The sequence below is a fragment of the Falco punctatus genome (genome assembly GCF_963210335.1).
Source record: "Falco punctatus genome assembly, chromosome: 3".
NCBI classification, from domain to species: Eukaryota; Metazoa; Chordata; class Aves; order Falconiformes; family Falconidae; genus Falco; species Falco punctatus.
The window spans coordinates 87,395,332-87,465,749 of NC_137582.1; the positions used below are offsets into that span (position 1 = coordinate 87,395,332).

Consider the following 70,418-nt stretch of genomic DNA (forward strand, 5'->3'; position numbering starts at 1 on the left):
TCATCTATACTAAGAGCATTCATACAGGGATGAATGCATGCCCAGCCAAGTAAGACCCTACAGATCTCATAGGAGAACAAATCAGAGCTGGAGCCAGGGATCTACCCCATGTACAGCTTTAGGACTCTGCTGGCTTTGGATGGTGCTAGGTCAAGTTATTTGAGGTTCAGCTTGTAATTCAGACACTTCGTTATCAAGGTTAAGATGAAGGTGGGCAAGCTCCCTTCCCTCAGTTGATTTTCACCAGGACCTTTTGAAAATCCTTCCCAGGGTAAACAGCAAAGTCATCCCAACCTAAAGAAATGAAGCACTGTTGTGTTTTTTGTGTTTTTTGTTTTGGTGGTGTTTTTTGTTTTGGTTTTTTTGTTTTTTGGTTTGTTTTTTTTTTTCTCATGGGACCAAGAAGGAAACTACTCCGAAGCACGGAGACATTTCTGAGTTCCATGGTTCTCACCCATTTCCAATTGCTGTCTCCACACCGGCCTGTCAGTCACGGTGCTTGTAGTTGCTGGATGCCTGAGGCACACCCTCTCCCCCACCACACTGATAGTATCATGTCCTTAGGATGTGTCTACACTCCCAGGTAGAGCTGGTTACACAGAATAGTCCTTTCCTTAGGCCTGGCTTAGTCTGGAGGCCTGGGTGTGTGACAGAAAGTAGGCACTGCTCCTTATCACACAAGGAGGATTATGCAAGTATGTCCTTTAATGAGGAAAACATAGGCTCTTTGAATAGGTGTGTGGGGTTGGCTGCAGGTAACTTCTGGCAGCAAGCAGGGTTCTTGCAGCATGTATCAGCCCAGGTTTCCAGTGCCAGATGAAGCAGGGCAACCAGCCAACCCTCACCAACCTCCTTAAACCAAATGAACAATTAACCTTCTTTCATAAAAAAGGACAAAACTTGAGGACCATAGCACCACTGAAAGAACTGTCACTGGGACCTAAAAGGCAAAATGTTTATCTATTACTGTTACTTCACCTCCTTTCTGATTGCTGGCTTGCAGTCATGGGAATGCAATGTGTATGGTTTTGTTTTCTTAATTGCAATCATTTTGCAGACCACCTTCAGGCATGCTAGGGACCACCAGTAGTGCAGGGACCGCATGTGAAGAAGCCCTGCCCTTGGAGACCCATCCTGCCTTCCCTGATGTGGTTAAAATGTCATTCCACGTTGTGGTGCCTGCAAGGATTTAACCATGTTCTCAGCCCAGATGAAAGCTCTGGACTACACCATGTGCCTGAGAAAGCAGGACTGAGCTTCAGCTGTGTAGGAGGGCAGCTGCAAGAAGCCAGGCTATCTGCAGCACTCAGTAGTGATCCTTTTATAGCCACCCCATCTCTCTTACATCCAAATGCAACCTCTTAGTCTCTGGGCCCAGCTCTTTCTGTTCTGAAGTCTTCACTGGCTATTAAAACCTGGGGAATCTGTGAAGTAGGCAAACAAGGTTTTGATGAGTGTGGGAAAAAGAAAGGCGTTACCACATATGAATGAACTTCAGTTTCGCTCATGTGCTGAATTAGTCAGTGCCTTTAAGTGAATTCCAGGTGCTGGTCCAGCTATTAAATGACTCCTGTTGAAGAGTTAAGTGTTCTATTTTGAGCCTCTCCTGGAGGAAAAGCTAACTTAAAAAATTAAATAAAATCTGATTCAGAACCATTGCATAAGTTTTCCTTCTTTTTCCTTTTTTCTACTTTCTTGTCTCTCCCAGAAAGAAAAAGCATCCACCAATCAATGCACAGCAATTTCTGGGACCTCTGCAAGCTGGAGAAACCCATGTCACTCGTAGTACAGATGAATGTGATGTCTGTGTTAGGGCTGGTGACTCACCCAGGGCTGGAAACCTCATCCAGATGTTGAAGTCCCAGAGGAACATGATGTAATAACTGCTTCACCAAAGGAGCAGAAGTACCTGGTGAAGAGAGTCAAGACACAAGCTCCAGTGGCTGAGAAACTCAGTGGAAGACGACTTCAGTTTAAACAGTTGGTGGATGGGAAGGAGGCATCAGTGCTGGCACATTAATACTGACACAGCATATCAAGAATTCATGTTTCACTTCCTACCCTGGAGGAGTGGTTCTTCCTGTAACCTTTACAACCCAGAATTACCACTTTTCTGCTGCTTCTGTCTCTAACACAGCAGCTGTGAGAAGTGTTATCTGCAGGTGGCAAAAAAAAGAGAGCAATTTTTTTTCAGTTCAGTGTTAATGGTGCCCTAGCTTGAAGAAAGCTGCATTTGGCTGAAATGGAAATGGTAGAATGGGTAGGAAAAGGCCGTGGAAAAAACAGATTACAGAAACTCAGACAAAGCAGGTGTATGGATTGCATTTCCATCCTTTCTGCAAACATGGAGACTGCATGAGCTTGATCCAGGAAAGTGTCCTAGCTGTAACAAAAGCACTTTGACAAGCACACATTAAAACATGGCCACGCTTTCCACTAACACTAAGGCAAATACAGCTCTCTGGGATTAGTATCTGTGCAGAGGTTACTGTCCTTCCACATTGCTTTTCAGTGTAATGCACTGAAATACATGCTCAAGGATGCTAACATGCACAGGAGATTGTTGATATTTATGCTGAAAATCCATTCAAATTCAGCAAATTACAGCTAATGTGAAGCCTATTTGATCCTCTTAAGGCAGTGACCCGATTGTGGAAACATTTCTCTCTGCCCGTTTCTCTAAAATACAGAGAAGTGAGGAAGGGCTTGACTGAAGATGGATTCAGGCTTGCTAGGAGACCTGAGGTGTTCCTCAGTTGTGTTGCATATCAATTTTTAATGCCTCCATCTTCTCTCAGGCTTACAACGGAACGAAAGTTCCCCTACCAAAGAGCAGCAGCAAAACTGGTATGAATTTACACCCTTGTCCAAGAAGCTACACTCTTAGGCACAGCAAGCCTTTGGTCTCACCCATGCAAGAGGGATCAAGCTGGTTTTGACGGCACTTCTGAAGTGATGTGGTGGAGGCTCATGCTGTTGCCCCTTTTTCTTTTGCCAGAGCTGTCAAGCTGAGATTGTGCTCAAGCGTGAGCATTTGCCATGTAACATTTCAAATGGTAAGCAAAGAACAGCTTGCCAACTACCACTCTCAGGTTCTCAACTAAATAAAAACAGATTACTGGCATTTGCTGCATCTGAAAGGCAGGCAGGCCTATCATATTCAGAAAGAGTAAAGGATACAGAAAAACAAACGTATTCCCTCAGAGCCAAATTCAGTTCCCCATCATGCCTGGGAATCCCCATGGAAGGGAAAGGGGTCATGCTGTTTTAACAAGAAAGGATTTGACCAAAAATACCCAACCAACTGGAGCAGCTGTGAAGTTGTTTTTCTTTGTGCTGGATTTTTTGTTTGTTTGTTTCAGTTTTCAACTTTTTGCTTTTAAAGAAAGCATTTGCAGGCGGGTTTCTCAGTCAGTCCTACCATCACCAGCAATAGCAGGAGGCCTTCTGCCCTCCAGAGTTTTTGCTAAGCTTTGCCAGACCAATTCTAGCACCACCGAAAGTTACGCTCTGAGTATTTCATTAAAAACGTTGATGTGAATAACAGATAATTTTCTCACTTAGAAAAGGTAGCAGGGAGTCAAACAGCAAAACCTAAATGTCAGTAGCAAGGGAAGTAACAGTTTTCTTTCTGTTTTCAGCAGATGTCTATTGCAATGTGTGAATTTGCTGATGTCTAACCAAGGTTAAGCGTACACTATGCCTCTGCTTTGAGACTGGAAGGGGAAGGAGAGAGCTATGCATGCTGATGGATAACCCTTTTATCCAGCTGCCTGTTTCCAAATTTGCAGAAATGAAATGTCTCTAATATCTTTTTAAATTCGTCAACATATCCAAAAGTTTTAGCAAAGGATCCATTTTATGTATTTACACATATACACTGTAGTTGGATAAGATTCATTGCATTAAGAAACCTTGGAAAAATTGACTTGTTTACTAATTTTTTTCCCCCATATGTTGCATTAAGAAATTCTGAACCTTTTCTTTCCTCTTTTTTCTTTGGAAACAGTCACTATGCCAAATCAGGCTTTCTCAAGTTCTGCTGGAGGACTTGCTGTAGGTTGTGACAGGCCAGTGCTTAACCAAAGGACTTCTGGCCCTTTCAACAGAGTACTGTCTTAGAAACACTGTCAAATGGTTCTAGTTCAGAGGGCACCATTTGAGTGCCTTTCAGGGATGAGTAATAAACATCCTTGAAATGCAAGTACATCTGAGGATCTCCTGATACTTAGCTGCTGTCCCTTCATCTCTACGTATTTGTGTATGACTCCTAAGGAATCACTTCATTCCTCTGTGCCTGTTTGTCATCCCCAAAAACCCTATCCTACTACTCCTTTAATGTCTGTGAAGCCCTTGGCTGCCTCTGCAGTGACTTCTGCTAAAACAGCCCTCAATAAATCAGAAATAAATGAAAAGAGGCAACTTGCAACTTGTGCTGACATCAGGTGCTCTGTTCCTATTCCTTTGAATTTATGGTAGTTCTTTACTCCATAGATCTATGCAGGGATTTATAGCCACAAAGGTTGACAACCTGAGGTGAGGTCTTCAGTTGAAAAGCTTGAGCAATGGCAGCTCCTGAATCGTGCCAGTCCCCAGGGCAGCAACCTCCTGGGTGGCACCATTGTGCCTCGCATATACTGAGCACTGCTAACAGTGAGCTGTTAAATATATCCTTTATAGCACTTCAGCCATGAGCGACCTCTTTGCACCCCACCTGGCCTGCGGGGGCCCTCATGGGCCTCTGCCCCACCAGTACTGCCTGTGGTAAAGGGGTGTACTGCTGCACCAAGCCCATGCCTGCACTGCCTGCCCCTACCCCTGTTCCCAGGCCTCCCTCCCTGCCCTCCTCATTGTCCTCCTCATCTTCCTCCTTGTCCTCGTCTTCTCCTTCCTCCTCCTTTTCCTCTTCTTCCTCCTCATCATCTTCTTTTTCCTCTTCCTCCTCGTCTTCTTCTTTTTCCTCTTCCTCCTCCTCACATTCTTTTTCCTCTTACTCTTCCTGTTCTTTTTCCTCCTCGCCTTCATTTTCCTCTTACTCCTCCTCTTCTTCCTACTCCTCCTCGTCGTCTTCTTCTTCCTCCTCCCGTGCCACACTCACCTCATCCCCCGCGCCTCACTGCGCCCCCTCACCTAGCCCCACCCAATCCCCTTGAGGACACGCCCCTTCGCCAACCCCGCCCACCGCACAGCCCCTCCCCTGCCGCCCCGCCCCACCCCTTCACCAGCCCAGCCATCTCCCCTCCGACCTCTCTATTGGCTCCCCCGGTGCCACGTGACGCCGGCGGCGAGCGGGGCTGGGCGGGCGGCGCGGCGCGGAGCGGGACGGCACGGCCGGAGCCGGCGAGCGGGTCAGTGCGCGGGACGGGCGCGGCGGCGCGGGGGGAGGCGGCGGCACGTGGGGTCGCCCGCGCAACGATATGGGCGGGAGGCGGCCGCGTGCTGCCCTCCGCCGAGCGGAGCGCGGGGCCGGCGCTGCACCGCGCGGGGGAGGCCGGGCGCGAGGCGATTCCCACCCCCCCCTCCCTCCTCCCCCGGCCCGGGAGGCCGGGAACGGGGCGATCGTGGCGGGGGCGGGTTGGGATCGCGGCGGGGGGAGGCCGCGGCGGGGGGCGATCGCAGCGTGCGGGGGAGGCCCGCGCACGGCGCCGCACGCTGCTGGCCCGGTGGGGGTGGGCGGCGTGCGCGGCGCGGTGCGATGCGATACCCCCGGACGCGATGAGGGGCACCGTGCGTGGGGTGCCCGGTGCTACAGCCCCGGTAGCTGCACGGGGGGGTGGTGCGCGGGGTGACCTATGCAGTAAGTCCGGTAGCTGCATGGCGGGGGGCCGTGCGCGGGGTGCCCGGTGCAACAACTCCGGTAGCGGCGTGGGGGGGCCCGTGAACGGGGTGTCCAGTGCAGCAACCTCGGTAGTGCTATGGGGGGGCTGTGCGTGGGGTGCCCAGTGCTCCAGCCCCGGTAGCGGCATGGGGGGGTCGTGCGTGGGGTGCCCGGTGCAACAACCCCGGTAGCTGCAGGGGTGGGGGCGGTGTACAGCGTGCCCCGTGCAGTAACCCCGGTAGCGGTAAGGGGGGGTCCCGCTCAGCCTTGCACAGCGCACTAATGCTGGTAGCAGCACTGGGGCTCGAGCAGGGCAGTGCACAGTGCAGCCATCCCTCTAGCAACAGAGGAGAGTTCTGCACCATGCAGTAGCTCCGGTGAGGAGGCCGTGGGCGATGCTGCAGTCACGCACGCACCCCGTCAGGGCAGTGTGCACACCACCGGGGCAGCTCCGAGCGGCGGAGCACCCTGACAGGCACACGGCTCGCTGCACTACACGCTGGGTGTGATGCAGAGGGCAAAGCAGCGGACATGAACACTTTGGGGCTGCAGGGAGCCTCACCACCTGCACGAGGCCGGACGCAGGCCTCTGTGTTGCAGGGGCCCCCAGGGTTAAGCGTGTACTCTGTGCTGTCCAGTCTTGCCATCCCAGTGGACATTTCCCACCTCTGCAAGAAAACTGTCAAATGGACAGGGCTGTGGTCACTGCATCAGCAGTTGCAGTAGTGACAGCCTCTCCTGGACCATATTTGAGCATGTTTGTGTCGGGCTAACGAGCCTTTCGCAGGCCTGGCTGTGGCTTGGGGGCTTTGGGAGGCTGGTGGGTCCCATTGCGCAAGCAGGTGGGTTGCATAGCAGGAGGACACCCCATGCAATGCCTTTCTCTGCCGTAGGTAAGGTGGATTTTGCATGCGACTGGAATTACTAATCCAAGCAATTAGCTGGAATCTGCAAGTTTGTGCTGCTGCCAATTTCCAGTTAATTCAGTTATGGCTTCATCTTTCTGCTCAAAGGAGCTGAAACATAAACGGGGCGACTAAGCGTCTGGAGCTGCTGGGTTGGGTTTACATGCATACTTATTGCTAAAGGAGGATCAGCAAGAAAACAGACTTAATGAAGTTATGTATTTATTGATAGCAGTGGAAAAATATTAGCATGGATAAATGGGGCTGGTGACTTTCTTGTATATTAAGTATCATCAATCTCCCTACCGTGTTCTGAGCTGGATTTAAATTCCACTTCTATAATAACGGCTAATTTTTTCATTGTATCAGTGGTAATAGCATATGTTGAAAATGCTACAGGTGGATTTAAAGTTGATGGCTTTGTACACCCGCCAATACTCTGCACTGATAGTTGTATATATCCAGGAACTTATGTAGTGTGCTGTCACTGGGCTTTAGAGTTAACCATCCGGATGCTAGCTGGTGGGAGCAGTTGCAGCACAGTCCCTGACATGGCTGCTTTTTGGGGATGTCAGATGCTGGTGGCAGCCACCAAATTTGACACATGAGCAAGTGAAGGAAGAGACTTTTAACCTTTGGTAAGTGCTCCAGCCTGAAGCGTGTTCCTTTGGGAAAGCGATACTTGGGCTAACTTCCATGAGGCTGAAAATAGCCATGTTACCGGAGCCCCACGAGCCTTCACCCCATTGGCTCTGCTGACAGAGAAGGCTGTAGAAGCAAAAAGCTTTCGTTATGGCTATTTTAGGTTTATTTTTATGTGTGTGTTGATAGCTCAAAGTCACTTGCCGGCTTCCAGTCAAGGTGGTCCCCGATGAGAAGCATCCACTGGGATTGGCCTCTGAAGTGCATTTCTTTGATTTGACAGTAGAAGTGCCTTTAGAAACGTCAGTAAAATCCCAGCATTTAGGCAAGTTTCCAGCTTAATCATCCCCTGCAAGCGATGGAAATCAGTGGCTTGAAATCCAACAGCACTTGATATTAAAATAGCAAGCTGTAAACGTTGGCTCCTATCAATAACTTTAATTATGGTTTGGGTTTTGTCTTAAATAGGCACACGTTGCCATAGGGAAATAAAAGTTTAGCATCCAGACGTGCTCAGCAGGGTGGTAGCGTCTTTGGACATGGTGTAATGTGCTTTTATAGCATAAATTAAAATAAAACAGGGGTTTAGCAGCATAGCGTGCTGTTGCGTAAGAATATTGCAAACTTTTGGGCTGAGACTGCGTGGTTTCTGGTGGTTTCTGGGCATCGTGTGCCGTGGCACGTTGGTGGGTGGCGTTCCCGGGTAGCTTCAGATGGAGAGAGCGAGTTTTACCGCTCCGGAGCTGAACCCCGCTGGGGTTTTTCAACCATAAAACAAAGTGCAGAGGAGGCTTTGTGCGTGCCACTGATAGCCAAACCGAAAGCAAAAATAACCACCCATGAAAGTTGTGGGGGTTTTTTTTGTCATTGACAGAAAAGGAAAGTGCCGGTCCAGGGGCGGGTGTGAAGTCCCATGTTCGCTACACTCCAAACCCAGAAAATACTGATTGTGGCACGTGGCAGGGCTGTGCGTGGCTCCCCCATGCATTTTGCATCTTTTCTTTTTCTCCTCTGATTTTATCTAAAACTAAGGGAGGGAAGCAGCACCCATCAGTCACTTAAATGTTCATTTTTGTCAAGTTACGCCACATTGTGAACACAAGACGTGACCAGATTCCTGTGGCAAGGAGCCCTTAAAATTTCAACAGCTCTACCTATAAATATAGTCACCGTGAAAGGCAATCCGGCTTTAAAAAAATAACAACCAAAAACCAAAAAAAACCCCCACCAAACCCACGCTCTTTTTTTAGTCCCATTGTATCTGCCTGACTTCAGTGCAATGCAATGCATCTCCAGGTGGTGAAGGCGAGGCAAAGTGGAGCATTAAGTCTTTTAATTCCTCTTGCTAATTTATGAGAAGAATAGGTGCAAGCAGAGAAAAACAATTCATTTTCATTGTCCCGAGGATTTTAGCAAGTGGGATGGCGAGGCTGGCTCCATGCAGCCCCTACAGCTTTTGCAGAGGGACACTTGCTGATCGCTTGTTGGTGGTGGGTCCTTGGGAGCTGCCACACCATGGGGCAGCCCAGGACACAGAAGGAAGGAGCTTGAAGCATCCCTTGGGTGTGAAGCAATGTCCCAGGTATCAATTAAAGCTTTTTTTTTTTTAATAATTAAATAAATAAAGAAAAAAGCCAGCTGCCACCTCACCCCAGAGGTGTCTGGGCTTACCCGGCTGCTCTCTGATGCAACGACGGCTGCCCGGGGAGCTTGGGGGCTGGTTTTGGGCATGCCCAGGGTTGCCCAGGAACAGGCTGGCCCCGGGAGCAGGTACAGCGTGTTCTCCTGGGCACTCCTCCACACCAGTGGGACCCCCCACCAGCCCCACATGACACAGTGGGGCGATGGCCGCAGTGCACATCCTGGTGGAGAAGACACCGCCGCCTGCAGGGCTGCGATTTAGGTGGAAGAACCTAAAAGGGTGGGGGGTGTGGGGGGGTGTCGTTTTGCAGCATAGCAATGCTTTTCGGCATGACCTGCGCTTGCATGGCAGAAATCCACCTTTGTGGCTGGAGTGGCACTGGCATGAAGCCCTCGGTCACTTTGCAGTGCAAAAACCTGCTGGGCTTTTTTGGATGAGGTACAAGCTGGAAAATGGGTGAGAGCAGGGCGGGAGATCTCGACGCGGCAAATTGCTGCGTGTGCAGTTCGGCGAAGTGCTGAGCCCGGGCTGCGCGGGAGCTGCAGACAGGCTCCTCACGTGACCGTCTGAATTTCAGATCATTGCTGGACCACTTTGCCAACAGCCTCTCGCAGCTCATCAGCTGCAATATCGTTTCTTTTTTCCCTCCCCCCCCCCCCCCCCCTTCCCCTTTTCTTCCCCACCCTGTCTGATTTCCGAGGGATGAATACAACACGGAGGGTGGCTGCAGCTGCACTGGGTCTGTATCCAAATGGTTTCCTGGAAGGCAAGTTTATTTTGTGTTTTTTTTTTTAATCTTAAAAATATTTTTACTGCAAGTCTCTTGTATCTGGGCTGTTTGGATGTCAGGTTTAGTTTCCCATGACATCGAGTGATGGGGGGGTGGGAAGGAGGGGCTGAATGCTTCTTTACATGCAGATATCTCTGCAGTGCTATCGTAGCCGATCGATGGTAAGCGAGTTCCCTCTCATCTCTGTGATAGTTGTCGGAGATTTCCTCTTCAACGTCACTGCAGTTAATAAGATGTTTTAACTTGAGAGCTGGGGGGCGATATGGTGCATTATCGTGTTACAAGAAAGGGGGGGATGATGAGTTCCCGCACAGACTTGTGCTGGGGAAGATCTTATCAACGCAACCTTTCAGTCTGGGGAGAACAGCTGGGTTCGGAGTCAAACCATTGCCTTTCACCCTCAGTGAACCTGACCTGGCTGCATCTAATATTCTTATTTTGTTATGACAATGATTAATTTTCCTTCTAATACTGAGATAAGCAACTCAGTCCTCAGTATCTGCTGCAGTGCTGGAGGCAAGGGTGCACCCTTTGGGTTTTTTTAAGCAGGCTGTACCTGCCTGGCTGGACTTTGGGGTTTTGTTTTGTTTTGGTTTTTTTTTGTTCGCTGAAGCATTGCATGAGACCACTTGATGGCTTTTTTGTGGTGATGTTGCAATGCCTACAGAGCCAGAGCCCTCTCCAGGAGGGTCATTGATCGTGTGTTTTGTGTCCCGTGCGTGTCACTGGTTGATTATTATAGAGTTAATAAAGTCTTGCTGTTGTACGTGGCTTGATCAGAAATAGTGTCCCTCCCTGCCACGGTTTGTAAGGCTAGCTTGTTGAGAGCAAGCGAGTTGGTCAGTAAATGCTTGGAGTGGCACCCTTGGGAGTTTTGCACCGAAATGGAAATGCCTGTGTCCTTCAGCCCCTCCCGCCTTGCCAAGTTGTTTTCTTCCCCCCCTTCCTTTTCCAACCTGCTACTCAAACCCTCTCCTTTCTGCTGTGTTTTTCCACAAGTGTCTTTCAAGCATGACAGCAGGGTAAAGAAAGCTGGTGTGGGGCCACAGGCACGGCAATGCAGAGGGCTGATGCCTATCAGCCCAACCCTTGCCTGTGGCTTTGGGGGCCCCCTTTGCTCTGGGTGACTTGGCGGCTGCCGGCTGGCTACACTGTGCAGGTGGGTTCACATCTGGCAGCCGTTGGTGGGCTCTACCCACCACCAGACCCATCCCACCTGCCTGCACTTCTTCCAGGGCTGCAACCTCATCTCTAGGGTTTGAGTCGCATAGCCCAGCCAGGGTGACCAAGGTGTCCCTGTGTAGGAGTGGAGCAGAGAAGGGCTCCATAGCTCTCTTGGGGCAGTGGGGTGGGCAGAGCGGCACGGGGGTTTTGCAAGAGGAACAGCCACAGCTCTGGTGGTAGCATCTTCCAGTCTTCATGCAGTGCCTGTTGCTTCCAGTCCTGCTGACGCTTAGCTGCAGACTTGCCATCAGTGATTTTGCTCAGTAACTTTTTTCTTTTCTTGTTTTTTAAGAACAAAATGCTTGTTAAAAAACAATGTGCCACCAGCACATTGGGATGTTGGCTTGGTTTTTTGGAGGCTGAGCCTCCCAGCTCTGCTTTTGCTCCAGGGAGGAAGCAACATGGTTGGGTCCAACTTTCAGCCCTCATTGCAACAGGGTCTTAAAAAAATAACCCTACCGCATCCCAGCTAAGCAAGCTCACACCCTCGTTGCTGGATGCTGGAGTTAATTTTTCTTGCTTTTGCTGTGCACAACAGCCCTCTCTATGCTGTTCCTGCAACCTGGGGTAAGGGGAGATTTGGGTGCAACTCCAGGCACTGCTGGCTCAGCACATGTTCCTGAGATGGGCGGCCACCCAGGGCACCCTTCATGCAAACAGGGTCAGCAGCTGGGAAATTGCAGAGCAAAGTGCCTCCCTGGTAATTCCCAGCTGCCGTTAAAGCAGCTTTAAAATAAATTCTCTCAAAGAGCAATTCCAAGTATTTGAGGGTTTGAACTTTTCCAGAGAAGGGTTTGGGAGCTGCCGGCTACTGCGCTGCACCTTGGCACGCTGGGGAAAGGCGATGGGGGAATTGCCATGATTATCCCAACTTCTTGGGATACTTAAATGTATATATTGTGTTTATTTACTAGCTGCATGTGCAATACAACGGTCAGAAATGGAGTGCTGCTGGAAGCAAAGCTTGCATTAAACTGGGAAGATGGGTTGCTGAGCAGTGTCCTGGGCTGCAGGCAATGCCCAGGCTCAGTGACCCTCACCGTGGTGTCATACCTGGCCACCAGTGTTTACCCAGGGGTGCAGCCCAGCCAGGCGCCCCTCGCCACACATTCCTTAGCCGGCTGTGCTTGGTAACATGGGCACAACAGAAAACAAACTTTGCAGTGAGCCTTGCTCTCCCAGAGCCCCTGAAGCTTGCTTAAAAAAAAAAAAAAAAAAAAGAAAAAGAAATTGCTTTGGAGCAATGTGGTCTTTTTTTTTTTTTTTTTTTTTTTTTTCCTCATGCTTATGAAAATTCTCATACCAAACCAGTAACCTCCGCTGCCCCGGTTCATTATTTTTTAAGGTGGCGTTAAGGGGCATTTAAGGGAAGTGTAGTTCCAGCCTCTGTGTCCCCTCCTCTCCTATACCGTCAGTGGCAAATTATAGCTTTGTGCTTGGTTGTGTGGCAGGCAGAAAAACAGGAGGTTTGGTCAACAAACAGGAAAATTAGTTTCATCCCAACTTGCCCACCCCAAAAGGTTCTGGATGTGTCCACGTGCTGGTGCTCCCCAGGGTGATGAGGTGATGCATCCTGGGGGGTGCAACCAGCTGGTCATGAGGATGTCCCCCTGAGGCAGGGTACCCCAAGCTGAGGACAGCCAGGCTTTTCCTTGGGATGGTGCTGGGCTCCTGCCAAAATCCCCTCTCCAGGAGGCTGGTGATTAAGCCCATGATCCAGATCACCTCCTGCCCTTCTCAGTGCCCCAAACAATAGGGATGCTGATAGCAGGGCCACGTTGAGACAGGGAGCTTCCACCTCTGCCTGAACGTTCAAAAGGACTTGGGGATGAACTGAGCCAGTTTGGGATAAAACCACCCTAGAAACCCCATTGTAGCAGGGGTTTCCTCCTCACGCACCCTTCATTGCCATGGCTCAGCCACTCGCAGCTCAAAACAATTCTGTTTGTGGGCTGCCCATTGCTCTGGTGGCTGCTTAATTTACTTTCTATCATGTATGTAATTGTTCTAATATTTTTGTTCTGCGTGGATGTGGTGGAGCTGTCTCCTGAGGTTGGAGAAAACACATCTTGCCTCTTAAGGACAGGTAGGGAAGCATGCACATTGCACAGGGAGGTTTGCTGTGGATGGGATAGCAGTGGGTGCAGTCCCAGCCCGAAGTCACATCCCCTGGACCACACACTTAGTTCTCTCTCTTTTTCTTTTTCCCTCCAAAACTAATCCCTCCAGCCCCTTAGGCTTTTTTTGTTGTTGTTGTTTCTCCTCTCTGAATTCCTTCTAATTTGCAGGCTCTCTGCCAGCATACAACGCACTATAAAAAGGGGACTTGTTCTTCAGTCTTCCCTCCAGTACACAGCATTTGCACAAATAGCAACACGCTTGACAAGTAGGTCTGATTCCCCCTGCTATTACTGAAATGCTTCTAAGGTGCTTGGGGAGTAGAGCCGCTGTCTTAAGACAAGCCAAGTTGAATTTCACAGAGAGCCCTGAGCCCAAATCCCAGCCAGTGTTTAAGCTCCTGTCAGCTGGAAAAACGGAGCTGTGCCTTTTTTTCTCCCCGCGCAGCTTCCCGCTCTCTGAGAGCAAGCAGATGCGATTTGCATCCCTCTACGCCACCAGCTCAGGTACAGCTGCCAGGTGGGATGCAGGCTGTGGCAGAAGACCCATGTCCCGCTGAAGCCTGCCCCAGGGCCACCACCAATTTTTGCCTGGTCTGGAGGCTGGTGTCCCCCCTCCCCATCATGGTTACAGGCAGCCGTGACACAATCCCCCTGTCGGCTTCCTTCTTAAAACTAATGAGCTATTTGACCCCAGCAGGTCCTCCGGGAAAGCCACTGCCGGAGCCTTGCTGCTCACATGGATACAAACTGCTCTCATTTCCAGCTTTATTTTATTTGTGGATGACTTGTACCCATTTGGCCTTGTTCTTCTTGTACCCAAACTGGCTTTTAGCTCAGATGGCTCTTTTCCCTGCTCTGGTATTTATCCTCCAGCGGGCTGTGCCAAGTGCTGTGGGTCTGCCAACCTAAATAACCCCAGTGCTGCTAGTTGAGAATGGATGGAGGAGGGGGTGTAAGGGCATCTAGGCTTCCCCATCCCTGCGGTGCAGACAGCCCCAGTGACTCACATCTGCAGCTTATCCTCCCATTGACTGGGGAAAATCCACCATGCTGCTTCTCGACACGCTCACCAGTTATGGCCCCAACTTACAGAAGGACACCCTAACCATCCTCTCACTGTCAAAAGCTCTCGGATTCAAAGCTATCATTTAATATCGTTAGTGCACTCCTCTTTTGCAATGCGAAAGCCATTTTGGTGGAGGATGGGGATTTTTTTCCTAACGCAGCCTTCAATAACATCTTGCCCCCTCCTTTGGGTTGGCAACCTCGGGTAGCAGCATGACAGCTCGTGCTCCTAACCATGCTAATCTTGTGCAAATCCCAGCGCTGGGCTTCTGAAGAAGAGGTTTCCTGTGTACGACTGTGCCTGGCGTTTTGCTCAAAGGCTGAAGTGGATTTACACCACTTAAGTTCATCAGAGCGAAATATGCCTGCTGAGCCTTACCGCCGGTCCCCTTTCAGGTGTGTTGGACCATCCAGGATGCAATATGTTTTGATTAAAACCCTACCAAAGGGGCTTGAAGCTTTGTGCACAAGACCTTGCAAAGCTCTGCGCTCAGCGTGATGGCTGGGAGCCTGCTCGGATAAAGGAAGAGCTGTGAGATGTTTGTTCCGAGCCCAGGGGTGGTAATTTCTCACCTTGGGGTCTCGTGTTCCCCACCTGAACTTTTCACTGCCACATCTTTGCCGTAGGTTTTCTTTGCACATTGATGCCTTTTTGCACTTTCTTTGGAGGCTCTGCTTATTCCTGGTGATGCCAAGATGCTGTTTTGCCTATTCTGATTTGGACCCCTGCCTTCTCCTTGGCAGGTGAAACTCGGCTGGTACTTTTGATGGAAAGAAAGATGTTCCATCATTCAGCACCTCCTTACTACTTCCAAGTTTTCCTTTAGTTAAGAACCTATTTTTGTTAATGTTTTTCATCCTGCCTAATCTAAACTGCATCAGCTTGTATCCATTTGAGGCAGGATTTTATATTCCCCTGCAGTGCCCTTCCATCATGCCGCACCCTCATTAAATCATACATAAATTGGCATCATCAAGGAGGAGCTGGGCTTTGCAGTTATTAGCAGAATTATCCTCATCTCTCATGATTTCCAGTGAAGCTGGTGTAACACAATTCCCCCTAACGCTTGTCTCCACCACTGGGGAGAGTGATGTTAATGCGACACTGAGGATCAGCGGCAGATACCGGGAAGAAACCAGCAGACCCCATCACATCTTTCCACATTAAGTGATTCTTGACCCTGAACTCCTCTTCTCCAGGCCGTGGTTCTTTAGTACATCATGTCAGCCATTAACTTTCCACCCCAAGTCTTTTAGAGCAGCCCATGGGCTCCTTTGCAGCTGCAGCTTCAGCACCGGAGTGCATCTCATCGTGCACTCATCAGTGGTATTGCTGGTTTTGCTTTTTGCTTTGTGTTTTCTCACCATCTAAATCGGCATCTATGGCGTCTAGCACTCATGATGGGTGCAGCTGATTTCTCCATGCAGTAGTTGATCATCCTCATTCCTCTCTTCCCGTTTATTTGATTTCTTGCTGTATTAAAGCCAGGAGTGGTCAGTGTGTGTTTTGCAACCTTCTCCTGTTACTCATTTCTTAGAAACGAAGGGGAAGGAACCACAAGCAATAAAGAGCCCGAGGTTTGAGGACTGGCTGTTTATTTGTGGAAGTTAGAAAGGCTGACTGTTGAGGACAAGAGGAAATCCTCAGTGCAAATGTACCTCAATTAAATTCAGGCTTCTGTTAAGTCAAAACCGGGGGAGTGTAGCCATAGCAGCTGGAAAGGGGGGGATTTCCTCCTGCTGCAGTTTTAAATAGAGGTGTTACCACTGCCATTACTGCAAATAACACCTTAGCTTTTGCACCTCGTTTTTGCATCCCCCAGGCTGGCTTTCATGTACTGTGCCTGGCTGGCACTGAGGGAGCAGTGGTGCCCATCTTGGTGGCATTATGGCACCCCTTACAGTGTGATTGCATGTGGCTGGTGGCAAGGAGGTGGCTGTGAACCAGCCCCAGCAGTGCAAATGCTGGCGAGGAGGCTGAGACTGGCCATTAACTGCTGGGGAGAGGGGATGAGGAGCAGAAGAGTAGCTCGCATGCCAAAGCCAAAGCTGCTCTGAAGTCCAAATAGTACAAAAATAGGTGTCTGGACCATTCAAGAGGGTTTGAGGACTGTTTCAGATCTTCTCCCTCGGAAGCAGCAATTACCAGATGAAAGGGAATGTCTTCGACTAGGCTTCTTGGAGCATCTGTTTTGAATTTTGCACATTCATTTAGGGAACTGAGGAAGGCTGCTTGCTGAGTTGATGGCTGGGCAAGGCGGAGGGTGTCCTTCAGGGGATATGGCTTGTGGCTTACGAAACACATTTTGACACCAGGAGTGATTTCCACATCTCTCCTCCTTTTCAGACTGCGTTGTCAATAACTTTCCAAATCGCTAATGCTGGGCACGAGCTGGATTTCTGCTCACAGGAGGGTGCAGGGCCATCTCTGCACGAAGTGGAGAGCAGGGGGATGCGCAAGTGGTTTTCTTTTTCCGTTTTTCCCTTCCTTGCTACAGAGGAGGCATTGGCATGTAATTACCGCCAGCTTTAATCCAGCTAGACCAACTGTCTTTCTGGCAAATGCAAATACAATAGGAGCCAAAGGTTATTGCACGCCTTAAATAAAACCATTACAGCCCTGGGGCCTCACCCAAGCTCAGTCCACAAAGCATCCAGGACCGGCTTGGTTCAGTTTTCCTAAGCCTGGAAGACTTGGTTTGATGGCAATGACCCATAACTTTATTTTTTTTTCTTAGTTCCCCCTGCGAAGCCACCTGCGTGCTTGCAGCCACCGTGGCACCTGCCAGGAGCAGCACATCTGGCCAGCATTAGTAAGCCTGCTGCAGGATGCGCTTGGTTCAGGGTTTTCTTGCTAAAATTACTAGCGGTTCCAATTGAAACTAAAGGCAGGCGAAGGCTTGTCACGCGGATGCACACCGCTGGCAGGCATGCACAGCTCAGCCCAGCACGTGGCTGTGACCAGCATCCTCGCGAACCGCTGCCAGATGCAGATCCAATGTCCTGCCCATCACTGGGATGGACGAATGTCAGGCACCACGCAAGGTCCTGCTTGGCCTGGAGGAGCCACCCAGGAGCTAGTGCATCCCACCGGGTTTTTCTTCCAGCTACTGCTGTGAACTGGGATTTACTCCGAAACCCGGAGGATTTAACTTTCTATCCCTAAGCATATACAGCCCAAAGTGATGCAAATGTATGACCTCACCCAAATCTCAAGAAGAGGTAAATATTGCATCACGCTGAGCTATTTTTATCCTTTGCCCCAGTCTGAGAGCCTCTGCCCAAGTCCATCCTGCTGCAGGGACAAGCCAGGCCAGGGAGGAGGTATATGGTGGGAAAGGCTGCCACCCAGTTTAATTGTTGGTGTCTCGGTGTTTGCAGTGTGATGGATGCTGGTTCTGCCCCTGTGCAAGGCTGCTGTGGCCATTGACATCCCCACAGAGCTGCCAGTGGGGAGAGATTGGGTTTCACAACCCGTCTTTCCAGGCTCCCACAAGATTACTGGAGGGAGAGGAATGTGCTGGAGAAAATGTCCCAAGTGCTGTTAAAAGGCACAGCTTTCTCTGCTCCTTTTCTGGGACAGCCGTTCCTTCATCACACCAGGCACCCTCCTCCAGCTGGCAGCACCCCCCCACTGCTGGAAACCAGCCCTGTGTCACCTCCCCCTGCCACCCTGTGGTGCCTTTGCTCTCCTGGCCTCCCCTTCATGTGCAAATAATTGCAATCATGATAAGCACGTTCTTTTATGAAGAAATTCTTTGCTTTTCCCTCACAGTGCTCCTGAGACAGAGCTCAGTCACTTTATATCTGGATAATAAATCTCCAGGACACACCCTCCATGCAAGGCAGCAATGCCTCTTAAATAATGGACCTGCCAGATGCTTGTTCTGTCTGAGTGAAGAGCACGCCAGCCAGTTGCAGCATCTGTAAATCATTTGCCAGGAGAGCCCAGGCAGCGCGGCAGTCTTGGTTGAATCCCTTTTGGCTAACCCTTTCGAATCACGGTGAAGGTTTCTGGGCTACCTGGAGTGGAAACTGTGCTGTGGCAGCCGGCAGTCCTAGGGTGGAAGGTGCATCCCACGTGTCTCAGGAGGAAGGTGGAGAAATCATCCTCCTTGGTCCTCCTGTTTCTGAAAGGCGTGAAATCCTTGCCAGGCAAAGGCAAAGGTTGTCCATTTTCTTGACCCTGCTCTTTGCCTCTGCTGTTGCTTCAAAATGCTGGAAGCATCAGATGACAAGATCTGGTCCTAGGCAGTGGAGGGCACTGGGGAAACTTGAACTGGTTTGGTGTTGGGTCATCTCCTCCTGGGTGATGGGACTTGGAAAAGGCTGAAAGTGGGGATGGCTTTCTCTGATGTGCCTTTTCTTTTGGGTCTTCTTTCGGAGCTTCACAACTGCAGTCCACACGTTTTGCTTCCAGTGGGAAAAACACCTGCAAATTCTCCACAGAAGATCTTATTGCATCTGGGTGTGATGGCTGGATCATTGCACTTGCCCTGGTTTTTCTCCCAGGCTAATTACAGGCCTCTTGGACTCTCTTGGGCAGCTTTGGCAGGTGCTCAACTTGTCTAGCTCCAGTGCCGGGGAGCCCCGACCACAACCATGAAGTCTTTCCCCAGCTATTAGGAAGTGGTTGTGCCCCTTGGGCATCTTCTCATTGCCAGAAGCTGGTAAGTGGACAGATCCTACACAAATAAACTTCTGAAGGGCAGGGAGTCAAAATATCCCTGGGCTTATTTGGTGGAAGAAGGTTAACCAGTGTGAAGTCTATGAATTGCTGCTGACCCACTGTTGTTGACAAAGTAACAGTGTTATTAATTGGAGTCACAGGCAGACTACCTGGGGACATTTAGAAGGAGCTGGGCCATCACAAGGGCCAAGATCTCCCTGGGAGAAGATCTGTCTGGGCTCTTTGGAGATGCACGTAGGGTCTTGGCCATGCTCTGGTTTGGGTTCTGTTGCTGAGGATGAGGTGTGTAAGGGTCTCAGTCTCCCACAGTGGCCACGGGAGTGTGGGGACTTGCTGACAGGGGAGCTGTGGCAGAGAGGCACAGGAGGAGCCCAGGCACCAGGTGACTCCTTTAGAGTGAGCTGAAGTGGTCTTTGTTGATCAAGTTGAAGATGTCCCTTCTCATTGCATGGAGATTGGACAAGATGACCTTTAAAGTTCCCTTCCAACCCAAACCATTCTATGCTTTTTATGATGACTATAAAGAGACTCCTGGGTCCCCAAGTTCAGGTTTCTGCCCTCAAGCTGAATCCTACCCATGGCATCATTGCAGGAGCAGGAGCAACAGTTTCATCGTGAAGGTGATGTTCAGGAGTGTGACCTGCGCTGCTCTCATTGACGTGGGAGGCGCTCACTGTCACCTGCCATTCCCCCAGCCCGGCAGCTTATTTTAGCTTGTGTCAGGGCAGTGGTCGGTACGTGGCCTTGGGTGCCATCGCAGCATTTCAACTAGAGCAGAACTGCCATCATGGCAGCTGAGCCCAGCAAGCTCCAAAGCTGTCTGCTCCTATCATGGCTGGCAAGTTTGTTCACAGCTTCTCACGGCAGTGCGTGATGAACAGCTTGCTTCCCTCGGCCTGGAAGCGAGCAGAAAACCCGTGCTGGCGCTGGCCCAAGACAGAAGCTATGGGAATCCTCCTCGACAGTGTGACAGCAAATGCTTGTCTAGCGTGGGGCCGGTGCTGGGAGGCTCTCGCCCAACGAGCCCTCAGTGAAGCCTGTCCCATTGCAGGAAGAGCTTGCCTTGGGCTGTGAGGTTTCCTGCACCTGCGTGACTAAGCATGATGGAAAGCACCTTTGGTGTGTGCCAGGGTGGTAGAAATTCAGCTGCCAGCAAAGAAACGTGCCAGTGCGTGTCCCACCATGCTTTGAGGAGGTGGGTGGCACCTAGTGGAGGCGGGCAAAGGGGCTGTGCCCTCTCCTCAGTTTCCTTAAAAAGTTTGCAGTCACCTCCAAGGTAAGGTCAGCCACATTTAGGTGGAGCATCATACAGGTGAAAGGTGCTCCTCAAGGGCTAACAGGTCCCTATAGCCCCACAGCTGAAGCCCCCTTTGCTAGGATGCTCAGCCTTGCCTAATTCAAGTTCTGCTGTGCAATGGAGGAGCCAATGGGAGCAAGATCCATATGCCTGCTCCGCTTGCGCAGCCTCTCAGCATGGTTTTGCCTGGGGTCAAGTGGCCGCAGGGGTGGAGCAGTCCATCAGGCAGGAGTTTGGAGCAGCTTGACCGTTCTCTGCAGAGCAACCATGGCAAGCGGCCCATGTTTCACAAGTGGGGTTTTCCCATCAGGCTCTCCAGCTGCTATAAATATCAGGAAACGTTTTGTCATTTTCTGCTCCGGAGAAGGTCAGGAGCTGGATTCTGTGGTCTTCAGAGCTTTAATGAGGTTGGCGATTTATGCGGTATACCCAGAAATCCCCCAGAGCAGCCTGCCTGGGGCCATTTGGCTCTTTGGATGGAGAAGTCTTGAATGCCAGCCTTTGACAAAGTTACCTTAGCCACTCTTTATGAGAGGTCACGTCCTGCTATATTTTCACGTGCTCTTCATCTCCAAGGCCAGATGTTAACTCTTGGATTGCTGCAGAACCCACTCATGAGAGGTTTGAACCATCCTCTGTCTGTGGTAGGAAAAGCTTCTACCGTGGATCCCAGGACAGACACAGGGGCAGCAGCCACTGGTCTCATGAACTTGCTGGGAGCTCATCATGCAGCTTTCCTGACTCATTAGTACTTGTTATTCTGCTTGTGGTGTGAAAATGCCTAAAATTTTCTTTTTACCTTCTCCGTCAAGGAAGCTGGTCCTTCCAGAATCTCCCTTGGGGCTGTTTGACTCCCGAGTGGTTGGTCTCTGATGGCCAGACCATTGCATTTACCAGTATGTTCCTGCCACAGGGGAACAGTCCTCAACAAATGGCAGAAGGCTTTAAGCAGCCCTCAGCGCAAACTGATTTTCTAGCTTTTATTCAAATTAGAGTATTCACCTTGCAGTATCCCCTCAAACCAATACTCAGTTAAACTTGTGAAACTACCCATGCAGTGCTCTGCCATCTCCATTATTGGGATGTGCCCAACAAATCAAGCAGGAAGATCCAGCCACAGGAGTTTGCTCAAACATCTTGACAGCTTTCCTGGGTCATGGAGAGCCACAAACGTCAGGTCCATGCCACCTGTCACCCCAGCAGCCGCACAGGGAGGAGGCAGAGCCTCTGGCTGCTGCCTCTCCTGTTTTTCCCAGCAGATACAGGAATGCTTTGATGTCTGCTCCCCTGGCCCCAAGTGCCCAGCACCGGGATTAACCACCAGTCAGACCCCTCCACCACTTCCAAATAAATCTCCTAAACTCAGACATGCCCCACTCAGAGAAGTCCCAGCATTCCCATCTTGCAGAGTAAGAGTTAAAAATAGATTCTCCCCTTGCACCTGCCCCTCTGAAGCCAGGACTGTACTTTTATTTTTACAGCCCATATTTCCTGGTGGTTGGCTCCTCTCCTGGGGAATAGAGAACAGGGACAAATAGAAAAATTATCCATCTTAATGATGCAGAAAGGTAGGCGACATAGAAAGCGCTCACACTATGCCTGAGTTGGAGGAAACCGTGCTTGCCCTAGCTTCTCCCTCCTACAACCTCCTGCTTAGAAACCAAGGCAGAAATGCAGCTTCAGGGATGGTCCTTAGGAAAAATACTGGATTTTTCTCCTTTTTGCATTTTTCTAGACGACCCTTCAAAGGGACAGGAGGGCTGCAAAATTTGAATATAGAATTGCGTGTTTGTGAGAGTGTTATATCTGTCTCTGAGGGCTTTTTGGAGTTCAGGTTAGCATCCCCTATGCAGATCTCTGAAGTGGCAAAGGAAGACTGGCTCAGCCACTATTAAATGGTTTCAGTGAGGCTGAATTACTTTTGCAAAAGCCTGTGTGTTTACATTTCATAAGCTTATTTTAAAACACGTGTATACAAGAGCAGGCTTATTTATAAGGCAGAATAGCCTGCTGTGTCCTTACCTGACTTAAGTGTTCAAGGAAGCAGCTTTTTTTTTTTACTTTTTACAAGCACAGTTTAAAATAAAATACTGGTTTGCTGTGCACCAGTGAATCTGCCCAAGAGGAGGTCAGGGCAAGGTCTTGTTTTCTGACTGTAAAAAGCTGTTTTGCTTGTTTACGGAGCTTCCTCTTGCCAGCTGTCATTTTAGGTTAATCTGTTAATGACAGCTATAGGTAAAAAAACCCTCATTTCTATCCCCCAGAGTCCTGGCAAGTTTGCGTTGCCAAAATCCCAAACTAGCCAGGTTTCCCAGCAAAGAGCATTTGGGAACTTTCCATCAGTAAAGCAGGATTTGCTGGGTGACCCATTGGGTCCAGGTTCTTGGCAAGGTTTCTGGCTTCAAGTCCCCCAGGGAAATACATGAGAAAGCCTTTTGGGAGGGATCTTGGCATTTTCTGTTTCCCCTGAAGGAAGGATTTCGTTCTTTTTTCTTGGTTTTAAGCATATGGACTGGTAACACACCAGCCTGGCGGCAGGAAGGTGAGGAGCAACTTATGGTGGTGCTGAAAGTCTGCAGGTTGATGCTGAAGTATGATGAGCTGTTACATATGGACCTTAATGGCAGGATGGGGAGGGTTAGGAGAGCCCCAAGGAGCCATTGATTTTCATGAAAGTGAAGTTTTGACTGTAGGACATACAATTCATCTTGCACAAGGGACAAAAAACCCGTACGTGTTTTCATGCCTGTGCTCAGAGATGTTTTTTCTGCTTCTTGCAAGCTTCCACAAAGCACGTGGGCCTGGTGGGTATGAACATGAAGACCTAGGAGGTAGGGAGGTGAGAAGATGCCATTTATAGTCAGGAAAGAGCTGAAGCAGACCTGGTGTGAGGGATAATTTTCCATCCAGTGAAGCCGTAAACCAAAGCCTTGACCACTGGTGGTTATTTAAAGACTCCTGCAGCACTTCCTGCATTGGGAAGGTACTTGGCCTATGTTCAGGCTGGGCGACTGCACTTGCAAAGCCAAATAAACAGCAGCCACTTGAACTTTCCACCTTGCGGGCTCGGCCAGATGCCTCGACCCCAGGCTGTGGCGAGGCACCACACCTCAGACAGGCTTTGCAGACAAGCCTCTTTGGGGGATTCGGGGTGATGACAATGTTTTAGGGTTGAGGGGTGCTTTTCCTGTTGCATGAAGGGCCCCAAGGGAATAGTTTGGGGCTGCTTGGAGCTGAAAAGGGGGTGTCTGGGAGTGGAGATCTGTGTCTCCAGAATGGGCTGGGATGCCCTATTCATGGGTCCGTGTCCTTCGCTGACCTTGGGCAGAGCAAAGAGAAAGGAAATTATATCCTTTAAAGCTAGATATGTACTTTAGATGCTAAATTTCCTGAGAGGAGCATAATCAAAGTACCCAGGACAAGGGGCCTCATCTGTCCATCAAGACATGTCGGGGATGCATGAGTGTGGTGACCATTCCGTCTGCAGGATGTCCACGAAGGTGCCAAGGCATGGTGGTGCTTCATCAGTTGGGGAGGTTGGAGGTAATCACTTCCAACCTCAGTCCTGTGACAGTCAATATGAAATGTCAGGCTCTTGTCTGTATGTATTTTGCTGCTTTTATCGAGTTGTATTTAACACAGTGCATGTCTCTCTCCACTTCTGACCCTTCCCTGGTGACCCAAGATGTTTCAGCAACTCACATGAACCCTGCAATGGATGCTCCTTCCTCACATCCAGCAACAGCCCCTCGGCCTGGGAACTTTTGCAAGACTTGGCAGCGGGGCTGTTGCAGGAGTATTTCACACAGGACCCAAAAATATTGCTGTCGGTGCAGCGTCGGTCGGCCTGAACGCAGGGTCAGGTCCCTAAGAAATCAGACTGTTGACGAACAAGCTTGAGCATATTCAAAAGTTTCGTCTGATTTTCTTGGACTGCAAAGTTTCCAAGGGAGCCAAAAAGCTAGCTGCTCTTCTTGTTGATTTTGCTGACCAGAAATACAGCCATGTTCAGTGAAATAAGGAAGCTGAAATTCTTGTATTGCTGTAGCAGAGAGGGGAAAAGCTCAATTTGGAAAAGCTCAAATGTCCGCTTTAGTGATCAAAGTCCAAGGTGGTGTGCCCCAGCTCTGCTGCCTGCTCTCTGCCTGCACTCAGCATTGAGGATGATCACTCAGGCATGGGGCAGCCTACAATATCTAGCCCCAGGACCAAGATCCTTGCTTGACATCCCTCTGGATTTCTAGCAAAGAAGCAAATCCAGGGGCATTTTCCTTAGTCAGGGTCAACAAGATGGATCCACACAGGCACTGGGGAGTGCTAATGCAAGCAGTGCTGGTACCCGCCAGCACTGAACTGGGATGAGAGAGCAGGAGACTTCAGGCAGGAGCAGAGCATTGCTTTAAACTGCAAATGAACTCTGAAATGACAGTGAACTTGAAGCAAGCCCACGTTTCAGACCAGACTGGCCATGAATCAGCTCTGGAAAATGAAAGACAAAACTTTCTGACTTCAGTTCAAGTTATGAACTTCTAAACTCCCAATTATCTGGTTTAATGGAAGCAAGCCAGAGACAAAACATTTTTTGAGGCGAGTGTATGGGACAGCTTCCTGAAAATGAACTCATTGAAAAAGGCGTGATTTGTTTGAGTCAAAAGTTTTACTCAGTGTCTCATATTTTAAAAATCTTGGTAAATTTGACATGAAGATATGTTACTGTCGATCCCAGAGCTGCTCTTGAGCATCCTCCATCACTTTGCTGCTCTTTGCTAAAATGTAGGGGCATGATAAATCACTTCCAAAAAAGAAAGTTGAAGAAAATACCACATGTTAAGCCCATCTGAATGATGGCAAATCTGCAGAAAGCTTTTGCATAGGACAGCCATGTAAGCTTACTCCTTTGCCCCCAAGATAACAACCCCAGGCTGGCAGTGAACTAAGGACAAGTAGGGGCAATGGGGCAGCCCATGGCTGGCTTTGCTATTTCACGGCACAGCTTTGGGGTGGTGGTTACAATTGGGACGTCCCACGTGTGTGGGTGCAGGTTTTCTGGGCAGATCTTAGTACAGCAGGGTTTTTTGCAGATGCTGTTCCAGAAAAAAGCTTTTTCCCCTCTGTTTCTCTTTAAAATACTGATTAATTTTCTCTTTTACTTTAAAAATGGCTCTATATTCCCAAAACTGTCTTCAGGCATTTAAGAAAATCAGAATATATGCCTGAAGCTCTGCTAGGGATAAAAATGCAGAAGAGGTGTCATGCACGCAGCTGGGCAGCAGTTCCTCCTGCAAGCTGCTAAAATTGGCACCTGCTAAAGTTAGCAGAGATTTCTTTGAGCTTTTGTTTGTTTTACTGAAGTGGACAGGTCAAGGACCAGGGTTTATCGACGCCCTGACATCAAAGGGATCACCCATGGTCCCAGTTGCAGGGTATCATCCTTGTTCTTGGGCTGTGGCTGCAAGCTGGAGGATGGCGGGGGTGTGCTGCTGGTGAGGAGCTGGTGGCACTGTCACCAGCTTTGGAGAGCATGGTGCACACAGTGATGCTCCTGCCCAGCTCCTGCCTGCAGTTGTGGTGGCGAAGTGGGGGAAGCTCAGAGTTAATCCTTGGCTTTAACCAAAATTTCCTCTTCCTACCCCTACGCGAGACTCGGGCATTGCGGCAGCCTCCTGGGAGCATATTTGGGGCAGGTGCCCCTTCACGACAGTTAGGTGAAAGCTTCACGGGTGCATCCATCCAAACGCAGGTTGCAGCAGTCCTGCAGGCTCGCAGAGGCTCAGCCAGGGAGGGTGTAGGTCCAGCTTCACGGGAGAGGTCGGTTGACATTTCCAGACCCTGCAGGGAAGCCAGGTCCCTAAAGTCCTTCAGATGCCGCTGTGGGGTGGAGCAAGTGCAGCACACAGGCAGAGCTCAAGGGAGGTCCTTCTGCTTTGTTTCTAGTAAATGCCTGCCCAGGGTGTGCTAATGACAGCAGAGAGGATGTGCGCCATCGGTTTGACAAACTACACTGATGGCAGATCTGGAAAACAGGGTGGGGAGTGTTTTATCAACCGGCTGATAAAAGAAAACCCCGTGGAAATTCCCACCTGGGAACGTGCAGCAGAGCTTTACACCATGCCTCAGCGTTTAATTACAGCGCTCATTTAGCAGCCCTTGGCTGCCCGTCCCCGTCCCCACGCTGCCCACAGTGCAGGGAGATAGGCTGGGAACAGATCAAGCTGAAAATAAACTTTTTTTTTTTTCTTTTTTAATTCCCTCAAGGCAAGATCGGCTCCTGGGTGCCTTCACCAGGGCAGCCATCAACATCTCAGTGCCCTTGTGCCAGCAGGGCTGAGCCAAGCCGGGTGGCAGCTGGCTTTGCGCTGGAGCGGATAAGCCCTGTGCCCTGTGGGTGGAGGGGACATTTTCAGTGCCCCTTGTCTCTGCTCCTTCAGTATAGACTGCAGTGGGACAGAGTAGGTCCCATGACAGCCCCTGGGCTTGTTTTGCTCTTGGTTGTCATGTGCAGTGCCAAATGTAAATCATTTGTGAAATAGCAAAACATCCTTTGCGCTGGCTGCTGTGAGTACTCTATGCACAGTGCCTTTAGGGTGCTGTAGTATCATTTTTCTGCTAAGATTTTTAAAACAGTACAGATTTCAGCGTGGAGCCAAATATATTAATAGGAATGCCCTCATTTAGCTGCTTCTCCATACCACAGTAGCTTGTAATGGGGGGATCGATCCACCCCTAAGTCAGCACTGGGTGTTTCTGCACTTCTGCAGGGTCTCCGTAGATTTTCCTCAATGTTGCGTTTTCTGTTGGCTACAGACTGGCTCTTTAGGAAGCAACACAAGAAGAGATGAAGGAAAACCCTCCTGGGGTGCACCCACAACAGGCAGGGTTGGGAATGGTTGTCTGCCTCCCTCCCCGGGCTGAAACTGTCCTGTGTGTCCCTGGGAGCAGAGGGGCAGGGACCACTCTCGCCAGATTTCAAAGCAAGTGTTTAACCCGGACAGCTGAGCCACTGCTGATGACCTCTGGTTCTGGCAGACTGGTAACACCCAGAGTAGGTCCCATGGCAGCCCTACAGAGCCCATACGTGCAGGAGCACCTGGTTGGTGCTGCTGAGCCAGGAGCCCAGAGCAGGGATCAGCAGCACCCAGTGAGTGCGGTGGGGAGAGGGGATGGTGGTGGGGCAGCCTGGATTTTAGGCATGATCCCGTTTTGCTCATGGCCCATGCAGCTGGCAACATTGCAGAGGATACTGCCTGGCACTCTTGCCACTGGTGGCAGTGCCCCGTGGTGAAGGTTTTTGGAGCCAAGCACATCAGCTCAGTCTCTGGGACCCTCTTGAGATGCAGTATTGCTGTGTTGGAATGAGGCTCCCTGGGTTTGCCTCTCCCACAGGTCTTGTGTGATAGGCCCATCCCCTGCACAGCAGCTTTGGCTTTTTGCTTGTTATTGGAGTTGCTTTTTCATTCACCTCTTTTGCTTTTCCTCCCGCTGAGAGGCAGAGCAAGAGCGTGTGCATTTCCAAAAACATTTACTATCATCAGTAGCTGGCTGTTGGCTTCATCATACATGATGAATTTGGGGTTACGGCTTAATTTATCCAGGGAAACTCATTTGCTTTCAGCTTGATTAGAGCCAGCTCCAGCACAACAAGGGTGGCTGGGAAATGCCACCCACGCCGGGGTGTCAGAACGCCTCTGAAACCATCCAGGAGCCAGGGAGCCAAGCAGAGACAGAGCAGCTTGCGTGTCTCCAGGCCATTAAAGCTTACCCCTGGGGCCTGGGAGGATGTGCAGAGCACGGATGAAACACCGCATCCTGCCTGTCCTGTCCCTACTGGATCCGGCCGTAGGAGCTGAGGAAGTTTTCCTGCTTAGCAGGGTGGGGAGGCTTCACATCTCAGCCTTTATTTAATTTTCAGGTGATAAAAGTGTTGCTTCCCTGCCCGGTGCGTCTGAGCAGCCAGCACGTTCAAACACTTCCCTTTCTGCAGGGAATTTGCATTTCCCTAAAGGCAGCACCAGTTTTATGCAAATACCCCGATGAAAGAAAGTCAAAGCCAAGCCATGCTCATGAGTAAGCATTCCTGGGCATTGCTTGAGCAGTCAGATGCTCTTTTGCAAACTTTGGTGAGGGAGAAGCAGCATGGCATTGCTCACCATGGGCTCCTCTGGCCCAAAAAGCACTGTGTGATGACCACTTTGCCTCCGTGTTGTCCCAAGAGCAGTATCAGTCTGGAAAGTTGCTTTGGGGCTGCAATGACCCACTACTGGATTTTCTTTTCCTGGGTGCACTGTTCCGTGGGACGTGGCACGTTGTGTGTGTTCACATGACATTCCACAGCAGCACTGTAGGCAGGATGGGTTTCCTCCTCTTCCAGCCATTCTACTGAGGATGTGGTCCTTCGCCTTCAATGGTCTTCAAAATCACCTGGGTATAGTCTATTGCGGCCAGCTGGGCTGTGCTGCACAGCCTTCTCCTTAGTTTCTCTCCCAGGATGGGAAGAGGAGTGAGTAGCAGCATCCCACAGCAGCTCTGACACGAGCTTCTTGCTTGTGCAAATCATTGCAGTTTCTCTTTCTGAGATGCCAGGGCGTTCACTGGCTTTTATAAAGCCACCACTGGAAATCCTTCCTCTGAATGACAGGAATATGATTAGATGACTGTTCATCTTATATATTGAAAGAGACGGTTCATTTTAAGTGACAGGAAGCACCAGGATCTCTGTAGTTTGCCATCAATTCCCTTTTTAGCTGGTTTTGCGTCAAACAGCAGCTGAGAGCAGCCTAGGCATGCCAGAGCATCGCTGCATTGCCAGTGAGGATGTGATTTAAAACATGCTCATCTGGAGTGCCAGTAGCCTGCTTTAGCCTTATGCAGCCCTGAAGAAGACCAGCTTGATTGTAATGGGGGAGCCCGTTTTTGCAGTCTGAGACCACATCCCAAGTGGCAGCATTATAGGACTCAGGTCCTAAGAAGTTTTCAGACCATTTTCCTAATGCTCAGGAAGTCCTGTTCAAGTGAGGTTTTTTAATCCCGTTGTTAATCCAGTTTGGATCCCACTTGATGGAGAACCCTGGGGAAGGGCTGCGGTGCCACCCAGCCACCTGGCCATCAGGCAGTCATAGAATGAGAGAATGGTTTGGGGTGAAAAGGACCTTTAGAGGTCATATAGTCCAACCCCCCTCCCATGGGTAGAGACATCTTTCACTAGATCACTAGCTGCTTAAAGCCCTGTCCAACATGGCCTGGAAGGCTTCCATGATGGTCCAACATGACCAGGAATGAGGCATCCACAGGTCCCCCGGGCAATCGGTTCCAGCATCTCACCATCATAACAAAGTTCTTCCTTGTTCAATCTAAATCTATCCTCTTTCGATTTAAAACTGTTGCCTCTTCTCTTACCACTGCAGGCCCTAGTGAAAAGTCTTTCTCCATCCTTCTTATAAGCCCCCTTTACGGGCCACAATAAGTTCACCCTGGAGCCTTCACTTTTCCAGGCTGAACAACCCCCGCTCTCTCAGCCTTTCCTCACAGGAGAGGTGTTCCATCCCTCTGATCACCTTTGTGGCCCTCCTCTGGATCGGGCTCGTAACAGGTCCGTGTCTTTCCTGTACTGCGGACCCCAGAGCTGGACACAGCACTCCAGGTGGAGTCTCACCAGAGTGGAGCAGAGGGGCAGAATCCCCTCCCTTGACCTGCTGGCTGTGTTACTTTTCATGCAGCCCAGGATACGGTTGGCTTCCTGGGCTGCAAGCGCACGTTGCTGGCTCATGTTCTGGTTTTCATCCACCAGTATCCCCAAGTCCTTCTCCACAGGGCTGCTCTCGGTCCATCCATGATACTGGGGGCTGCCCTGAGCCAGGTGCAGGACCTTGCACTTGGCCTTCTTGAACCTCATGAGGTTCACGTGGGCCCAGTCATCAAGCCTGTCAGGGTCCCTCTGGATGGCATCATCCATGATGGGTATCAACCACACCACTCAGCTTGGTGTCACCTGCAAAGCTGCTGAGGGTGTACTCAGTCCCACTGCCTGTATCACTGATGAAGATAACTGAACAGTACCAGTCCCAATACAGACCCCCGCTGACACTACTTGTTACTGATCTCCATCTTTACACACCAGGCAGGCTCTGCACAGTGAGTGGAGACACCAGTGTCCCACCAGCAAGAGCAGCTGCATGCAACTTCTAGCATTTCATCCCCTTTGATCTTTTATTTGGAAGAAAACCACCTTATTTGCTCTGCAGGCTTTCACAGGCAGGGGACACCTCAGCACCCACCAGCACAGTGTCCCTTGGCACTGGGGTTTTACGCAAGAGCAGCAGCAGCTCAGACCAAAGGATTTTGTCCCTGTTGCTGGCAGTGGCTGGGTGCAGTGGGTGCAGCCAGGAGAGGGTACAGGATCAGGCTGTGCCCACAGTCATGCAGCCAAAACTGGAAGCTTGAAGGTACCTGCCTTTGTCCCTAGAGCTTTGCTGACATACTGCTATTGCAGAGCAGTGGTCCCATGGCAACTAAGGAGCTGTGCTGTGGCTTATTGCTGACTTAAGGAGGTTTCCAGAAGGGGGTTGAAGGGGAAACCTTCTATGCAGGACCTGGGCTTGGTGGGATGAGCCAGGAGCTTGGCATGCCAGGGGGTCTGCAGCATGCCTGGACTTTGCAGCATCCCACGCAGGAGCAGGGCATTTCCTGTCTCCCTTCACTTGTTCCGTGGCTTTTAATTATTCTGGCTGACACCCATCATGGTTTTCCTGATATCTCTTTGTATTATTTGTAGCTCTGGAGGGGGTACTTAATACCTGCATGCAGCATCCCATCCTGCTGGAGGGGTGGTTTCTGCTGTGGGGTGGCAGTGGTCAGGGCTGGTGAGGAAGATGAGGAGCCAACCCAGGGTTTTCTATGCAGGACTCCCCCCATGTGCTGGTGGCTGCCTTCAAAAGTCCTTCAGTGCCCACCACAAGGGAGAGGGCTAGTGGTGTTGCCACCCCCCAGCAGCCTGTCACGATATGTATGATCCTGTCTCCACAGGATGAAATGCATAGACGCAATACTGGCCAGCAAGGATGAGATGGTTTGGGAGGACAACCTCTGAGAGCAGAGGGTCTGGATAGTGTAGAAAGTTCAAGGACCCACAAGCCCCGTCTCAACCTGGTGCCATTGACTTAGGAGAGCTGTCTTTCTCCAGAGCTTGGCTTCTGTGGTCAATGCTGGCTATAGCTTGATCCACCAGAGAAGAATTTTCCATGGGGCTCATGACAGTCAGAGCATGTTTTCTTCTCTCCCGTGTTGCCATCCCCAGCACATCATGGAGCACTATTTCAACACTATCTGCAGGTCAAAATCCACCCGTTGGGTAGACTGAGTTCCCTGGAACCCCCTTCTTTGTCAACAAACATCCATCAAAGCCACCGCGGCCAGTTGGTGTTGGGAGTTATGCAAGACGCGCCAGTGACGCACAGAGGGCTGCTGATGCCCTTCGGTCAGGGCTACTGTTGGCTTGATGAGGAGGTAGGACCAGGCGGCATAGGGACATCTTCACAGCGGGATGCCACCACTGAGTGGGGACATACCAAACAGCAAAGTTCAGGTCAGGTGGAAAACGGGGCAGCTGAAGACCAGGGGCCAAAACAGCAGTGCTGGGGTAGGCAGTAGAAAAACTAAACACAGGCTGCACCTCTCCCAGAAGTAGCCTTCCCGGCACAGGCTCAAGCTGTGCTTCGAAGGGGAGGTCACAACAGCCCCTCCATGCCCTTCCCAGGGGGCTGCTGCTGCCCATGCTCCAGGTGCTTCCCCCCGTAAAAGGCTGAGAGGCATTGCTCCCACACACACATTTTGCCATTGAGACACCTGCCACAAGTATTAAATTAGCTCGAAATGATGGGAGAAACCACAAGAAAAGATGAGTAGATGTTCAGCTGCGCCAGAGATTCAGGGTGGGAGAGGCATGTGGTGATGGCAGTTGTCAGGGGGGACCGCTGGGGTCAGCTTGCCCCCCTGTGTGTGTTCTGGCGTGATGATGCTGCTTTGGGACTTTTTTCTTTCCAAGGATGCTCTTGGGCGAGGCAGGAAGTCCTGAAATGCCCCATCAGATGCAGAATGCGTTTTTTTTCCTGATTGCTCTGGCGGAAATAAATCCCTGAAGGAAGTGGGGGGAGCTAGCCCCCAGTATTTGGGGTGCCTCACTTCCCTGTGCATCAGGCACCAGAGCGTGGGGACCAGCTGTCCCCAAACAACCGAGCCTTTCACCCCCCAAAAGAAAAAACCTCCAGGGCACACCCTCTGCAGATTTGGGAGGCAGCCAGCCCAAAGCCTGCTATTACTTGTCTCCGTGGAGTTGGCCTCTCTTCCACACCCCTCGTTGGGTTTTTTTTTTCCTCCTTTCCCTTCAAACACAAGCCAGGAAAAGCCTCTGACGTCGGCACTGCTGCTGCGAGCTCCTCGTGGCTGCTGGGAGAAGGCGGCAGAGGGGATATCCCGGATCATAAAACCAGGACCATGCTGCGAGCAGGGCCACTGCTGGCTACCCGTGAGTGGTCTGCTGACGGGGGGGGACTGCTTTAGCGTGGAGGGGGTCCTTTTCCCCCCAGTGCTGAACGTTTGGTTTGGTTTTGTGGGTTTTATGAGCTGCTTCTGGTGGATGAATCTCTTACAGTGCAAGGAGTTAGGCTGAAAAAAAATGCCATCCATGCATACCTCGGATTTGAGCTGCTTGGGGGTTGTGTGTAGGGGGAAAACCTGAAATTGCAGCTAAAGGGCTGTGCAAGGGGTGCCTGGGGCATCTTGTGTTTCCCCTGGGGCATTGCCCCGCCATCACTGGGCAGGAGAGGCAGCCCTGGCACCAGTGGCCAGCACAGGTATCCTTATGTCAGTTGTGGTCCATGTCCCATCGAGGTTGTGGGCCAGCACCAAAGCATGTGAGAGGGAAAAGCAACTCCCAGAGGGCCATTTTAGGCACTTTCCATACTATGCCTTAGCCTCTCTTCAAAGAAAAAAGGTGCAAATAAAAGATAAAAAGGGGTCTGTCGTGTTACCAGGGCCTGTGGTGCATTCCCAGCTTGCACAGTGCTGGGAAGACTGTGCTCTTTTTATCTGGCTGGCTGGCTTGCTGCCTCATCTTCCCCTTTCCTCCTTCTTTCATGGTCGTCTGAGTGCCTCCTGCTTGCAGTCTCTGCGCCGACATCACGCCAGCATCTTTCCCTGGTGCCTGTATACCACCAAACTCCTTAAATCTGACTGGAGCTAGAAACTGGGGGCCGTAGGCTCTGTTTTGCAAGTGTACATGTTGGCTGGCATTTACCTTGTGCCAGAAAGGATCGGGAGGAAGGTAACAACCTGGTTTATCTTGCAGGTGGGCTTTATCTTGCAGTTCTGGTGGGCTGCCAAGAGCTCCCCGTTGCTCTCCCTCTGCCCCCGTGCAATCATAATCCTCCTCGCCGTTCTGCTCAGAAAACATCCCCTGCAGCAAAAGAAGCAAACAAAAAAATAACCTTGGAGGAAAACCCCTGTAACATTTCTCTGACGGACGATGCCGGGTGCTGCTCTCCTCCTAGCAGCAGATATCCTGCAACCTCCGCTGCCTCCCCATGGTACCCAGCATGGCCTTGCCAGGACATCCCTGTCTGCTCTTTCCAGCTCTGCACCTGGAGCAGGATGTGCTGGTCGCCGCTTATGCCTCTGCCCCCAGATACTGGCTCCTGTGGGGTGTTTTGTTTCTGTTGCTCTCCTCCCGGACCTTTCCTGTTTCCTTCCGTGCAGATGCGGCTGGAGGAAGTCTCAGCACGTTGGCTTTCCTCTGGCTGGGTCCTGGCTGCGGTCACGGGCTGGGGACAGCATTTTGGCTCTCTGTGTCCTGGGACCTATCCTCTCTGGCTGTGCTGCTGGTGGCAATGATGGCAGTGGTGGTGCTGCTGGTAGTGCTGGCGGGTCGCTGTGTGCATGCATGCAGGCAAGGCTCATGGACCTGCTCACGGTGGTCACGCATGGCAGTGGTAGTAGATGTGTGCAGAACTGCTATGTGGCAATAACTGAGAGTATTCAGAAACTTGTATTCAGTTTTCAGGGTTATGGAAGTGCTTGTTGTGGAGGTGGGAATGGGAGCAGCGAGTGTAGGACTTGATCAGCCATAAGGGGAAAGGGCTGGTCAGTGTCTTGCTACATGGGCTGAAATCAGGAGAGAGGTCGAGCAAATGTAACACAGATGGGTGTTTTGTTAGATTTTTCTGAAGGTGAACTTTGAACGTGAGATGTGCTCACTCGGAAGATAGCTATATTTATATATGGGTGAGATACATATTGTTTGGATGAGTAAGAGCCTTTGTTCCAAGTCCCGCCGCTAAAGCCCACATGGAGCAACAATTTGGCTCTGCAAAGCTTCCTCTTCCTTTGCTTGGGGAGTTTCTGTGTTTAGGAGAACCTGACTTCACCAGCTGCATCCCGCTAGCCCAAGTACCAAGCAGTGTAGCCATCAGGTCTGGCATCCGCTTACTGCTCCAGCCAAGCCCTCTCATTAACTGCAGCAAAGAAGACCTGGTCTTTATTTTGCATCAAGGTGCTGGGAGGAAGAGCAGCCTCCTCCCTACTGCTGCAGGCTCTGTCCCTGGATGGCTGGGATGAGCCCAAGGCTTGTGTAATGGAGCTGCCATGTGTCAAAAGAATAATTAGAAGAGTCCCGTGATCCCCTCCACTTTGGGGTGTAGGCAGGGAGGTGATGGCTTGGTGGTCCCCATCCCCCAGAGCAGCACCCTCCATTGCTCTCTTGCCACACCTGGATCCTTGCCAGGCTGTTGCCAACTTCTTGTGGAAGAACCATAACCTTCCACAGTTATGGTGAAAAATGTCACTGTGGCTTGCACGGTATGCATGTCTTTTAGGGGCTTTGCAAAGAAGAAGCCCACCGTGTCACATTAATACTTGTGGAAATTCAGAGGCAAGTGTTGCTGGTGAAGCTTTGAGATGTGCTTGCAGATGTTGGGGTGGCAGTGATGAGCACGTTGCAGGGAGGTGGTCCCCATCCCTCCCCAGCCCTGGGCATTACAGGGGGATGATAGCAGCAGGGTACCTGGCTCCTCTGGTCATCCATGCTGGATTTCCTACATTGGGCTTCACCCTGACAGGTTTGAGCCTGAAAGGCCAGTGCTGCAGTGCTGAGCATCCTCATCTAGGGCTTGCTTACTGCATCCTCACGTGCTTCATCTAATCCCCTGTAGTGCTCAAGTCAGAAAGATATTTATTCACTTGGCAGGTTATTAATATTAGCTGAAATACCCTTTTCCACATTGTTCTATCATGCTTAATATGGTGATCAGCATCGCAGCCTGTAGTGCTGGGGATGATTTGCGATTGAATATCCATTAGGGAATTATGAGCTTCGGGGCTGAATTGCCAGGACATGCAATTGCCAAAATACTTGAAACACTTCCACTGGAGAGGAGACCTTCTGGGAAAGGAGCAGTCGCTGTTCTCGTACGCAGGCAGTTCCCACTGAACCTCCATTACTGGCAGCGAACACGCCCAAGCCAATAAAAAATTATATGGGATCCAGAGCGCCAATGGAGCGTGAACCGTGTGTTGGATGATGATGGGGAGCAAGCTACTGCTCCTGGCATGCCATACTGGCATTGGTACTTACAGTGGCTCCTGGTCCCATGGGGTTGCTCAGCGGGTGGGTTTAATCCAGGACACAGTTAAATGAGGCACAGTTTGTTTTAACACAACCCTGCGGCCAGTTAAAGCAGGGTATAAAGTTGTTCGGAGGGCAAAAAGTTATTTTTTGCTGCTTTTCCTTATGCACTGCAGGCACCTCTCATACTAGTGTATTGAGCCCAAAGGGGCAGAATGCAAGGTGTCATTAAACATGGTGGAAGCCAAAAGAGCCAAGAGCCAAAAGCGTTAAAAAGAAAAGCAGAAGATCCTCAGGTCCTTTGTTTCAGAGAAGCAGGTTTTGCATAAGGATGATTTGGGGCAATACCTGCTTTCCAACAGCTCTTCCCTTTGAGCAGGCATCTGTGACTGCCCATCTCTCCTGCCTCCCATCCCTTTGGAGGTTTTAACCTCTTTTTCCTTAAAGTGAATAAAGAAAGAAAGAAGAAGCTTGCTGAGGGGGTTAGCAGCAGGTTTTTCTTGGGGAACATTCACTCACTGGGTTGCTGGCTCTTTTTGTGGCCGTGCTGGCTCACAGCTCGCTGGCTGCACCTGTAGGAGCCACATAGCCCAAACCAGCCCAAAATTACCCTCTAGAGATACCATTTCTTACCCAGCCACAGGGAGCTCATCTTAGCGGGGAGCAGACCCCGCAAGCAAAGTGATGGGTGGGAAGTCACTGGAAAAGCACAGTAAGCCCTGGGGGAAGCGGGTGTCCTATCCCATCTTGCAGGAGCATTGCAAGCTTTGAGCAAAGATCCCAGCTGCCGTGGTCCAGCTGGGGAGGGTGAGCTGGGGAGAGGTCAGCATCAGCTGGAGGCTGAGCTGCTTTGTCTGATATCAGACCTAAAATGTTGCTGGGAGGCAGCTCCCACCTTGCTCCTATCCCTCAGTCCAGCTTCCAGCCTCCGACAGCTGCTAAAATTTGATTTTCTCAATGGGGACTGGCTTCGGGGGGTGGGGGGGTGGGGGGGTGTGGGGGGGTGTCCCAGTCACCCTCTGCAGCCCAGGCAGGGTTTGAATTTCACAGAGCATCCTTGCAGGGCTCTGGGGTAGCATTACCCAATTTTTTTACAAGCCAAAAAATGGAGTGAGGAGTGATAGAACGTGATTGACAAGGGAGTTTGGGGCAGCTCAGGGGACAGCAGTATGCAAGAGTGCAGAGGAGCTGGAGAGGGCTCAGTGCTGAAATCCCCTTGAGTTTTGGCCCTTTCCTAGCTCCTAGCCCCCTCTAAGCTCCTTTCCAAAATCCCAGCTGTAAAACCATGGGCGTGGAGATGCGCTGTGCACTGGGGGAGCACCAGAGATTGCACATGCTGCCAGTAATAAATAATTAATGCCCTGCCAGTGGGAAAGTCCACAATTTTAGAAGCCAAGCTGGGCATGTTCAGGAGAACAGCCCCCCTTTCCCCTGCCACCTCACCTGGCTTTTTTCCCCTTTGCTATTTGTTTTTTTGCTATTTGATTTTTTTATTCCCACAGACCACTGGCAATGCAGGAGCCAGCAAGCAGTTGTAAATGATGCTTGAGCATGGAGGAGCCTAGTGAGAGCACCCAGATGGTGTGGTGAGCTGTCAGTTCTCAGCACACCTCCCTTCTCCCACCGTGTCTTGTTGCATCACACTACAACAACACAGAGGGGAAAGTTTGTGGGTGCTGGGGCATCAGGAGGAGAGGTGAGGGGGTGCATGCTGGCTTGGCTTGGGTTACTTATGTGCTTATGGTCTATTTTGAGGCTCTGGCCACGCGGCGCTAAGCAGCTGCTGACCTGGGGAAGGGACCAGCTTCAAAACAAGAGTCCGGAGGGTAACGACCCGGGGAAGCGCTGGGTTTCCCTCAGCTCTGAGCGGGGCTGGCAGCATCCTCACCTCCCCCTGAGCCTGTCCTCTCTTGGCTTTTGGCATTTCCACAATGGGAATTGATTTTCTTTCTTAATTCTTTCCATTGCCATCCTTGGAAGGCAAAGATGCCCTGGGTTGCAGTGCCAGGGTACTTTATAGGGAGCAATGTGCCAGCAGTGATGGGGATGCGGATGAGCGAGCAGGGAGGCATGTCCATCACTAGTGTTGGCAAAACAGTGCACCCACAACCCTCTCTTCTGCTCCCCCGCCCCTTCCCGAGAAAGCTCATTTGCAGGCGGCTTAGTTTGCCTAAGAGCATTAGGGGTGCATTTGGTGGACATTAGCTGCTCGAGCAGCACAGGAGCATGTGGCCGATTAGGGGGAGCGGTGGCTGGTTTCGGGCAGAGAGCTGTGTTTGGGGTGGAAATATTCACCGTGCGTTTCGGGGATACAAAGGTGAGGTCTGGGGGGACAGGGTGGGTGCCAGGGGAGTCGGCCCACATGGCTCGGGTGCTTAAATACACCAGCTGGGTGCTGATGTTGAGTGGCATGAGAGCAAGCCCCTTCCCTGCCATGTGCTTTTCCCTTTTGCAGGGAAATGTGAGTTGCCTCCCCCAGCTTTCCAGTGTCACTTCGGATTTTCAGCTGGTATTTCGGCTTTTTCTTTAAATACCACCTGGCTTTCTAATCTATGGTCTCCTGCAAAGATAAGCATGGTCAGGGATGCTTGTATGTATATATGATGCAGCAGGTGCTGGCACATGTGGGGGCACCGTGTCCCCTCTGTCCCAGCCAGGGGCTTCCTTGGAGCCAGCCTGGGGAGGAGAACACTCTCACCACCATGTTTCTCTTTCCCTCCCCTGCAGCCTCGCTCTCCGCCGGGATTTATGAAGGTGCTGAGGAGCAGCTCTGAGCCCCGCAGCCCCCAGCAGCCCGCCCTGTGAAGCAGCGCACAGCCGCCTCACCTCGTCTCGCCCGGCATCCCGACCCTCCGACTCAACCATTCAAGGCTCCCGTGCATGGATCGCCCCAGCGAGGGACCGCTGCTGGACGCCGCCGACGCCGCCCCATAGGCTCCCGGCCCCCTGTGCCGCCCCCAAGTACTCCACATACCCTGATGGGGTAACGTGACGGGGGTCACCCTCCCGCCACCGCCACCACCCCACATGCAGAGGCCTTTCTAGAGCGCAAGGGAGCGTGCGGCACCGGAGGCGGCAGCCACACACCGTCACACACACGCCGAGGACGCCGACACTACAGCAAAGGGATTTTTATTGTTATTATTATTATTATTAATAATATTATTATTACCATTAATATTATTTTTTCCCATCTGGCTTTTTACACTGGGGGGCTTGCAGTGTGTCGAGGAATCAGGCACGCTCCCAGGAGCTGGGATTATTTGCACAACATCTGTATATTGAGTTCTCGATCCTGTTTTATTTTTATTTTTTAAGTGCAGAGGAGTTGTTGGGGTCTTTTTTCCCCTCCACACCACACTTTTGTTGGGTTTTTCTCCCACCATCAGCACCACCTCATCCTCCTCCCATCCCACCATGGCCCGGATGAACCGCCCTGCACCAGTGGAGGTCTGCTACAAAAACATGAGGTTCCTGATCACCCATAACCCCACCAATGCCACACTCAGCACCTTCTTGGAGGTAAGGAGGGGAGGCTGGAGGGGGAACGCAGGGGCTCAGCTGCGCATTTTGGGACTAAAAGCTGATGTTCAGATGCAACAGGGATCAATCCTGTGTAGGATGCAGCAGTGGTGCATCCCTTTGGTACCAGAGCCCCCGGTGGCATCCCAGGGCAGTGGGTCCAATCACTGCCCGCTTTTTGGGGTAGGATGTTTTGGAGGACCTCAAGTGTGGCGTTTGGGTGTGGCAGAGATGGAGAAGTTTCGCCATTGCTGTTGCATCCCCTGCCAGATCCACCAGCACATCACATCAAGGGGCTTTGCAGTGGCACACATGGATGCATGCAACCTCCCCTGCATCTCCCAGCACCTCAACAAGGACTTCTCATCCCAAATATCCCGCATCTTTCCAGTGCATGGAGTCTGTAGGGTGCTGCAAAAGGAGCTGGAGGGGCTCAGTGTTGTAGGAGCCAGTGAAGATGCCCTGCCTGGGAACACTGCCTCCAGCACTGGCAGTAGCTGGGAGTTGGAGGGGTGGGATTAATGGATGCGTGTCCATGGTTGGCGGCAAAAGGCTTCAGCTTGCTCTTTTTATCAATGCTTGGGAAAAACACTGTGTCCTGCAGGTTCAGATGAGCCAGCACAAGCGGTTTCTGCTTATGAGGAGCCATTTTGGGTTGTTACTGCATTTGTGGTGGGACCTGGGGCTGTGCATGGGCCTGGCGAAAGGGTTTTACCTGAGACCTGAAGTGCGCTGAGGTCCAGTGTACTGGCACCAGAGGCACCTTGTGAGCTCGAGGAAACCCCCCCCAATGCACATCCAAAAAAAACACGTGGAAGCACCACCAGCTCAAGAGAGCCACAGAAGGTGGTTGCGATCTGGGAACAGCCACCCCATACCCTACAAGGCAATGGGGACAGCACCAGTGAGAAAGAGGAAAAATTCCTCTTTTCTCCAGCTTCTTAGATTTTTGGCTGAGCTGCCAAGTGTGTGGAGGTTTGCCGTGGTCTGGTGAGCAAACACAGGGAACGAAGGAGATGGATCATTGAAGGGGATGATCTCACACTGTGCCCAGCAAGGCCGGTACGCCTGCACATAATCCAGGGGCAATCCTTGCAGCAGGCAACAAGCCACGATGGAAACAGCCCAAGTCCCACACCCAAGCCTGCAGCACACTAGAGTGATGATGGGATACAGCAGTGAGGTCAAGAAGGAGCCCCTGAGCGATTTGCAAGATTTGCAGGGTGCACTGCAACCCCCTCCCCCCTTCCGCAGCCACCTCCGTGTATATCTGCCATGGGAGTTGCAACCCGGCCAGGCACAAATAATTTCTCCTGAAGGAGACTTGCACCTGTGGTGGGGATGTTTCTTTGCATGGGATGTAAAGTTCTTACTGGTGTGGCTGTCGGGGGCTTAAGAATAAACAGCCCCATTGGTGCTTGTGACTCGGTGCTGGGTAAAAATCCCATGGTGCCCTGGGATTTCGTATTTCCTTATACTTCCCAGGCTGGATGGACCACAGGGGGGTTGCTCAAGGGTCCAGAGATGGGACAGGGAGCTTTTTTATGGTCCATAGTGGTCCATGAGGCCATAGCAGGGCTCAGATGTGTTTGGGTTCACTCAAAAGGTTTTTTCAGACCCCTCCTTCTCCTTCCCTCCCCAGGACCTGAAGAAGTATGGTGCCACCACAGTTGTGCGAGTGTGCGAAGTGACCTATGACAAGACCCCCCTGGAGAAGGACGGGATCACCGTCATGGTAGGTGCACAGCAGGATGGGCCCTGGGGGGGCTGCTCTCCCCATGCTTAAATGCTCCCATCCCTCAGCTCTGCTAAACACCCTGCATTTCAGATAGACCAAAGCGACATCACGCTTGCCCAGGAGCAGGATTTGAACTTCACCCTCGGGGCGAGCTCCCCACTCCCCAGGCTGAGATCAGGCTGGTGCTTTAAAAAAAAGGCAAGAACTGCCCACACACCCGAAACTGTGACTCACACGGTTCAGTCGGCAGCTGCCTTCCCTGCCTGTTGCTCAGGCTTTAAAGCATCCAGGGGATGAGAGCGCCTGATCCCACGTGGAAGATGCACGTGGTTCCTGTTACCCCCAGCTTTATCTTATCCAGGGAGTGGGGGGCCGGGTTTTTTGCTCTTCCAGCTCCAGCAGCCGGCTGGTGCAGCTCAGGGGGATGAAGGGGAGCAGGCAGCAAGGAAAAGGCAAGGAGGAAGAGCAGGCAGCTGCCTGCGCTGCATCTTGGCTGATAAGTAATTGGAGATGTTGTCTGGCGTGATTGCCCTGCCAGGGAGCTGAGCTCCAGCTGGAGGGTGAGGCTCTGCTCATTATTTAGGAAAGGGTTTGGGAGTGCCTCATGTCTCCTGGGGTGGTCCTGTGTGTAGGTCCTCTCTGTATAGCTGTCTCTGTATAATGTATATCCTAGAGAGAGAGAGCGAGCGCTATATCCTATATCCTACAGGATATAGGTAGATAAAACATCCTGTGTCTCTTTAGACACAGATCTGCATCTGTATCTCTCTAGATACAGATGCTATATCTTTATATAGATAGCTTATAAAGAAAGATAGTATCTTACCTATAGAATCTGTATGTAGGATGCCATATCTGCTCACTTACACATCAAATTCCGCCTTTTACCCTGTTTCTGACTGGAGTCCTCCAGGTTTCTATATCTAGGATATGCATACCTCTCTACATATATAGAGAAATATCTGTATCTAGGATATGTTTTATATAGGGAGATAACAATATCCTAGATACAGAAACTACAGAAGACACTGTATAGAAACTATATAGCTTCTATATGTTTCTATAACTATATAGGAACAATATAGGGTATAAGGTATAGAGATATATCTCTATCCTCTGTGTCTATGGATAGATAGATGTATGCAGATATAGAGATATCTCTGTATATACCTGGATCAAATGTATTTCTATATATAGTTTATATCTGCATGCACTGTCCCTTTCTTTGGGGAACGAGGCACAAGCTAGGTGAGGCCTGGCTCTGGTGTGGTGTCCCATGGTGCCAGCATTCGCAGCCACGGTGCCCACATGTATGGTGGTCCCATACTGGACACACTCCCTGAGTGTTCTGGATCCGTCCTCTGCTTTTGGCTCTTTCACAGGGGATCCTGAGCAATCTCTAAAGGTGGTTACCATGTTGTGCCAGACGTGGATGTCCCATGCCATGGGCATCTGCTTGGCAGATCTTCCAGCAGTTTGGAGATGGGGCATAAATCCTGCCGGAGAATCAACACTGTGTGGGTTTCGGGGTAGGAAGGTTTATGGTGCAGGATGGACGTACTGTGTTTGATATACCAGTAGTGCTCAATGTCTTTATTAATGTCGTAGGCAGTGGGACTGAGTACACCCTCAGCAGCTTTGCAGGTGACACCAAGCTGAGTGGTGTGGTTGATACCCATCATGGATGATGCCATCCAGAGGGACCCTGACAGGCTTGATGACTGGGCCCACGTGAACCTCATGAGGTTCAAGAAGGCCAAGTGCAAGGTCCTGCACCTGGCTCAGGGCAGCCCCCAATATCATGAATGGACCGAGAGCAGCCCTGTGGAGAAGGACTTGGGAATACTGGTGGATGAAAACCAGGACATGAGCCAGCAACGTGCGCTTGCAGCCCAGGAAGCCAACCGTATCCTGGGCTGCATGAAAAGTAACACAGCCAGCAGGTCAAGGGAGGGGATTCTGCCCCTCTGCTCCACTCTGGTGAGACTCCACCTGGAGTGCTGTGTCCAGCTCTGGGGTCCGCAGTACAGGAAAGACACGGACCTGTTACGAGCCCGATCCAGAGGAGGGCCACAAAGGTGATCAGAGGGATGGAACACCTCTCCTGTGAGGAAAGGCTGAGAGAGCGGGGGTTGTTCAGCCTGGAAAAGTGAAGGCTCCAGGGTGAACTTATTGTGGCCCGTAAAGGGGGCTTATAAGAAGGATGGAGACAGAGTTTTTACCAGGGCCAGTAGTGACAGGACAAGGGGCAATAGTTTTAAACTGAAAGAAGATAGGTTTAGATTGAATATAAGGAAGAAATTTGTTACAATGAGCGTGGTGAAACACTGGAACAGGTTTCCCAGAGAAGTGGTAGGTGCCCCATCCCTGGAAACATTCAAGGTCAGATTGGATGGGACTCTGAGCAGCCCGACCTAGTGAAAGATGTCCCTGCCCATGGTGGGGGCGATGGACTAGATGATAGTTGAAGATCCCTTCCACCTCAAACCATTGTATGATTTGATGGTTTTGTGGCATGGTGTGTCATCCCTGGTGTGAGCCCAGTGACCTGCACTCATGGCTGAAGCTTTCTGGGCACCGTGGGGAGGAGATGGATTTGCAGGCCAGGCAGCAGGCTGCACAGGGTGCGCTGACTCAAGCCTTAGGATGCTCTGAAGCCCAATGTGCTCCTTTCCTAGCAAAGCCCAACTGAAATCACATTAGATGTTCAAACACTGAAGTGAAGAAGCTTCTTTTGCCATCTTACACCAAGGATGGCTCCAGCACAGCAGCTTAGTAACTCGCTCCTCAAAATACAAGGATTATGGCCCCGTGCTTCCCACACACCAGGGCTCACCATGCTGCATCCCCTCCAAGTGATGCTGCCCTCCTGTGCCTCTCACTGCTGCATAGCTAGTGGCCATGGTCCTTCTGCCAGATTCATTTTGGGAGAGAAATCCCCATTTTGGGAGAGGTGTGCAGCCTTAACTGGCTGCCGGTGCCCATGGGGAGACACCGTCATTTTCCCAGGATGCTGCAGCAGTCACAGGCATGGCACGGGACACTTTTCCCCCTTAGCAGAACCTAGGACTGGGGAATGCTTAATGCGGCACCTCTTTTACCCACTTTGTCACCAAGCTCCGATGTTGAGTCCCTGCAGCTTGAGGATGAAGCGCAGAAGAAGAAGGGCTTGGGGGTTTTTTGTGCCCCTTAACAGCCTTTCCTGAAGGATGCTGTTTAAATGGCCCTATTTGGAGGGGTCTGTATCACTCCTTTTGGCTCTCTCTAGTGCTGCGTTAGGGGGTCCCCAGAGCATCCTTTTGGGATTTCTGTGTTCAGCTTCCCCACCACATGTGGCAGCAAGCTGAATTTCAGCACCACGTCAGGCCCTGAGATTTCAGCCACCTCAAAGCCACGTTTGCTCAAACTTCCTACAAAGTGGCTTTGTGCTCCCAAGTACTGGATTTAGACGGGAGCTGCTGCGGGGGAAGATGGGAGTTGCATCGCCCCGAAGGTATCTGTGGTCATCTGAATGGGGAGGAGGCAGGCGATGGCCACCCTGGTCTGCAGAGGCTGGAGGACATGGGAACCATGTTGCAGATCCTGTAGGTGCTCCTCAAGGCTGAAACTCTCCATAGGAGATGGGAGGACCCCAAACATAGGCTTGTATGGCTGCAAACCCTGAGCCAAAGCAGCTGGGGGATTCCTGCATGCCAGATGGTGCCGCAGAACCCGCTGCATCCCCACAGAGTTGCGCTGTGAGCCTGCTTTCTGGCACGTGCATCTGTCTCCCCACTGCCAAGGTCCCAAACACCACCACCCTGAGTAAAAAGCAGTCTCCCTGAGATTTTCCCCAGACAGTGTTTCTCTCTTGCCCTGACCTTGCCCCCGCCTCGCAGGACTGGCCGTTCGATGATGGAGCACCTCCTCCCAGCAAGATAGTGGAAGATTGGCTCAACTTGTTGAAGACCAAGTTCTGTGAAGACCCTGGCTGCTGCGTGGCCGTGCACTGCGTGGCCGGCCTGGGGCGGTAAGTCAGAGCCCGGCACCCCAGCTGCCACCCCACCCATGAAGGGAGGAGAGGGAAAACCATGCCCGCTCTGCTCCTTCCCTTCCCCGGTCCCGCTTTGAGCAGGGTTTTTGCATGCAGTAAAATCTGAGTGGGAACAGGTGTTGACGGGGCGTTCTGCTGCCGGAGCTTCTTCTTGTGCTTCTTATGGCCAAACCCTGGGCGCTGGAGGGGATCTGGGTGGCTCGGTGCTGTCCTGCCAGTGCCCTGTGGCTGTTTTGCTTTTGCTAAAGAGCTCATCGTGGAAATACTGCAAAATGCCGCTGCAACCGGGAGCTGATCCTTTTTGAGAGCTGCTGCATTTTGCTGTTCCTCACAGCACAGGTCAGGTTTTGCATGTGTATTCACATCCACTTCTCCGATAGATTTGCCTCCAAAGTCCCTGTGCTCATTAGAAGAGCAGGAAACAGCTGCCAGCCCTGTCACAGGGGTCTTGCTCCAGAATCATGGTTGGGGCACCACTTGCAGTAAAATGACAAGAAATTACGAACTAAAAGTCACCACTGGCAGTTGTCTGCAATGCCACCATTACAGCCCCATGGCATGTCCCCCCATCCCAAGTTGGGATGTCAGTCTCTGGGCCACGTGGCTGGGGAGTGACCGCTGCTGCCATTGCCTTTCAGGGCTCCCGTCCTTGTTGCGCTGGCCTTGATCGAGAGTGGGATGAAGTATGAAGACGCCATCCAGTTCATCCGACAGTAAGTCGAGCAGTGTTTCAGTGTTAGGGGAGAAAGCAGCCCCTCTCCTGATGGAACAGAGAGGTCTGGCATGTCCCAGTTTTTTGGGGTGGCAACAGGGTTGCTTTTCTCTTTGGAGGAGGAAGAGGGAGGTGCTGATATCAAGCACCCTGTGCTTTTGCATCAGGGCTGCAGGAGGCTGGGGCAGCAGCTGAGAGCATCTTGGGGGGTTCTCAGTGGGCAGCCTGCTTCTGGCAGCTGCCCCAATTGTTTCCTTCCCAGCTGTCCATGTCTTGAGACTTGCAGGGCTGATGAGTGAGAAAAGCTGCTGGGGTCAGCGCCCGCCTCCATCCCTGAAGAATGTACATGGCTGCAGCCTCCATAATCCCTTTGTGCTACAGACAGGGCAGTTCAGCACCCTGAAAGAAGTGGTTGTGGGGTGGGAGGTCTTCTCCTGCCACAGCACTGACTGTGCTGGGTCTTCTCTGTCCCCGCAGGAAGCGCAGAGGAGCCATCAACAGCAAGCAGCTGACGTACTTGGAAAAATACCGACCAAAGCAGAGACTCCGATTTAAGGACCCTCATAACCACAAGAACAAATGCTGCATCATGTAACCTCAATGACCTCTTGCCAAAATCTGTGCACACAGACACCCGGGCACTCGCACACATCCCACCCCCTCACCTCCTTGCCCAGCCCTGTGCACCTCATGCGCCGCCCCACTGCCAGAGCTGGGGTGGGGGGACATGGAGCACCACCAGCGTGTTCCAGCACCCACAGCACGGTCGTATTGCTGGAGCCCCGAAAAAGGCTGCTCTCTCCAGCTACAGCCCTGAGGAGGGAAGGCAGCACTACCCTTTGACTCTTGGTGTTACAGGCAATGAGCTCATGTGACGGTTCTTCATCGCCTTCCTCCTTCTCCCTTTCCCCTCCCATTGCACTGAGAGGGTTGGACAAAGGGTGCTTGGTTTGGGGTGATGCAGGCAGGTCTGTGTCAGTTGGGAAGGGATGGGGAGCAGGAGGGCTGGAGCACTCCCAGAAAAACCCTTTCCCACCTCTTCCCTATAAATAAGGGCTGTAGCAGTGGGGACAGAAGTGGGGATGGTGCAGTGGCCTCAGGGGGGAAGATGGTGATAGCAGGGAGAGGTAAAGGCAGCTTGTAGCTTGGTGCTGGCCCTCTGGCCACAGGAAGGGCTGAGCTAAGTCCCCCAGCACTATTCTGTGTCTCCTGACCCCTGTGCCACATCACCCTCTCCCTGTTGCCTTGATGCCAGCCAGGATGCTGCAGATGGGGCTCATTGGGGGCTTGCTGCAGCAAAGGCAGAGGCTCTGGGAAACTTGAGGACCATGGTGAGGCTTTGAGGTACCCAGCTTTGGCAGGGTGCAGGGTCAGCGCTGAGTCCCCCAAAGTGTGGAGTGCTCTTATTTATAGCTTCCAAATTCAGTGTACGGGGTGGTGGGTTCTCTTGTGTCATGTACCCATCACTGAGCCACGGCACAAACCCCCATTCTGGCTGCAGTGTCCTGGGAACACAGTGTGCATCTCAGGGCATGTCCATGTCCTCCACTGCTGTGTCTCCTGGCCAAGGGGCTGGGCTTCAGCTTTCTTGGGGGATTTTGGGTGCTCCTAGCAAGGGCACATCACCAAATTTTGCATCTGCCTTTCCCACATCTGTAACACAGCGCCTGGCACCCCAGAATCCCCTGGCACGTGCCCTGGTGGGGTAGACTCAGATCTGCCCCTGAGCCAGGACATTAAACATCTCTCAACTTTCTGCCTTTGAACGCTTGCAGCAGCTGGAGCGGTGGGCACATAGGGGTTGTGGGGTTTTTTTTTTCTTTTGACAAGGATAAGAAATTTGCTAATTAAAGAAAAAAAAAAACTTTTAAAAAAATATGTTTGTCTTCCGCACGTCCTCTGGCCTTTCTTTCTCCCATTTCTTCCCAGTGGAGCCAGGGAGGTGACCCATGGCCTCCTCAGACCGATCCCCAGCACTCAGTCATGGATGGCTGCCATCCGCTGTCACCAGGGCATACGTGTGGCCCAGTGGATGCTTCAAGTGTCCTTTGGGCTCGCTGCTGCTCACCCCCTCAGCTGCAGAGGATCGCAGTTGTTGGGGCAAGGAGGGCTAGTCATAAAATGTCTGGTGGTATTGGGACACCCAACCTGAGATGCCTTCAGTGGCCTGTGTTGGGTATCTCCAGAGGTTTGTGTGCCTTCCAAATCATAGACTATCCAGAGACATTTGCTTCAGAGGGCTGATCTCTTCGGATAAGTGGTGAGGATTAGACAACTTCAGTACCTGCAGAAGGGTAGAGGATGGCTTCATGCCACCACACGTGGGCAGAGGAGGAGCTTGGAGCCACTTCCAGCACCACTCCTCCTCTCCTGATAGGAGCCAGCCTGGCTGCACGGCAGGGATAGCCACCCCGTGGCATGGGCTCTGGTGACAGATGAGGTGGGGACCCTCCACACAGGGCCCCAGAGTTGTTGTAACACAGACCTTGGGCCTGTCCTAGCCTCCACGCTGCGGGACATCCCTTGGCCCCCTGAGTTTCTCCTACCCCATTCCAGACTGTTGATTCCCGTGCCTCGTGGGAAGGGTGGCAGTGGTCAGAGTGTGTTTGTTGGCAAGGGTGAGCAGTGGGGCTGATAGGAAGGCCTAATCCTGTAACACAGCAGTCATGCTGGGTGGGTCACCATTCCCTTACTGTCCGGGTGTGTCCTGCTGCTAAAATAGGTGCTGCTTCATCCCCGGGGACAAAAGGAGGTGGCTTGGCATTGCAATGGGACAGCCCAAATCCCTCTTAGCCAGAGGACCTTGCGGTCCCGTGTGCTCCCCAGTCATAACAGGCTGTGCCATGATTTGCGCAGAGTTTAGGATAAAGCAGTGGGAACCACCGCCTTGCAAGCTTGGAGGTGTTTCTGCCCTGGTGAGAAGAAGAGATGGTTTCCTCACCCATGCTCCTGGGAGCATTGCATGGCAGGTTGCCCAGGGCAAGCGGTCCAAGGCTTCAGCCACGATGCTTGTGAGTTGGGGTTGGGGTGGGGACAGCGGGGCTTGAATTCAGCCTCCTTTGGCGATTGGAACTCGCCGCCTCCTGCATGCAGGGTTTGATAGTAGCAATGCTCAGTGCCGAGCTCTGATGAGAGTACACTCAGATCTCGGCTTAGTGGGCTTGTTAGAGGGAACACGAGGGGGACAGGCTTCGCAGTGCTCCTTCGCTTTATGTAGCATCAACCCATCCACCTTAAAAATAGGGGAGCTTCTAGTGTAAGGGTAGTCCTTGGCCGGTTACAATCCATGTGGCCAAAACCTGAGCACCTCTGGCTGGCAGAGTGGCATCTTGATACTCTCCAGTTTTATGAGTCACTGCAAAAAAACCCCAAAACCATGCTAATTTAATTGTCCTATTTTTTTTCTTTTTTTCTTTTTTCTTTTTTCTTTTTTTAATGGATATCTCCCTCCTGTCCCGGAACTTGCTGTCACCACCCATAGACAGGACACCTCAGCAGCCTAGGTGCTGCTGTCCTTTCATGGAAGGCTTGAACCCACTCCAAGTTTTCTCTGGGTTGGACTGCCAAATATTTGGGGTTTTTTTGATACAGACTTGGGCTCCTACCTCTGAGGTACCAGCTCCTTGATGTTTCAGCCTAGACAGGGTTACAGAAACCTAACAGGGTGGGGAAATTGAGGGGTCTTCCAACCAGGTTTTGGGTGAAAAAAATTCACAAAGAGCCCAGTTCCTTCACAGAAATGTTGGGACAGTTGGGGAAGAGGGAATGTTGGAGCTCAGTAGACGCATAGCACCAGAGCAAAGCCTAAGCAGCCAAGGGCTTATGGTTTGGGCTGCTTTTGGGGTCTCTCCTTGTACACTGATCTTGTTTCACCTCAGATGCCAAGATATTGAAAAAAAATCTGATGTATTTGCCAATTCTGTTATTGCTCCATTTGCCTCCATTGGGTTTTGGCAGACGTCATAAGCAACAGACACCCCCATGGCTTTGGCTACAAACCAACCACCTCACCCTGCCTTTTTCTTCAGAAGCAAAGGACAAAGTCAGTTTTATACCTCATCATTCCATCCACCTCCCTCACCTCCTCCATGGAAAGCTGTCATCTCTCCATAGTTTGCAGGGACAGGGCTCCAAACCGGTAGCAAGAGCTTTGGTGATTTAGACCCAAAGGATGTCAAAACAGAGATGCCCTAAGCATCAAACCAAGAGCTTGTAGGCTTTGCCCGGGAATCGATCATGGTTGAATTTCATATGGGGGAATAAGTCTGAGCAAGAATTCATAGTTGTGTCCTCTCACCGGTGGCACAGGTGTGCCCTTATCTGCATGTTGTTTAAGAGGCTTATATGTCACTTCTGTTCTCCATGTTTGTCAGTCAGATTGGAGCACACGGTGGGGACAGCAGTGGGAAGGAAGGCAACACAGCCATCGCAGATGGGCAGCGCTTTATTTGAGAAAGGTCTGGTGATGCGTATTTAAAAACTTTTGCCTTTGTAAATTCATATTATGAGTCTTGCAGTAAGGCTGATGCTCTGGTGCTTAGGCTGTGAGCTTCAGATGAGGAGGTTTATGAGTAACAGATTTCCTGAGGAAGCAAAGAGTCTTGCTCTATCTACAATAGAACGAGTCGTTTTCTTTTTTTTTTTTTTTTTTCATTAGGTTTGTTTGGTTTTTATTAGTCCCAGTGGGGAAGCACACAGGGAGATTCGTGACTTCCATGCTGTTTCTAGGGTCTTACATCTTACTTGCTTCCAGCAGGCTGGGTAGGTGCAGTTTGGCGGGTGGAGTTGGATGGGATACTGTCTGGTGGGAGAAAAATGTGGCTGGTTTCTTTGTGCAGCAGGGGGGTCACGGGCCGGCTGGGGTCCTGCTTGCAGGCTCTGGCAGACATTCCCGGGGAGGGGGGTGTTTCGCCGCACTCAGCTTCCCCTTAGAAAATGATCTCCCAGTGAACTCTGGACATCCCTGCTGTTTCTTTCTGTGCAACAAAGAACTGCATATTTTCCTTTTTAACTCCGTGGGCAATCGTAGTAGTATGTAGATTAAGCCCAGATGACTGTTTGGTTTTTTTTTCTTTTTTCGGTCTGAGCCATAGCTAAATTATTATACCCAATGCTTTTTGTATCAGACAGCATCACTTTGAATATGCAGATGAGGTATAGGATCTTGACACTTTATAACGTTTTTAAAAAGAAACTTGTCTGTTTACTTAGGTCTTGTGTAAAAAGGAAAAAAAAAATTATGCCTTTTAAGTAATCACTTCTCTTTTTTTTTGAGTTTTATGAAATTACGGTGGTTACACTCCAGCAGCAAAATAAAAAGCATTCACTGTTTTGTACATCCCTGTGTGCTGTGGTGCTGCTAATGGGGGAAGCAAAGGCAGAGCTGAACTCCAGTCAAGGCACAGTGGAAGGGTGCACGGGAAGGGGGAGGGGGGAAGGGTCCTGCTGCCTCCCCTTGGCTGAAGATCTCAGCCCACTCCTGTCCCATCCCAAATGTGTCCCAGCCATTCCCTGGGTTATTTCCCTCCTCTCATCTCATTTTCCTTTCCTGGAAGCTCCCACAACAGACAACAGAGGTGGCTAGGAAAGGGCTGGACCTACTGCAATTAGATGATGGGTCGCAGACAGATTGGATAAAGTGGAGCCCAGGGCAGAGAAAAGTGATATGCCCAGTGCTAAGGCAAGTGCTGAGGGAGCACCCAGGGCTCCAGATGTTCACATAAAGCCCTTTTCCCCATGGGCTGGTCTCTGTTCCATCCAGGATACTCACTGTATGTTCCATCTCCAGCCCTCCCTTAGCAAAACGTCATGCAGGTCTTCAGCAGTGATGGCCAGGCCAGGCAGCCCCCCAGTTCCAGCAGGCCTCCAGCACAGCCACCGTGATCACTGCAGGGTCAGGAGCCAGCACCTTGCCAGAGAAAGTCCAACCATCACAAGCATTTACTTCCAGTCCAAGCAAGGTCTTCTTCAGAGGAGGGTCTGTCAGCTGTGAGCTGGTCTGCAGCAGTGGACTTGCCTTGGCTGAGTAAGTTAATTGCATTGCTCGCTTACCAAAGTGTGTCATGTTTTTTAAGTACATACTTCATCATCAAACAGCTGACATAAGCAGACCCCACACCCACCCTGATCCTGACCAGTGTGGCAACTGATGTACTTGGATAAAAGATGTTGTAAGTCTCAGAGATGCCTTTTCTTCCTCATGGAAAGAGCTGTCCCCACAGCAAAGCTGTAGGGTGCTGTTGGGCAAGTGGTCCAGCTGAAAGCCCCTGCTGGGCTCCCCAAGGGGCCATAGCTAATAACTCATAGCGTGCTAGAACCTGACTACTTGAGGTCACCTATGCAGTGGGCAACCCTTGTAGCAGAAATACACCAAATACCTGGATTGACCGTGACCAGCCTCTCTGGGCTCAGGCATGAAGCAGCAATGGGAGGAACCAACTTCTAAATACACATTGTCCACCAGCACAAACACGCCTGCCAGGGACACCTGGGTTAGGAAGATCTTGTGGCTGGAGATCTGATGGCTGCTTCTCCCTCTCTCGCTGCTTCTCCTATGATAGACCAGTTTAACAGCTAAATGTACAAGGTGGAGAGCTCAGTGACTATCTCGGGGCAGTGTCTCCTAGCTGAGCAACACATGTAGATCGCAATCCACTCAGGAAGGTAGACTGGGCAGACTGGGCAGTACACCAGCAGGGAGGAGCCGGGTTAAACATTAGGGTTAGAGTTTCTGATGGTGAAATGGACTTTTGGAGGGAGGACGTGGTATTCAAGCCCTTGGAGGAGTTCTAAGAACAGGACAAGCATTTTGTCCCATCCAAGGTCAGGATGGGACAATGACCTTTGTAATGTGGTTTTTATCCCTAACCCCACTAATGATTTATGTCTAGCTGTGGTCCAGCCAAGCTCTTCGGGCTTAGAACCAACTGAGCAAGTTAAAACTGTGGAGGCAACTGACCTAGGCAGGACATGCGACACTCGGAGACATGGCAGGTATCTCAGCATCTCTGCGGGAACTGGCACATGTCATGTATCAGAAAACAGCTTCCCTTGCCTGGGAGGGCGGGAAGGCTGAAATGACCCAGACTCGGTGTTTTCTACAGGAAGGGCCTGCTAGGAAAAGAAGTCTGATTTGGAAGCGGATTTTACTTACCCACTCTCACCATCCATTTCCAACTCCAGACACCCCAGTCCTGCCCCATAGCTGGGACTCCTGGAGGAACCAGGCCCTGTAACATACCAGCCAGGCTGCTGAAGAGGTGGGCTTTTGGGAACCAACACAGCTCAACAGAGCCATCGGATCTTGGGAAGCTTTGGACCCTCTCCAGTGAGTGTTGTCCATAGCAAAGCTCTTCCAGGGGAAAACATTCAACCAGCTCAGCCCTGGGTTAGGGGCAGGGGGCACAGGCCGGTAGGTTGCTGCATGGGAAGCTGCTTCAAGGCTACGGCAAGGTGGGCACTGACATTACTGCTTCAAATTCAGGAGTGTGATCAGGTTTCTTTACATTTCCACTGCCAGTCTGATAGCTCAGTGTTAGTCTCGATTAAACTACTTGCAACAGGGCTTGTAAGGCCCATTTGTCCATCTCTCTATGCCAAGAATTTGAATCCAATCACTGATTTAACCCCGCAGAGCATGAGAGCTCCCAACACCACCATATTCCTACAAGACCAATGAAAAAAGCAGATAAAGACCTAAGTGGTATGTCCAGTAGAGCATGACCTAACCTTGGTTAGATACCCAAGAGTTCACCCAGAGGAGACATTACACACACCCTACCCATTGGAGGTCTTCTCAGTCCTTCACCACTGGCAGAGACCACCCATTGGACAAAAAAATAGGCTTTGCTCATGAAGCCATCTGGGTTTTTAACTTTGCCCTCCATGACCAAGGCAGGAAGGCAAAGACCAGAGTCTCCATGGAGGCTGAGGAGCAGGAGCTTGCATGAACAGGCTGGTAAGCAAGGAAAGCTGACACTAATTGTGTGAGCTCCTGAGTAATTACAAGGCCTTGGGTGGGGTAAGTGGGGAAGGGGGAAGGAAACTCCCCTCTTTCTGCTGTAGGCTCAGCAAGATGCCAGTTTGGAAGAGGTGAGGGCTGCAGCAGGGTGGCGTGGCCAGAGCTGTCCTTGGATTGCCCTAGCGCTCCCCAAGTGCTCTGCAAGGCAGATCCTTATCTCCTTGCAGGCTTTGAACCATGCAGCTGCAAGGGGCACTGCCTCCACTGTTGTGCAATAATCAACCTGGCCTTCAATCAGCGTAATTGCTGCCTCACCTCCCAACCAGGAGGGCCAGGGGGACTTCCGAACACAGCTGCATGTGCTGGAGAAACACCCGCCCGTGCTCCTGCCTGTACATGCTGTCTCCTACCTGCCTGCATTCCTCCTTGCCCTCTGTCACCAAAAACTGTGCACCCCTTTGCAGGCCAGATCCTGACTCTATGTTCCTGCCCTCCCTAAAAGGAGCACTATGAAAGTCTGTCAAACTTGAGTTTTCTGGAAAGGTCTAAGTTGGCTGCTCACAGGTCCTGGAATCTCTTCCCAACTCATGCCATGCTCTGCAGTGCGTTAGCCCATTCCCAGCAGAGGAGGTGGGTACCTACAAGCCCTATCACAGCCACGTATTGCAGTACTTTCAATCCTGCCAACACCAAAATCAGTGAGATCCACCCACCTGAAGGTGGGTGCCCACAGTGTGATGTCATCCCGGGCTCCCTTTCCAGTCAGCAGAGATCAAGTAAAGAATCAATACTAGGTATTCAGGAGGGACCGACCTCATCCTGTCATGGACACTTCTTTCAGAGCTTCACCACCACAGAAGAACCCCAGACACTCGGCTCACATAGAGACATCCACACTGGAGAGACCCAAAGCCTTGGGAGATGACCCACGGCTCAGCACTCCCCCTAACTCATGTTACTAACCCACCTCAGAAAGTCAGCTCCCTGCGGAGCTGTGGAGGCAAATGTTGCAGGGTCTTCAGTAAAGCCTAGATCAGCCATAGTCCAGGCTCATGAGACTGGATAAAAAATGCTTTGTAAGGGTTGCCTTGCTCCCTGTTTGCTACGTGCTGAGCCATGATGAAACCTTTCCTTGCTTGTTTTAGACTGCTGCTGGCTATCACAGCCAACGCTGCTCTTGGGCACAGCACGGCTCTCACCACTGCTCCTGCCAGCCTGCTTGGGATCGGTCCTTCTGCAACCTGAGGACATCGTGCTGTCAGAAAGGGACCTTCCAGCTTCCCTCTGTGCCCAGGGAGACATGCACCATCAGGCAGAGGCTGTGCAATCTTGGGAGGCTGTGGGGGGTGAAGGTCTCACCTCCCAGGATCTGGGGGACCCTGTGGGTCTGGGTGCCAGGCACGCAAGGGTGGGAGGTGCTGCCCTGTTTGCACTGGGGCACCTGGAAACTCCCATGCTCGTAGGTATGAAAATGTAGGGCAGAGCTTGGGTTGGGAAGAAAATTAAAATGTTTGCAACAAATGTAGCTGAAGAGCGGGGAATTAGGCCCTGCTTGGCAAAGGTACAGTAATGTGGATCACCAGGGGTGGGTTTTGCCCTGGGAGCTTTTCCTGCAAACCGAGCAAGGAGGGGAAAGGGAAGCTCTGCCCAGATTTACACGACTACCCCCACAGTTCAGAAAGAGGATTCTGCAAATCACTGCTTCATGACATGACTACAGCAAGGAGCTGTGCCGCCCTGCCTGAGCCGCTCACTGGGCAGGACCTCAGGACAGAATTTGTTTTAACTGTCCGGCAGAGCAAACGTTTGAATGGCAGGAGGGAAGAGGCTTGCACAGAGACTGGCAAGGGCTGAGTCACTCACTGCTGGCGTCAGCAGCCAAGGCAAAAGCGTGGCTGCCAAACAGCCACCTGGAGCTTTGTCAGCGCATCCTTGAAATAAAATAAATAAAAAAAAAAAAAAAAAAAGAAAAAAATCCCTCAACTGACAGCCTCTCCCGCATCCTGCCAGAGAGCTACGTGTGCTGCACACAGCCAGGGAGTTCCCTGCAAAAGCAGCGGCTGTGGAAAATGCCCTTCCCTGGCTGCAGGTGCTGGTTTCTGTTGCAACATCTTCCTTGGGGCTCGCAGAGCAGAGAAGGCTGCGCGGCTCTCCCACAGCAACTGGGCAGCCTCCAAGGACGTGTCACAGCCAAGCTGGGGCCCAGTGCAAGGATCGGGGGTGGGAGAGGATTAGAGACCTGACAGCTCTGGCTGGGAGAAGCTCGATGCAAGAGCTGCCTCCGCCTCGCAGAGATAACTGTGAGGCTGGAAGTGCTGCTGACTTCAGCCAGGGACTGACTCACCTAAGCCAGGGCATCTTGTCTGGATATCAGGTGGAGACAGGGAGAAGCAATGCATTTAAATGAGCTTTAATCTTTAAGACAAACAACATTGACTTGTTTTGCAGCACTTGGGCAGCTATGGGTGACTAGTTCAAGGCACTTGTTTTCAGTGGATGGATGCTCAGCACTCAAAACAGGGCTGTGATAAAGGGCTATCACAAAAACTCACCTGGTGCTGTTAAATACCAAGGCCAAACATTTTGGGGCTCTTTCTGGGTTGCAAATCTGCTAGGCTGAAGGAGCCAACATGTAGCGCAGAGACACATGTCTATAACTACCCCAGCTGTAGCCAAGTAACACACCTGGGAATTGAAGCTGAGTCCTTCTGCTTGCAGTTGCTCAGCTTGTCATATCTGCAGTCTCCATCCTGGAAGGGTTTCAGGATAAAGCTTTGAGCAACTGGGGTGACCCCCATAGGTCAGGAGAGCTCCTGATGTCCTTTCCAGCCCAAATTATCCTGTAGTCCTATGATGATCCCAGGGAAGAAAATAATATCTTATAGCTCATAGGGTACAAAACTGGATCACTAAAAGAGACTTTAAAAAGATACAGCCTCTGGGGCATGCATCTTCTCCTGACGCTGTAACTATCTCCTCCAGCTCTTTCTGTTAGGGTTGAGGCATCCATAGCTGTAGAAGGAATTATGTCTAGACTGTGTGCTCCCCACATACACAACTCACTATCCCCTCCAAAGTGTGGACACCAGAAATATATGATGTACCCGATTTCAGACTCCATCTGAAGCTGTTAAATCACTTCCCTACATGCATCCTGTACGCAATCTCTCATCAGTTTTCTGTTGAGAGTGTTTCTATCATGGGATGCAGGTTTACCAAATGCAAAGCCCTGCAAAGAGATGTCTCTGGCTCCACGAGCTCTCAGCATGTGATCCATCACGCAGTGAAGATGCTGAGCCACAGCCTGTTGTACTTTGATCCCTCAGCCCACCACTTTTCCAGCTGGCTGAGCTAAAGTCTGCATGGAAATGGCTGCATACCAACAGGGACTGACCAGTACCTGTGTCTGGCTGTCCTGGTCCACCTCACTTTCGTCCCTTTCAGCTTCTTCAGGGAGCCTTCATTTCCAGCTCACTAGTGGAGAAAGCTGCATGGCTTTGGGCCCAGGATTTTCCATTGAAGAAACAGATCCAGTCACTAGCAATTCCCCATTGATCACCACTTTTTGAGATCTGTCAGTCAGCCAACTCTTAGCTCATTTAACACGTGCTCTGCTGATGTATGGTGCTTTTTTCTCCCACTGCAATGTCACACTGTACAAATCTAGTATTTTACAGGCCTGTTGCATATGCAGTTATGAATATGAACCAACCTTATGTTCTAAAAGAATGAAATTATGATGATATATCATCAAGTTGGTACAAGACCCCTTTTCCATAAAACCACATTGACTGGTATTTATTATATTCCTGTTCTTTATGCTTTCATGAATCAGATTCTAGATCAGACTGTTATTATTAACAATCAGCCTGTTATTATTAGCTTGACATCACCCCTAGACATGTCTGGCCCGCAAAGACAGCTGAGCTGCTCAGCAGGCTCCTGAGGCTTAGCACCACATTAGTACCAGTACCGGAGATCAGAAGATACTGGCCCATGCATCTTCCAAGGAACCGAGCTCTAGTCTTGCTTGGGTTGAGACTGAAACTGCTGCTCTACATCCAAGAACAGGTTTCCTTATTGCATCCTGAATTTTTTAGGAAAGGTCAGGTAGAAGATAGAGATAACGGCAGCATCTAAGCTCACGGGGGCTCACTGCATCTCCCTGTGGCCCTGCACAGTGGCCAAAAAGAGGAGGTGGTTACACGGATCCTGGCAGGACACTCCGGATGAGAGCTTAACTCACCTCTCTGAGCTGTTAGAGCGGCACAGCCATGGTGACCCTGCAAACTCCTTTCTGTGTGAGAGCAGCATGTTGTGGTCGTCGACCCTTGGGCTGCAGGACAGCAGGGATCAGCCTGGGTGCAATGCACAGCTGTAAGAAGCTGTCCCTGCCCTGAGAAGCTTAGGAAGCAACAGCACTATTTCTAAAACATCAAGCCCTACCCAAAATCAAGGGGTGAAACAGCTGACCTGCTGAGACCACTGAACTACACTGTCAAACCTTACATGACCTTTTCGATACGGACCCTCATCTCAGGCTTTGCTTGGGGCTGTTTGGCAAGGGACCGGCCTCATTTTTTCTTCCACAATATGTGTTTGAATTCCTGCTCTGCCAGGGCCCCTGGAAACACCTAAAACTTCCATGTGAAAGAGAAGATGCTTCAGATTTTGGACCTAGTACCAAGCCAGATCCTGGTGCACAGTTCCACCACTTCAGCCTGAGTTCACACCCACCCCAGCCTTCTCCTCTTGCAGCCTGCACTCGAGCAAAATTGTTTGTGCACTAAAAAACCCACCAGCACAAAGAGCCAGCCGCCCACCCATGCTCTCAGCCTGCCACCAGGGTAGAGAATCCCATCCTTAAGGACGCAGCCTTGAACAAAAGCCAGGGAAATAAAAAAACAAAACAAGCTCCTCTGCAGCCTGACCTTTTATTGTCTGTCAGGGGCTGCCAAACCAAACTGCGCTGCGGGTCCTTCCTGTTCCTTGTATCTCGTCCGAGATTCCTCCCCACCCTGCCATGGCTCATGCGGTGTCAGCCCCAGCTGTGTCATCGGCTCTCCCCAGAAGTGAAGAATACATTGGGGGGATCCTCGGGATGCTGTGGGCAGCTTCCTCTTCCTCCATCCAGGGAAAGGGTCCTGGGGGTAAAGCTCGGTGAAGGGTGGGGTCTGCAGTTCCTGGCAGGCAGGACAGTGAGCAAAGGTGGGAAAGCATCTGCAACCTTTTGGGGCTGGCCACATGGGAAGGACCAGAGGGGACATATCAGGTTTTAATAATCTTCTCCCCTCCAGGGCCCACTGAGGCCACTTCAAGAGGGGAAATAAAAAAAAAAAAAAAGAAAAAAAAAAAAGAAAAAAAAATATTCCTCCTGTGAATGTCTGGTGCCAGCTGCCAGAAGAAAAGCTTGGCTCTGGTCTGTGCTTGCTCCAGCAGAGCCTGTCTCTCTTTTGCTGCCCTTTACATTTCCCCACACCCTCGCCCCGCTCGCTTGCGAACTCCTGAGGACACGAGCTGAGTTCGAACATCTGAGAGCCCTTCGCCTGGACGTGGCAAGCCATGTCTTCCCTACTTGCAAGCATGCAGCCAGGGCTTGTCCACATTAGACAGAGCTGACTGCCTCTAATTAGCAGCGGGTGATAAACCCAGGGGGGAGATGACAACCCGGCGGGATGAACCCAAGCATCCTGCCCTTTCAGTTCTCTTCCTCCCATCACACACGGCTGGGCTTGCCCAGTCCGATCATCTCCTGTGGCAGTAAGTCACCACCCCACCCCACCCCTGATGGATGGGGAGTGAACTCGATGGCTGGGCCTGCAGCCCCATCTGATGGACTAACTAAATGGGGCATTTGCTTTGTGCCTTCCTGTTGGGAAGCAGAGGTTGTCCTGGACTCCCTATCCTGCTGGTGGTGTAAGAAGATGCCATGACGTCTCCCCTGTTAGACCACGGAAGGGTTCAGCCACATTGTCCAGAATGGACATGCAGTGCCAGCTGGCCTGGGACCCTACATCGAACACCCTTTTGGTTTGGTAGACAGCTTGGTTGAAGAACTACCTGGTCTCATGGTTTACTTCAGTGTCTGTGTCTCCTCCTGCAGAACAGGCTATTGCAATTGTGAACGGGATTTGTGCAAATTGGCATCCTGCTGTGGACAGCCAAGAGAGGTGGTTCCCAGCTTGTACCCCTCCATAAGCCTTGGTCCAGCCTGGCACAGGAGCGTGGGAAGGGCTGGTGTACCATACATGAGGCTACATGGAGACCCCAGTACCAACAGCTGAGGGAGCTGTCAGTGAGAGCTCTGGCACTAGTTTGACATGCATGAGCCTGGAAAGGGGCTAGGTACGCTGAGAGGTAGTAGACAAAGCTGAGCAGGTTGGGAAAATGGCCAAATACGGAGCTGTATGGGGTTTCTGCCAGCCCTCCCCACCATGGCATGAGGAGACAGTCCATGTCTACAGATTGATGCATCAACTAGGTGGCACCTCATTCCCAAAGCCATGGTCCCACCTTTCCACCTGTTCTTGCTCCCAACCCACCCCAATATCTCCTGCTCACTGTACTTCCATGCTCCTGTCACCAGCCCCCACTCTCCCCAGAGAGGGCAGGGCCCTGCTGACCTAAAATGCCACCTCTGCACATTTCTATCTGGGAGAGCTACTGATTTAGGACAGGCTTCAGACAATACCTTTTACACCTGAGCCTTCCAGGGTGGCCAGGCAGAGGCAGGTACCAGGGTAGAGGAGCTCCCGTGGATGGAGAGGCACAGCTCAGCATGTTTTTTCACCCGTGATTTCAGTGAGGCTCTGCTCTGGATCCTGCCAAGCACAGGGAGGGCCCCCTTGGTGCCACAGTCCCCAAGGGCAGTGGCTGATTTTCCCGTGCAAATCTGGAGGGAACATCATCTCCTTGAGGGCTCTTCTACTCAGCATCATTTGGTTGAAACTGCCCAAGATGATTCACATAAATCTTGCTTCTTTAGGAAAACAAGGGAAAAAAGACAGGGTGTGGTGTAAAAGCAGCTTGTTGTGCCAAGTGCATCCCTGCTGGGCTTGCAAAGCCTTCCCTGGTGTCTTGCAACCCTGCTCTGTCACTGGCGCTTTTGGGAGACCGTCAACCATCATGGGACTGGCATGGTTTTGGGGACTGCCAGCCCCAGGAGTGATGGAGAACAGTGTCTGCTCTGCAGACCTACACAAGCTGCTCTGAGCCCAGCCCTGCTGCTGGACAGGGTGGAAAAGCTGTGAATTCATCCTTCTCCAAGGAGAAAACAGACTCACGACCATTTCTCAGCTCTGCCCCCCTGAAAGAAAAGTGTGCACCTCACGGGGGGGGGGGGGGTGTGTGTTCTTCACAGCCTTGTACAGCCATGCTTTGGTTTATGGTGCATTTCCCATTGCACCAAACTTCCTCGCAGCGGAAATCAAAAGTGAGAGAGGATGTAGGAAAGTGCAAGCCTCAGGTTCGCTCTTAGGCCAGGGCGGGATGCATGCTGGAGAGGGGAGGAAAGGAAGAGCTGCAGGACGTGGCTGCATAGTGATGCTCTGTTCATATGGGGACAACTTGTTCTGAGCTGGAGGCACTTCAGATCCTGCCAGCAACCTGGGGAGGCAAACATCAGTGTTGGAGGAGGAGGCAGCAGGTGAGGGTATGGGTGCAGAGCCAGCGAAGTCGGGAGGCTTGGGATGTAATCTCAACTCAGCCACTGATCTGCTGGCAAATCAACCCTCCTCTTTTGGAGCAGCCTGATTGCTTTTTTAGGGGCGCAGTTTGGGCTGTGGTGGGGCAGTGGCTGGCACAGTGGGGATGGCTGGGATGTGAAAACTGCAGGTCCAGCTGTCCTTAGCTCGGCCTGGTTCCAGCCTGGCCGTGCACAGTGCATCAATGACCTCTTCAGGAACCATGCAGCACTGTCGCTCCCTGCACAGAAGGGACAACAGGGCGGATTCCCCGTGCAAGACAACCAGGGCAAGTGCCTAAGGCAAACTGCCCGGACTGAGTCAAGAAAGGGAGGCAGAAGGGCTGTAATTCATAACAAAGCAAACTCATTTCCCCTTCTTTCCCCTCTACCAACCTCCCTGCCAGAAAACAGTGGGGAAAACAAAAGGCTAAACAGAATAAAAAAGGCTGAGACTACCCTGGAGCAGGTCCTTGCAGCTCCAGTGGGAGTGGATTGCCCCTGAGCAGATCCTACAACACTTGGACAAAACCAACCCAACCATCTCCCAGGTGGGCCAAGTGAATGGCAAGTACATCAGCAAAGCTAGCAGCTTTTTCATGAGTTCCTTTAAGCAGAAAAATGATAGAATTATTTCCAGGCTTAATTAAACACACCAAACACCAAACAGTCATTGTTGAGAACTTCCATTGTCCTGTGCTCTCATGAAATGTAAGAGTGGTAAAACAGGTCCATTTCGCAGAATGGGAGTAAAAACAAAGTGAGATTTGCCCTGCTCCAGCACCACAGACCCAGCCCAGACCTTCTACAAGAACAAAACACACATTGCAAAATTTTTTTCTGTTGGTATAAGAGGGACCTAGGGATGCAACAAGCGCTTTTGCAGTGTACTCTTTCGAAGGTGCATCTCATGCCAACTGCAGTCGGTATGGTGTCCTCTGGGATCAGTAATATCCTGTTGGCTGCTGACAGCTTGCCACAGCCCAGTAACAGAAACAAGCCTGTGGTGGCTTTAGGCAGGAGCAGGGGTGGCTGGAGGACTCGTGTGAAACATCTTTCTTTGTCCAGGAGCTGGAGTGTCACCTCCTGGGGATAGGCAAGTGACATTGGCCCTGGCATGCACTTCTGCAGAGCCTGCCGCACTGACCTTCAGGGTGGGTCAGTCTGGAGATTGCTGATAGCTGCCTAGGGCAGCCTACCCAGTGGTAGAGCTGAGGAGTTCACCCTGGGCTTTCCAAATACTGGGCCTTCATTCCTGTAGGATCTCAGACTCCCTGGCTTTTGATTAAGACCAAGGTATATCCAAGACTCATGGCTTGAAGATGTCAGGGATGGGCCATGGCTAGTCATCTGGACACTGGAATGTCATGAGGCTGTCCTCCACATCTCCTGCCTTCCTGGCTCAGGTGGATGCCACCAATGTGGTTAACCAAAGCATCCAGCACCATGGCTCTGGGACACATGGGCGGGAAGACACACATCAGCTTGAAGCTAAGAACCTTCCACATGCTCCTGTCTGGATGGCTAAGGTCTTTCCTGGTCCCTGACACCCCAGGGCTCTCAGATTTCTGCTGTAGACTCAGAGGAAGTCCAGTACCCACAGGGAGGTTGCAAAGAATATTTTTCAGTGTTTCTCACCTGCTACTCCAGGCTCTGGCAGAATTGCAGCCATTTATAGCAAACTGGTGCTAGAAAACCTGCTGGTGTAAGACAAACAGCCCTAGGGTGAGGGTGTCGTTGTCCCAGATGGAGCCATGCATAAGGGCATGAAGCTGCTGCAGGCATAGATCTACTGGTCCCTCGCATTTGTGCTCTAGTCTGTAGAAGGGTTTCTTGCAACCTGGAGCAGAGCAGATTCACTAGGGATGGTGGAAGGACCCAGTGCGTAGCAAGCAGTATTGCTGTTGCCAGGTCTCAGCTGTGAGAGAACCAAGGTAGCACATGACAGATCTCCATAAGGTCTCACCATGTGGTATTGGAGGCACTGATGTGCCGCCTTGGAGGTAAAGACAAAGTAACAAGGGCAGCAAGCTAGAAGACCTCCCATCTCATCTGAGAGTGGCCCAGGACCAGAGGAAATGTTGCCCAGCACTGCCAAAGACTCACTACATCTCTGTCCCTCGGCCTCATGCTGAGTTCCAGGAGCAAGTAGTTAAAGGAGCATATTCTTGAAATAACTTCACTGCTGCTGCCTTTGGAGCAGCTGGACAAAACCCTTCTTGAAGTCTGTCAAGACCAGCCCAAGCAATTATGCCTGGGTGCCAGATTTTAAGAAGTCTAGTGGTCTCCAGATCAGTGGTCCTAGAAGGGTGCACAAGAAAGACTGTTCTTCAGAGATTTTCCAGGAGTCGTCCACTTCACCTTGAGGGTACATTACTTTTACTGAAGCCATACGCCTCACCTTGGACCTTCAGTGCACCTCAGATAAAGTGTTCCTCGGGGAGTGCAAAGGCTGGGGAGTTAGGAGTTGTCTCCTGATGGGCATTTATTAGTAGTAATGTACAGAAGGTGTCTCTCCCAGCCTTGGATCAAACACAACACAGGCAGGGTATACCGCAAATGAACCGCAGCTGAGCAAAATTACTACCTACCCTCTCAGCTTGCAGGTGGGGCTGGATGTTCATGGGTGCCTAGATCAAACTGGGTAATGGGAGCTGAAACCCATCAGCTACCTTGTGAATTTTGACTCAGGTCTTTTTCTCCTGTAAGTCATTTGGACTCATTACTATGGTGTCATTATTTGGGGAGCTGCCATTGAAAAACTGGTCCCACCACGTGGCGAGACAGAAAGATGTGAGCAAAGACCTTTGATTTTTTTGGCCTTTATCTAAATTACACTATTTGAATGTTCTTGGGAGTTTTTCTCTGCTTTTCTTCTACTGCAAATGGAATGGGTATTTACAGGTAGCCATATGATGTGCTTGCTTATCGGGCTAATAATTACTGGGAAAAGATTAACAAAGGGCAGATATTTGAATAGTTGTTTGAAGTCCATTTTTTTTTTGGTTGAACTAAAGAAGTGGTTGAGTGCCTTGACTGGTGCACCAGCCACTCATTGGATCCATAAGATTTGTGTTTCCTATGTTCTTGGACTAAGTTAACCAATATTTACAGGCTGAGGCACAGATTCAGCAAAGCACTCAGCTGTGTGCTTGAATCTCCTTGGCCTCAGTGGCACTTAAATGCAACCTTGTGCAATTTGAGGACCTTGGATTTTTTGGATAATGAAGACATGTGTCATTGCCAAACTACGGCTCACGAAGTTACATTGCTAGCACAAATCTCTTTATGCGTTTTGGTCTCTCTGAAATGGTGAAAAAGTAGTTGACTAGGTGATTTTCACAGGTTTTTACCTTTTTTTTTGTGGCAGTGTTGTTGATTTTTAAATGACCTGCATGAAAATCTTTTAACCTGGATTCTGAATTTGGGGGGTTCACACTTTCTTTATTTGCTTTTTTTGTGATGCTGGTACTGCTGCAAGGTAATCAGGAGATTTTCTCACATCCACCAGGTGAAAAAAAGATTGCTGAGAAACTCTGATGTCCCTTTTGTGAGTGAAAATGCAGAAAGACTCAAATCAGCAGGTGGCTGGGAGGGTCACTTCTCTGCAGGGCTAGTCCATCGCTCAGTGAGGCTCACAGAGCACCTCAGGAGATCAAACCCCACTTACATCCACTTTTATATTCTTCTTTCCTTGCTCTTGCACTCCCTCTGCTGATCCAAGTGACCTATTAGAAAGGAGAAATGCTCATGCCAGAGCTAAGCAAAGTGCAGGGTGAAAACAGCTGTATCGCAAAACCCAAACCAGCTCATCCCAGATGGACGTTATCTGAAGTTCAGAGGGCAGAAGGGACAAAACATAGTGAGACATGGAGATGTGGCAACTACAGTCCTAAAGCTGGGGGTCCCAGTGGTCCCAGCCTAAGCTGAATGTCTTTAAAACACCAGATTCCTCCCCATTGAAGCCCCCATCTCTGGATAACCTCAAAAGTGGTAGCAGCTTCTTCAGTGGGCCAAGACCCCACCTACAGAGTTGTCTGAGTTAGAGTTGAGCTCCCTCTTCTCTCCAGCAGTGGCCATAACTGAGGTCATAGGATTCGTGGGATAATTCAGGCTTGGAGGGACCTCAGAAGGTTTCTAGTCTGACCAGGTTGCTCAGAGCTTTCTTCAGTTTGATCCTGAAAACCTCCAAAGATGCAGACTACAAAACCTGTCCCAGCATTCAACATCTTCACAATCCAGCTAGATCTGCTTCAGCCCCTCTCTAAGATAGCACCAAGATCTTGAGCTGGCACGGCCGCAGCTGTATCAGGCTGTGGACGCTCCTGCACATCTGCTTTTGTTACCACTAAAAGAAGTTCTTCTGGATATGGAAAAAAAGCTTAGCTGAAACTCTGGAAACAAGCAAGTGCCCAGTTTTAGAAAGTAAAGCTGCCAACCCCCTTTCCCTGGTGCATTCACACACCAAACCAGTGGTCTCCAGAGCTGGAAACCAGATCTCCAGTGATTAAATAGAAAAGACCCTTTGGTCATGGCTGGTACAGTCTCACCTTTGCAGGTCTCAGGCCCATAGGACCCATCTCCCACCACCAATAAATGTAATGTCATCAGGGAAAGGAGACAAGGTCTTATACCAGTGCCAGAAGCTTGCCCCTTCAGCTTGCCCCTTGAAGGGCTTCAGTTTCAGGGGACCCTTTACATGGTATCACCCCCCGGGCTGAGATGCGGTGACCAGGGTTGGAAGGGCAGGTGGCAGCTCTTCACTCCTCCATCTCTGTCTTCACAGAACAAAGATTTCCACGACTCCCTTTTCCTCCCCCAGCCCTGTAGTGACAGCTCAGGTCATGGTGGCAGCCCAAAATACCCAGGAGGAGATGAGGTAGCAAGGGGACAGGTGGGATTCACCTTCCTACACCCTCTGCAAACCATGACCAAAGACATGTGTCTGTCTGTCACCTACCCTCCTCTGTGGATGCTTCTTGGTCCTTTGAGGTGAACTTTGGCTCTACCAGCACACTGGATGCCTACCCCTCAAAAATTAACCCCCAGATAGGAAGCTTCATTGTTCAGCTCTGGAGGCAAACTCTGTAGGCCAGAAGAAACAAACCCCACAGGGGCCCAGTTAACCTTTCCCCAAACTGCTTTGTCTTTCATAAGTCAAAAAGATAAGAACTAATGGTAGTGCTGGGATGCTGGGGAGAAGCAGAGAATTGCTCTGTGTGTCCTTTTGGAGGTCCCAAAAGGAAAAGGTCTCTGACAAGGAGTTTATTTTCATTAAAAATGACAGGTCCGGCTCAACCAGTCAAATAAACAAAGCAAGTCTGTAGAACAGCAAGTGCAAAAGGTCCTGGGTTATTTATAAAGAGCTTTAAAGTATATTAGGCCTAACACCAAGATAAATCAACCCTGCTAGGATTCCAGAGGCATATCACATGTGGTTCTAGCTGTTGTCAGCTTTGTGCTGGAGTATATTTAGCGGCCTGTTATCTTCCAAACCCTCACTGGTTTTTCCCTAGTGACTCTCCTTTGAAAATTAATACATTGAGACCAGACACAAGTTCCTGTCTCCAGCCACATATTGACCAGCTCAAATCTTTCAGAAACATTCAAATCCTTGCCATTGCAATCAACAGGTATTTTTCTGCCCAGCGTGTCGCAGGATGGTGAAGAACTCTGTTCAAGACCAGGTTTGAGCCAACACATTTCTTTTTCTGAGACATCTTTTACAGTGCAAAGTGTCACCAACTTCTACCACTGTGAACTTCAGTTCAAATAAATCTGAGGAATTACTTCTCAGCTGGTCAGAAGGAAGATGAGGCCGTCTGGGATCTCGTGGGGCTTGTTCACATGGCTGGTTGAAGACCCTGCAATCCAACTAAATAAAACATGAGTGATTTGTGAAAGGGACAGTCGGAGTTGGCTCTGCTCCCTCTGGCCTCTTGAGATGCACAAATCTGGGAACCAAGGCAAGCCACAGGAGCAAGGGAGGTGAGAGGAAGGCTCAGGATAAAAGCTGGCTCCTTCACTTTGAGAACTGAGCCCAAAGCTCATAAAGCAGCTGAAAGAATTAAAGTTCTAGTCCTCCTATGACACAGAAATACCTCATTTTCCAGCAACCAAATCTCCAGGTTCAGACCCTGGGCAAAGCTAGTACTGGGAAATAGCCACATTTGTCTGATGCTGCTGGCTCAACCTGGCAGTTCAGATCACTCCTTGAAGTGGCATTGGGCACAGGAGAACTTCTTGAGTGCTTTCTTCTCCAGTCCCACCAGCACAACTCAGTACTTTCCTAGAGCCAGCACCCAGCCCAAGTCCAGTATGACATGGCATGTCCAGGACTGCACAGAGTGGAAGAGGATTTCAATTGGAGATTGTCTATGGAGTTATCTACATGTAGATGTTTACTGCATGTGAGAGGTGCAATCTAGTGCCTTCACACAGGTGTTTCATACCATACAGGGTATTCCCACTGACCTTCAGCTGCCACAACAGCAGGATATGGGTGTCCTATGGGTCTATCTGGCCTTCCCTGTATATCTCTTGGGTACTGTGAGGCATCTCAAACAGTATCAGATGTTTAGGCAACTGCATCACTCTCTGTGATTCCCTAGAAACTTGGGAGAAACTTGTCCCATTTAGGGCCTTGCACTGTAAAGCTAGGGATCATCCCATTTCTAAGTCTAATTTCTGGCTTTTACTGCTCCAGCTCTTGTTCAGAAAGGATGGCACGCCAGGGAAGGGGATTTTGGGTAGAAAAAAAACGTTAGAGCAATGTTCAGACAGGTGACCATCCTTGGGATCCCAGTTCACCTGCCAAATAACTTGGCTGTTTGCTTCAGCAAGGATGCACAATCTGGAAAACTGGATTCACTCTTTCAGAGAAGTTTCACAACAGGCTTTTCACCTTCATTTCATGATGAGATCAGATGCCTCTGTGTGCCCCTGCATGGGGAGGTGATGATGTCCTTTCATAATCACAAAGCCAAGGCCAACATCCTAGACAGTTTTTGAAAGGGAGCGCAGAGAGAGAAGTACCTGATTTGAGGAATCCTTCAGATTTGCTTTTTGATGCCAAATGCCTCAGCTGTTTTCAGTTTATTGAAATTAACTTCAGTTTAGTAACATCCAATAATTGCCTAATTGGTTTGAACTAATTGATTACATACAGCCCACAAGATGCCAGCTGGTGCCTCCTGCCTTTCTGAAAAGGCTGTGGGAATTGTTTGCAGGAACAATGGCTCAGCAGGAAAGGCAAGTTTTGCAAAATCAAGTTTCACTGTGAGAAAAAACTGTGGTTTTGCTCAAGTAATTCCTTTTTTCTTTTGTTTATTTGTTTTTTCTTCCCAAAAAACTCAAATCAAATATCTTTATTTGGATTAGTTTAGTGCCAGACATTTGCTTTTAACTTTGTGCCATGATACATAGAGCCCCAGTAAGCTCCTTGCTCCAGTTGAGCTGCGCTGGTGATGCCTGTGAACACAGCTCCCCCTTCCATTTAGCCAGACAAGAAGCATATGAAAGCACTGAGACTCAGAAAAATAAAATTTAGCTGTTGGGCCTTATATAGGGACTTGTGTAGTCTTTTGCCCTCATGAATAGGCAGTGAAACTGTTTTTTCCAGGGTGACACAGAGCTCTCCATCTTAAATATAAAAGTTAAAAGACCATCAGTCTTAAAGACAAGAGTTAGCTAAATTTTAGCAATCCCGTGGACTCAGATGCTCCTTATGAAAAACTGGAGTCCAGCCTCCATTGCCAATTGCTTTTCTTTCTTTTCTCCATCTCTGCACTCAGCAACTTGCCGTTTGATGCCCCAAATATTTATGAGGGGAGGATAAGGCTGGAAAACGCTAAGAATCTAGGTGATCTTATGCCGTTCAGTCCAGCAGTGCTGGCCTGGGACCAGTAATGCCAGCATTGCTTTGACCAGCTATAAAATCCCAGGCGAGTGTTTTGATGCTGGAGCTGCTCACAGCCGGTTAATTCCTGGAAACTTGCAGCAGATGGCGGTGCCAGCCCATCTCCAGCTTTCATCTCTTCAATAACGGGAAAGGCAAGATCCGAAACATCCCTGAATTGTTTGGGGTTTTTTTGTTTAATGGCTGATAGAGTGCCTGAGCCATGCAGATGTCCCAGTGCAATAGTCCATGCTAAGGTGCGCCTCCTTGGGCACCCTCTGCTGTGTCTTGCCAGTATCCTGGGAGGAACAGATAGGTAGGAGAGAAAACAGCCGTTAATATGTTCAGGACAAGGATCCATTTATAGGCATGAAAGTGTGGCTGAATATAAGGGGTCAGAAAAGTGTGGGGATGGAAGGTGCCAAAAGCAAGGTCAGGGCTGAGCAGCACAAGCTGTCAAGAAACTGCCTGGTCCATTGGCGTAGTAGATAACCCACCGCAGTGGGGTTACAAGCAGCTTGTACAAAGCCCTCATAAATGCACGTCTCTGGCTGCTGATCTCTGCCACCACATTGCGGCACCCACTTTGCAGTGATGCTAACCAAGTTTTGTTGTCTCTGAGTCTTTTGGTGCACCCCACTCTTGGAGACAGGCTGCAGCCACCCTGGCTATAAGCATTTTCATCACCCTGATCTATGTCTCCAGTGCTCCCAGAACCTGTCAGGGAGCTGCTCAGTAAACAGAAACTGGATTTGCAAAGCTTGTTCCTGGACAAGAAGTGCCAGCATGTTGACAGGCTAGATCCTGCACGTACCAGCTTACCTCTGGCCACATGGAATCACATCCACGTCACCCAGTGGGCTTTTTCTGCTGTGGTGGGTGGGAGGCAGAGCTCATGCCATGAGCTCTGTAGCTCAGGTCCTGCCCATGCAATGGCATGGATTGCGACGCAGCATGAGCAAGGCTGTGGGCTGCATAGGGAAACATCTCCTGCATGGACACAGGCAGCGTGATGAGCAGAGCTGGACACAAAACAAGCCTGTCTAATGTTAGCTGAGAAAACCAAATTCTT

At 50.7% G+C, this 70,418-nt stretch overlaps 1 protein-coding gene across 5 annotated transcripts; it reads left to right on the top strand.

The window, feature by feature from the left end:
* Positions 1 to 5,198: 5,198 nt before the first annotated feature.
* PTP4A3 (protein tyrosine phosphatase 4A3) lies at positions 5,199 to 51,144 on the top strand. 5 transcript variants are annotated; one of them, XM_080381098.1, is made up of 7 exons: positions 14,786 to 32,710; positions 37,306 to 37,499; positions 38,531 to 39,325; positions 40,968 to 41,060; positions 44,942 to 45,072; positions 45,735 to 45,809; positions 46,286 to 51,144. In XM_080381098.1, the coding sequence occupies exons 3-7, from the start codon at positions 39,221 to 39,223 to the stop codon at positions 46,401 to 46,403; spliced, it is 522 nt and encodes a 173-aa protein (XP_080237224.1). In that variant the 5' UTR covers positions 14,786 to 32,710; positions 37,306 to 37,499; positions 38,531 to 39,220; the 3' UTR covers positions 46,404 to 51,144. The 5 variants fall into 5 exon arrangements, with proteins under 5 accessions (XP_080237222.1, XP_080237224.1, XP_080237223.1 ...); XM_080381096.1 differs by lacking the exons at positions 14,786 to 32,710; positions 37,306 to 37,499 and adding an exon at positions 5,199 to 5,348; XM_080381097.1 differs by lacking the exon at positions 37,306 to 37,499.
* Positions 51,145 to 70,418: the final 19,274 nt, after the last annotated feature.

Excerpts from the sequence above, each read along its gene's own strand:
- PTP4A3 (XM_080381096.1), top strand. The coding sequence starts at position 39,221 with ATGGCCCGGATGAACCGCCCTGCACCAGTGGAGGTCTGCTACAAAAAC. Across the intron at positions 39,326-40,967 it reads CACTCAGCACCTTCTTGGAG|GACCTGAAGAAGTATGGTGC; the intron begins GTAAGGAGGGGA and ends TTCCCTCCCCAG. Across the intron at positions 41,061-44,941 it reads AGGACGGGATCACCGTCATG|GACTGGCCGTTCGATGATGG; the intron begins GTAGGTGCACAG and ends CCCGCCTCGCAG.